Raw genomic sequence first — 72089 nt, 5'->3', positions numbered from 1 at the left:
CCTCAAGGATCTAGAACTAGAAATACCATCTGACCCAGCAATCCCATTACTGGGTATACACCTAAAGGATTATACATCATTCAATTATAAAGACACATGCACATGTATGTTTATTGTGGCACTGCTCACAATAGCAAAGACTTGGAACCAACCCAAATGCCCATCAATGTTAGACTGGATAAAGAAAATGTGGCACATATACACCATGGACTACTATGCAGCCATAAAAAAGGTTGAGTTCATGTCCTTTGCAGGGACGTGGATGACACTGGAAACCATCATTCTCAGCAAACTGACACAAGAACAGAAAACCAAACACTGCATGTTCTCACTCATAAGTGGGTGTCCAACAATGAGAACACACAGACACAGGAAGGGGAACATCACACACCAGGGCCTGGTTGGTGGGGTTCTAGAGAAGGAATAGCAGGGGATGGGGGGATTGGGGAGGGAAAGCATTAGGAGAAATACCTTACGTAGATGATGGGGTGATGGATGCAGCAAACCACCACCATGGCATGTGTATACATATGTAATAAACCTGCACAATCTGCCCATGTACCCCAGAGCTTAAAGTATAATATATTTTTTTAAAAAGTCAGAGACAAAATGACATCCTTAAGTACAAAAACCGGTTGGAAAGAACTGGTTCTGAGTAGTAATGTTGAGATGGGGTCCCTGGGAAAGAGGACGTGATGGAGGATTTTACTTAAGACTGGGTTTTGGGGAATAGGAGTACACACTTTTCACCATTTGATCACATAGTAGATTTGGTGTAACTTCCTTTCTAAAAGATATCCTTGACCTTAATAGGCCAAGCAAGTTCAAATGGGGACCAAGTAGAGTTAGTGCTGTATTCTTTAATGGAGGTTAAAATAGTTCATTTTTCAGCACTTTAGGAGGCCGAGGCCGGCAGATCAACAGTTCAAGAGATTGAGACCATCCTGGCCAACATGGTGAAACCCCATCTCTACTAAAATACAAAAAAATTAGCCGGGCATCATGGCGCATGCCTGCAGTCCCAGGTACTTGGGAGACGGAGGCAGGAGAATTGCTTGAACCTGGGAGGAGGAGGTTGCAGTGAGCCAAGATTGCGCCACTGAACCCCAGCCTGAGTGACAAAGCAATACTCCATCACAAAAAAAAAAAAAAAAAAAAAAGTCATCTTTTCCGCTGTAGAGTACAGAAGAGAAAATTAAGAGGCTTTTCTTTTCTGTACTATTTTTTCTAACTCTGTTTATTATGTAACAAATTAAATCCTTGTTTTGAAACTCCAGTTAATAAAAATGAACTGAGCATATATCATTTGAGAGAAAAAGAATGCTTCTAGTTAGTATTTGAATTGGGTACTAATTTTAGATAGAGGACTTGGATGGAGGTCACTCCAAATGTACCTCAAACAAATTTAGCCTTTTAAAATATTGTACATTAAGAATAGTAGAATAGGTAATAAACTTGAATCAGAAAGAAAATTGATACTTATTTATCTTATACTAATTTTAAGAATTACTTTATTTTCACTTAAGATGTTGCCAATATTTCTCAAAGCAAGATTCCTATTATCATTATAAAATGGTCTGCATATAAAGTGTTTCATGGTCAATTAAACTTGGGAAAAAAGCATGTAACATAATCTTCTTCGTGAATTCACACACCGTAATCCGCACATTAAATTCTGTATGAATTCCTGCCAATAAAATCATTACATTTAGACAAAATATAATGATTTGTTTCCCTCATATAAAAACCTGTGATCCCTTTAATTTCCTAACTTTCCAAAATTTATTCATTCAACATAATTTATTGTGGATCAAAAACATGAAAGCTCAGTGACATAGTTAACAATCACTTAAAATTTTATGTATTATGTACATTTAGAAGAAAAACCACTTATGGCTGTACTATATCGCAATACTATTTGTTCTAGTTGTTGTTTCTATATATATCTGCATAAATTTACTTGCATAAATATAATGCTCTTTAATTATGTAGTGTCTTTCGATGAAAACGATTGATAATGCAAATTATTAGGATTCCGTAGTTTAAACTGGTCAGTTCTTATATCTGTTTGGTTTTCACCATAATAGGCACTGATGCAATCACACAGTTAAACAGTAACATTTTTCTGAAGAAACTTTTCAAGGCGTTTTTACATGACAAAACAAATTTCACTAGAAAGTAACCAACTAGCCCAAATGGTGTTTTTAACTTTTAAAAAGTCATTAGTGATTTTTTTCCCCAAAATGAACATTCCTCTTAAAAGTAATTTTGATTTCGTGATTCAAATCAAAATATTAAACATTCTGGTGGATACAGAAGTAGTACTGTATAGTTTAGCACTTTTTGAATTTAAACACAGTATAAAAGTAAGATTTAAATTAAAGTCTTCATGGTGCATTTAATTTAGCTTTAGTAAGATATTTGAATCAGGAGTCGTAGCTCATGTCTGTAATCACAGTACTGTAGGAGGCCAAGGCTGGAGGATTGCTTGAGCTCAAGAATTTCAAACTAGCCTGGGCAACATAGTGAGACCTCATCTCTACTAAAAACACAAAAGAACAAATTAACCATGTGTGGTGGTTCATACCTGCAGTTTCAGCTACTCAGGAGGCTGAGGTGAAAAGATCATTTGAGCCTGGGAGGTTGAGGCCGTAATGAGCCCTGATCATGCCACTGTACTCTAGCCCAGGTGACAAAACAGGGTCCCATCTCTAAATAAAATAAAATATCATACCCATCAATAGCAAAAAACATATCTAAATATGATAGCAGCTGTGTTTAAGTACTCGGTAAAAGCATTTGAAGTTTCTAATGATTGTTACAAAATTTAGAATTTTCTGAATTTTTCAGTCAATGTAATGTAGCGCAGGGAACACAGGAATAAAACTTGAGACTTCTGGTTGACTTGGCCAGTTCAGAGGTTACCTTATTCTGGAGTAAGGACATCAAATTGCTGAAATAACTCTTAGATTTCTAAATTCAAGAAAAATAAAAGTATTGGCAAATTTAAAGACAAATATTAAAAATAGCTACCAATTTCTGATGACTATGAAATTTCTGAAATCCATTCTCATTTCTCTCAAGATATTCTCAATGCTCCATTCTAGGTCAAAACGAAGAAAGGCACTGAAGACAGCATCTCTCTCTCATCCCTTGGCCTTGCTAGGCCAGACTGTTTTGTAGCAGCAAATGTGCTTCTGCTTTTAAAATAAGCTCCAAGCATGCATATTGAATAGTGAGTCGTTATTAGTAGGACGCTATGGCTAAATGTTCAGCATCACAAATAATTCAGTAACTTGATCCAAAAGAAAATACACTACACACTACATGGCACAATTTTCACATTTCTGTTGAGACGTAAATGTGGCAGTTTTTCAGAAAGGTACATATGACCACAAGAAGATCAAACTGACTGTCATTAAGCTACACACAAATAGAACTGATAATATGATAGAAAACCATGATCCTCATTCTTGAAGAACACATTACCTTTAGAAAATTCAAGAAAGCTTCATGCCCACACACACAAATACACACACACACACACACACACACACACACACACACACATTCTCACATGCAAAGATGCAGTTCGCCAATATAGGAATGATGGATTAAGGCTGTTTTGGGGGATTCAGACTTACCAAGCTTCTTTGACCTACAAGAAGAAGTGATTTCTACGTAACACTCTTGAAACATGTCATTTCCTTTCCTGGGCTTATTCTCCTCATCTCTCATTATGCTAAAACTCCCCAATTATGCCACTTTCTAAGTTAGAAAACATCATTTTATCCTTATGCTTCCATTTTGGATATTATTGCTTCTAGACAGCCTTTTTCAAATGCTCAAATCCCCTGTGTGTGTGCAGAGCACTGGACAATCCCTTAGCATAGCAGTGATTACTTACACTTGCACGTCCTGCTTCCCACTGTGTTCCACTACTGTGTCTTCAACACTAGACTGTAAGTGCAATAAAGGGTAGAGTCCTGCATGCTTTGTTTATGTGCATATCAACAATGCCTAGTTTTATATCCAAGGAATAAATGGCTGAAAAATCTCACTGAATACACTAGAAAGTCCAAGACTAAAGCAGCAGCAGGATAATGGTGAGTGAAACCAGCCTGTTAGCACACCTAAGGCCTAAGATTTCTTATGAAGCTTATGAAACTAAATTTTTTAAAAGGTGAGGATAATCTAGATACTTTTAAAAGCTTCATTAAGTTTTGCACACAAAGAAACTGTATTCCTCACATTTTATCAAGTAAAAAAATTAACTATTGAAAAGCAGTAGGTTCCACCATCTTCACTTATGATAATGAAAATTTTTGTGTGAAATTTCCACACTGGGCCATTTAAAGGTCAAATAACATTTTTAAGAAGTGATTTAATGTTTTAAAACATAGGCTAGAAGGACTGCAAATCTACTTAAAATAAATAAAAAATATATATGGGCATGTGTATACATATGTGTTTATATTTGTGGGTGGGGTTATTTATATAAATGTATATATGTTTTGTGAAAAATTAATTACCTTAAGATGTAACTAATGAAAAACTGACTCTAAGTGTTTGAAGAGTTGATGTAGAAAATCTTAGTTCACATTCCAATATATTGACCACTGCTCTGCATATAATTTTATGCTAATGTTGAATCTGTTTGATGAATTGTAAATCTTGGAAAATGTGCTGAGCCCTGCTGCTATTCAACCCTCTCCATGTTAATAATAAACTTGAACTTCAATTTTAATCATGTAATTTACTGCTGGTTTTCACTTTCTGTCTAGGTGTTTTATCTGTTTTTTAGTTTACAATTTTTTAGTTCATTTATGTTTTAAAATAGTTTTTACAAAGAGGAGCAAAAAGGCCACATCGATTATTTTTTAAAAGCTTATTTCCGAAAGTCACCTGAGATGTGCTAAATAATTGTATGTATTTTACCTATATTGACATGTAAAAGATAAAATTATCGTTCAGAAATTTCTGTTTTATAACTGTATTTTTGAAATGTTTGAGATCTTTGACACTTCTTTTGACATTTTAAGGGATAGCAAATATCTAGTTATTGAAAATAATTTAAATTTTTTGAAAAGTCACATAAAGTTAAGATTGTAACATAATAATTTTAAAATCCCTTCCTTAATTGTCTCAATCACATTTGTATACACACATAAAAACACTTACATGCTCATACTTACACACCATCAACCACATCAAATAACTTATGACTATAAATAAATATAATTTTAACAGATATCAAACTCTAAAAGTGATAACAAAAGAAATATCAAAATGTTTAAGCAAATGTAACACCATTTGATCACGCTTCTTATATTACTTTTTGTGGTAATTAAATGCATATATATTCTTAATCTAAAAAATAAAAGCAAACTTCTATTTTTTAGCATATATCACATATTTACTCATTTTTAATTTTGATTTTCTTGGGCATTTAAATGCATAGAAGTCCACCTTGGTTAAACTCTAAGAACTCATTTTAATTATTTTCTTAGGTAAATTGTCCATTTTTCATCTTTCATCTGTTTAACTCAATCACGGTTAGCTAAGTTCAGTTGGCTTGTAACATTTAGCCTAACAACAGGCATTAAGTAGATTTTTTCAGGCCACTACCATGGTAAAGCTGACTTTGTCCTTTGAATTAATATTCATACTAAACAGGTGATTTTATTTAATGCAGTGGTAACGTAAGGAAGGTTGCTTGTCCTTCATTGTAAAGAAAAGAGAGAGAGAGAGGAAAAATGAGAATAAAGAAAGCTGAAAATATCTATAACAGCATCAGATTAGAAACATCATCACTCAAAGTTATCGAGAACCCACTATGAAATACTTGGCAGTAAAATATTTGAAGGTAACAAGATTCTGAAATTTTCTTTAAGTATGTAAAATTCGAATATAGATTCCTTATTCCTTACTTTTCCTACAGTAATTTCAAAAGCAACAGGTAAAATATTCCTGACCACTCAAAAGATATTTCTATTGCATAACATCAACTTAGAATTCAACAGAAGGCAAAATTAAATTTTACAGTATTGAGATCATCCAAAACTATAAAAAAGTCATACCCAAAGGCTTTCTGAAATAAAAATAGGCATAAAGACTATTAAAAATACAAATCCTTTTAACATCATACCAGAAAGTAGGGTGTTCCATATTTTAAGTCCTCAAAGTTAAATTTAAACATGACAGCCACTGTTAGAAATTATGTTCTAGGAATTATGTCTGTGAACTACGGCGAAACTGGACACTGACAAAAATTTGCTTTCCTGGGGTATCTAGCAAATTATACGTAAAATTATTTTAAGGTGTTATTTGCTAATACCTGTATTTACTAACAGTCAAGTTAATTTAGTACTTTATACATTTCAGGGATTATGACAAACACTGAAGAGAAATGGATGAGCAAGAAACTTACAGAATTTAAAAAGAACAGAAAGGAGATTAAGCGAATTATACATGCAATGAAATAAAACTTTGGGATAATGGAAGTACCTAAACTGGCTTGCAAGTGAGGCATGAAGAAGCAATGAATAAATGCAAAGGGTTTGGAAAAAATAAAAAATTAAACAGTTCTTTTCAGGAACTGAAATATAATCTGTACGACCGAAGCATAAGAAAAGAAAAAATGCTGTACAGAAAGAAGTTGTAGACTTAGGTTGTACTCAAATAATACAGAACTTGCTAAAGTTTGGTGGTCGCTTCAGGTTTTTTCATTCTGAGGTTCAGGACAAGTCACTGTATTTTAGCAGAGCATGACAGGAAGATTTTTGTTTAATTTCTAACTCTCTGTGGTACAGGAACTGGGGTAAAAGGTAGATGTCCAAGACCAGCTAGAAATGATATATTGGAGAAATCAAAAGTACTAAGACATGGGAAGTAATACTGGTAGATTCATGGTTTGCATAATTGGTGGTATGGTTTGGTTCTGTGTCCCCACCCAATTCTCATCTTATAATTTTCATAATCCCCATGGGAGGAGCCCGTCCAGGGAGGAGCCCGTCAGGCGGTGACTGGATCATGGGGCCAGTTTACCCCATGCTGTCCTTAGGACAGTGAGTGAGTTCTCATGAGATCTGATGGTTTATAAAGGGCTCTTCACACTGTGCTCTTCACTCCTCTCTCTCCTGGCACCCTGTGGAGAAGGTCCTTACTTCTACTTCACCTTCAGCCAGGATGGCAAATTCTAGTGTTATCTGCTTATAGGTGTTTTTCAAAAGCATGGACGTGGAGGAGAAAACCTATGAGGAGAATGTAGTGTGAGAACAAAGGAGAAATACATGGAACTCAAAAAAAAAAAAAAAAAAAAAAAAAAAAGAGAAAAACAGCACAACTAAAGAAGGGAGAAAATTAACATTAACTCTGTAAATGAGAAAAAGCTAAATAGCCTTAGAGTTTAAAAAAGAATTATCATTTAAATCCAAGAAAGTTACAAAAAACATTTAGTCAATTGTGTCATTGAGACAGGTTTGCAAAAATGTCTGCAATTATTCCCCTTTTCGTATCCAGAATTCTTTTCCGTATAATTTTTGCAGATTCTCCCATCAAGAGCTGGATTCTACTTTTTCACTCCTTTAATATGGGCTAGCTTTCTGACTTGCTTGACCAGTAGAATATGGGGATAACGCCACCATGCAGTTCTAAGACCAGACCTCAAGAAGCTGTGCTCCTTTCTTTCCTTCTTTCTCTTCTGCCTCCACCATAAGAACAAGCCCAATCAACCCAACTCCAAATAATTGAGAGATCCTAAATTGGAACGGATCATAAATACCTGTAAATGAGTGCTTAGATTAACCATAGACAAGAAGAACCACCCACTTGACACGAAGATGTGTAAGAAGTAATAAACAATTGCTGCTTTACTTTTGATAATGGTTACAATATTGTACTTTATTGAGCTTCAGCATGATGAGAAAGAAAATTGGCCATTTAAAATATAATTTTTAGCATTTTTGCTAACATACAAAAAGAATATTCTGGTGCTAACAAAAAAGAGATTGCTTTCATACATTTCAGCTTTTTCCACATGCCTGAGTAACATCCAAGTGAAAATGTCAAACATGAAGTGTGATATATGTTCTAGATTCTGCAGGATAGCTCTGTTGAGATCTGCTTATAGGTGTTTTGCAAATGCATGGATGTGGATGAGAAAATCTATAAGGAGAACACAGGGTGAGAAACATGTCATGCTATTCATTCGCATTTTATTGCTGCGGTATAAATGGAAGTCAGGTTGTAATAGATTGGGATGAAAATGGGGGTTGGATAAATGGATGTAGGACAGAGCCAGGTCTTCTGAAGCACTCTTTAGAGAAAAAAAACTTGAGTCAGTGGAGATTTAGGAAGATTTTGCAGCAGTAAGAGTTCACTCTATGCTGTCTGCAGTGACTATAAAACTACCCCTATTGACGGATGGCAGAAGCCAAGTTGGATGATAGAAATGTGGTTTTATTTAGCTGATCGATAAAAATGTAACCTGCAAGTGCAGGATGAAAGAAGTTATTCACAAAGAATGGGTGCACATGGAGAACTTAGCTTAAAGAAAGGGAGAAAGATAGATGACTTGAAATATTCACAAAGTTATCAATAATTAAAATCATGATTCAGAGCAGAATAAATAGGTCCTGGGATAAATCAGTCAGCAAATCCTTGTGCAAATATTCTGAAACAGGTACTCACTTAACCCTCTTAGCAAGATGAGGAAATTGAGGCTCAATTCTGTCAGTTATCTTTCCAAAGTTTGTACAGCTAGGCAAAAGCTAGGAAAACAACATATAGTTTGTCTTATTGCAAATTCGTTGGGAAGTTTGCAACTGTAATCTATTTCTATCCAAGAGGTTTATCTCCAATGCTTGTTATTATAAAGTTTTTACTAAAACCAAGGAGTTCCAGAATTGAGTTCACTATTAAATGTTACTTCTCTGAACTTTTTTCATATTATAAAAAACAATTTTAAGTGGCTCTCCATAAGTTTAATATTGAGCATGCTGAATAACATTAATGAAACATATTATATATTGAAATTTATGTATGTTTGTAATAGGAATTATACTTATATTCAATGGCAATATGGTTATTCATATTTAATTTAAGCCCAATTTAAAATTGAATTTCTTTGCCAAGCTTACAACAACTTACAAAATTTTTCAGCCAATTAATTTTTCAAAACTCTACATGTTAGAAATGCCTCTTTTTTTTTCTGTCATTAGAGATTTCAGCTCTCATTGTATTTAGTTGACAGAACTAAAACTTTGCATGAGACTACCACCCTGATTAAAGTGACACTTCCAACTAGGAAGAAGATGACACTGATGTTTTCCTTCTATTTGTATTTTATTCAGAAAATCTCAGGACAGAGAAAAGACAACTCTGATTCAGGAAAGAGTTCAGACTGATTGAATATTAGAATCAGTTTGCTCAACATCTCCTCCAGAGACCTAAGTTAGGTCATGAACCTTATTTCATAAGGTAACAAAGAGTACACGTTGTGCACCCCTAATATACAAGTGCAGTGGTTGTTTGTCTTAATAATGAGGCTTGCTTAAAGGTCAAAAAGAGGCTGTATGTCAGGCAACATTATGTGTCATTCATTCACTCCTTCTCAAATGCAATTGTGTAGGACAAAATGGATATAGAATTCTTTAGTCCTGTTTTAATGTGGAAATAGAAAGAGATTGACTTTCAGATAAAATATTTTGGGCCAAAAGCAAAGCATAGAGTGTTGCATAGCAAATACAAATATTAAATCATGAAATAAGAAAAAAATGTTCAAAAAGAAATTAGAGTGTATGTGTTACAAAGTTTTAACTATAATCACTGGATTCTTCTGCTTATTAATCTCATATGGTTATTATGTGGTGTACAATTTTGTTTATTTCTTTAAAGGAAGCTGGGGTATTAGAAATTTCAGGAAGAACTCTCTTTTATATGTCTGTTCCCATAGGGGTGATCCTTCTCGAAATCATTACAATTTCCTAATTGCTTTGTTTTATTACATTTTTAGTGTCTGTACTTTCATATAGTTTCCTTGATGTCATTTAGCAAAATTTTATCTTAGAGATTTCATTTATCTCAGTAATGTATATAAGTTACTGATAATAGATTATAGGAGAATAGTATTTTTAAGAAGTACTAGTGGATGTTTTATCGTAAAGAAACCGATGTGTAAATATGCAACACCTCTATCTGGAATAAATAATGCATAATATCTCCGACAATTATTTCATTAAGGAATCCCATTTAATTTGCTTAATCAATTTTTTCAAAATATTTAATCATGAAACCTCCATCTCCTCCACTGCCACAAGTTAACAACTTTATGAAGGATATTTATCATGATACTATCGTAGGAAAAACCTAAAGATATTCTTGCTTCTCGAAATCATAGCTTAAAATGATGAGAATATTTCAAAATTCAGTAAATAGGAAAGGAATTTATAATTATTGACCCCTGCTATGTGCCAGATGCTGTGATGAGCACGGTTTATGCTACCATAATTAAGAAAAGGATGCTTTAAAAATCAATTCTGGCTTAGAATATATCAACTGGGAAAGAGTGCTGCTCCCATTTACAAAACAAAAGCAAGCCTGGAAAAGCTGAAAACAACTTTTCTTCAGCCCATCAGAGAACTGAGGTCACAGGACAAACTGCCTCCCCAAAATATGGAGTGATGCTTTTAACTGTGGGTAGTAACAGGATCTGAGCATTTACTTACCTGGAAAATACATCATGAAATGCTCCAAAGGCCAACAAGAATTGCCAAAGATATATTACGGGCTAGTGTACAAGTGTGAAGCACCAGGGTTTGTGGACTGGCGGGGCTTTCACGCCGTCTGTCAGGGGTTTCCTTCAGGACCTCTGCTGGGTGCTCACATGAAACATGACACAGATTTCTGAGAACGCTTTCCCGAGGTGCTAGCTGAGTGTAAGGAACAGCAGCCACTCTCCAAATCCTCCCAGACCTATCTCTGTGATTCCTCTGAAATCATTCGAATGGAGGAGGACAATTAAAAAGTACTTCATGAACTCTAGTAGAAATTCATTGCATCTGATGAAGAAAAACTGCAAACTAAGGAAGTAGACAAACACACTTGGTCTCTGCTCTGTGAGAGGAGCAGGATCTCCACCTCCAGGAAAAGAACCAGGCCAGCACTGCATCTGGAGGACACGTGGAAATGCTGTGAAGGCCGAGGCCCTGAGATCCAGGCTCATAACCAGCCACAAACGACGGCTCCATCAGATCACCAGGGAACATCCAAACCCCACCCCTAGATACCACACCGATAAGCATCACGTGAAGTAGTGGTGGAATACATCCTGGAGGACTGCAAAATACGTATCGTTGTAAACAGCGCAAAGTGAAGGCCACAAGAAAAACGGGAAGACTCCAGGACAACTGGGATTAGACTCTGGGACAAACTCTTGAAAAATTATCTAACACTGTAAACCCAAGGTGTAACCAGGAGAATAGAGGCCTCTTAGGAACCACAGCTATAAAAACTTTAAACTCAGAACAACTCTGGCCAACACAAACCCTCACAGCAAAGGCCTTGCAAAAGGAAAAGAGACTGTGAATTTGAAGACATGTTCATAGAAGTTGACTAAACTGAAATACAAATAGAAATCACACACATACACACCCACACGCGCGCGTGCGCACACACGCACAGAAACACCAGTGCTTTTGTACTACTTTGGCCAACCTGCTGAGGAAACTGTCAGACAAATCCAGAACTGAAATACTCTGTAAGAAAATGAATTTGGGCTTTTGAAAAACGTCATGTTGGGGAATTGTTTTAGATGGATGAACAACAGATTAAATAACCAAATGCAATAGATAAACTTTGATCATTGCATCTTGTTAGAAAGACTAGAGTGAGAGAAAAAGAGAGAGAGAGAATGAAAAAAGAAAGAAGCTTGAAATTAACCAAATGCTATGTGGGTATTGTATAATCTTAAAACTTTTCTGTAAGGTTGATAATTCTTTAAATATAAAGAGAAGAGGGATTTATATTCTTTTGTGTGTCCTTCCTATACAACTTTTAGCAATATGTCAGTCTCATAGAATATCATAAATTATTGCTAAATGGATAAATGGATATTTGAGTGAATAATATAAAATACAGTTTGCTTCTGGGATCCTGTTCTAAAGAAGAAAAAAATGTTATATTGAATCATTCTTTTTCTATGCTGTCAAAAAATAACAGCATAGTTTTTGAGAACACTTTTTCAATGAATGCCCAGGTATTTCAAAATTTCAAAACTCAGTGTCATCTCAAATGACATAAACAAACTGATATTTTTTGGTTTTTAAGTCCAGAAACCATCATCTTTCTTTTCAGGTTTTCACTAAAAGTGGACAATCATTAGCTGGAAATAGTATTCGGGATATTTTTATATACACGGTACTATGTAGGATTAATTAGAATTGAGCAAATGAACAAAGGATTAATTAATACAGATTAGGACTAAGGAAGCATTATTTTCAGTAAAACTTATACACCAAAAAGGAATGTAAAAATAATTATATACATTTATCCTCTGGAAATCTAAACTAGTGTTTTAAAGAACCTGGATAGTTTTAGGTATTGGCTGGAGGCAAGCCCAAACCAGAAGTGGAGAAGGAGGGAGGACAAATGTGAACATGTTGAGTAGGAGGTGAAGGGGAGTGGGTGGAACCTAAAAGTGAGAAACAGAAGAAAATACTGTCAAAAGAGGAAAATAGATTTGTGTCTATTTTCCCCAGAATAGTCTTGTTCAAAGAAAGCCCCTTTACCTTCAATTATACTACTAGGATACTTACTACTTTCTAGAAAGTTATTAAGAATTTTCAAAATGGTTGCCTAACTTCACTGTAAGAGATGAGACAATTTCACTGAACTTGATTAGATGCTACTCATTACACACATATTTTACAAAGTTCAGCTCATGTATGATTTTGTGAATAGAAAGGCTCCAGTATTTGTCATTCATTTTCAAGTATGACTTTTATTCCTTTTCTTAACCTTTTTGTTTAGCCTTCTCAATATCCTTTCTTTTTAATTTTTATTTTTTTCCTTTTTTTGTGCATGCTTTTTCTGGCAGATTGCATGCTAATTAATCAGCTTTGATATCAACCATTTACACATTAATATGTAATTTCATATTAGATATAAATTTAACAGAGGGTTATGTGGCTGGGAAATTAAACTTTAATGTGTTGAAATGGAATAGAATATAATTTCTGTATATACATATTCATTGTAAAGAATTATTGTAACTAAATAGTGATACAGTTTCTGTGTCCCTATCCAAATCTCATTTTGAATTGTAGTTCCCATAACCCCCACGTGTTGCGGGAGGAACCTCACGGGAGGTGATTAGGTCATGAGAACGACATAGTTCTCCTGTGCTGTTCTTATGATAGGAATGAGTTCCCATGAGATCTGGTGGTTTTAAAAGGGCCTTTTCCCCACTTACCTCTGCCCTTCTTCTTCCTGCTGCCATGTGAAGAAGGACATGTTTGCTTCCCCTTCTTTCGTGACTGTAAGTTTTCTGAGGCCTTCCCAGCCATGTGGAACTATGAGTCAATTAAACCTCTTTCCTGTATAAATTACCCACTCTCAGGGAGTTCTTTATGACAGTGTGACAACAGACTAATACAAATACCATTTATTTTGAAATGATATTTTAATGATACCAATAGCAACACAGTAAGCATGTTTATTTTACTTATTTTTTCAATTTGGAAGCAGTTACTATTATTTGAGTTTTTATTTGTGCCAACATCCTCCTAACACCTTATAAAAACATGTGCTCTACCTGCAGTTTTTAATGAGGACTGATTCTTTTCACAGCAATCACCTCCGAACATCAGTCCAAGGGATTGCATTTGGCACAACAAGCTGTTAAATTTTCCTATCATTTATATGTGTTTTTTAAAGCACTGCCTGTGGCTTTACTCTTCATTATTAAAAAGAAAGCACTCTCAGAATTTCAATTGGTTTCTTCTGCCTGAATACCAATTAAAACCTCTTTAATACAACAAAGGAAATGTACTTCGATTCATCACTCTTTTTTGTAACAGAATGTCTTGGTTTTAATAAGTTTGTTTTTATAAACTAAAATATTTATTAGAGTATTATTCAATTGTGTAGAATTATATCTGGTCAGGAGGAAAAAATGTTAGTCAAGCTATAGAAATTAGCTGTCCAACAAAGAAAGAATTCAGCAGCAAGTCCGCCCTTTGTTCTAATTACAGTTGTGTAAGCTGGCGGTGAGCCGTGAACTTAAGACTAAAGGCATGGGGGAAATGCATTAGAACATGATTCTGTGTTGAAAAAGGAGGTAACAGGAAGGGCCTTGATCAGGAGCTCCACTGAAACACATCAAAATGTGGCAATTAAATAAGAAAGTAATAAAATAACAACAAAACAATGTTAGAAAAAGGCTATTACCCTTGCCTTTAAAAGGTAGATCATGTTTTTAGGAAAACTGAAAAATAATAATGCCTAGCTAGTAACAGTTCAACTCAAAAACATTAATGAAAATCTTCTAGACTGCTTGATGCAATATAAAAAATGAAAAACATGTCAACGTATGTTTTTTAACACAATGATATATCTGATTGAATAAAAATGATAAAATACAATTGTGTTATATGTATGGAGAAGATATAAACAAGTTAAAAAAAAACCCAGAAACAGCAATAAAAAGCTCTTTTAAATTTTCTAGAATGAAAAACTCTTAAGATCATTCTATATAAGGTTAAATTTTCTAAAAATAATCTAAGAAAATGACTAATTCATATGTAAATAAGCATATCTTGCAGCAAAATCTATCAATGTAAAAAGCAAAAACATTTTTTTCTCAGTGTCTGTAATTATTGGACTTTAGTGAATAATAGATGTTATAGATATGAAAAAACAAACTCTATATTATAAGCCTGGAAAACTCTTTTAAAGACAGCTAACTAGATTTTAACTTAAGCAAACAAATAGCACCATTTGTTGAGATCAGAAGTCTTGGGAGAGAAACAGGTTTTGGAGCAGGTTTGAGGGGCATGAATATTTTGTTTTAGACATGTTACATTGTATTGCTCTTTAAACATGTAATAGAAGACCTGCAATAGGCCGATGGACATAAACTATAGAGCTCTGAGGAGAGGTCAGGTTTGAAGACACCTGTGTGGGATGTAACAACACTAGATACCTGGAATCAAAAGACTGGACTCTATTTTCTAGAAAGTAGAGAAGATAATAGATACAGGAAAGAAAATGATGGCTGAGGGATGAGCTCGGGCTATTCCACCATTTGTTAGGAAGTGGAGGAAGAGCCAGCAAAAGACACACCACAAGGCAGAAAAAAATAGAACCATAAGGAAAACAAGACATGAAAAGGCTTTAAGAAAGAAGACAGCATTAACTTTGTTAACTGCTGCTAAGATCTATGGTAAGGACAAAATAGCAGAATGCTGCATTTGGAACATAAATGGTGGTGGCCTGACGAGAAGAAATTTGCAGAGTTATGAGTACTGAAGCCAAGCTGGAATGAGATGGAGAAAGATTAGTAGAAAAAAATGGAGACTGTAGCTATGCTAAACTCATCAGAGTCACTTGCTTTGAAGGACAGTAGAAAGAAGAAACAATGGCTGAAGGGTAATTTGAGATAAACTGAAAATTATTTAGATGTAAGAAAGTAGGTTTCTGTGCTAACAAGAATGTTCCAAGTCCAAATAGGACAAGTTAGGACACTTTAAAAAAGAGAGAATTAATAAACACAGAAGAAAAGCGTGCTTATTAGAAAATATTTAGAGCTACATAAAGGTAGGTGATATTCTATAAAGATAACTGTAACACACAAATGTCCTAGCTTTGGTACAAAAAAATCACCAGTTTCAATTGGAATGGCAGGGACTTAGACCATTAGGTCTCAGGAGCAAAGTCTTACTACTGAAAACCAGCACAGCCGCCTATGACTAGCTCCCCAGCTAATCCACTAACAACTCCATCAAAAACCTTGGGGGAAATTTGTAATAAACTACACTCTTTTCATTGTACTTTGTGTTATGTATATGCTACTTGGTAATGTAGATGTAATGAATTTCAACATATCTATTCAGGGAGGATGTCATTATTTATTCTTTTGCTACTTTTTAAAATGAATCAAAAAAAAAATTCCTTCATGACATTTTAAGGAAAGGTACCTAAATTGGCAGTCACAATTTGTTACTGGTATTTTTCTTGGTTTCAAGAAGTACCTCAGTTGTCTCGTTGAAAGTTTCTCTTCCTGTTTGTAGTTTGTCAGTTAAAATATGATCACAATGCTTTCTAGAGAGTATAGTAATTCTCTTTTCTTTCTTTTTTTTTTTGAGATGGAGTTTCGCTCTTGTTACCCAGACTGGAGTGCAATGGCACAATCTCAGCTCACTGCAACCTCTGCCTCCTGGGTTCAAGCAATTCTCCTGCCTCAGCTTCCCAAGTAGCTGGGACTACAGGCACGCACCACCATGCCCAGCTAATTTTTGTATTTTTTTAGTAGAGATGGGGTTTCACCTTGTCGACCAGGATGGTCTCGATCTCTTGACCTCATGACTCACCCGCCTTGGCCTCCCAAAGTGCTGGGATTATAGATGTGAGCCATTGCACCCCGCCAATAATTCTTTTAAAAACTGGAGGCTGAGGAGAGTGGATCACTTGAGCTCAGGAGTTTGAAACCAGCCTAGGCAACATGGTGAAACTCAGTCTCTACAAATTAAAAAGAAAAATAGCTGGGATGGTGGCCTGCACCCACAGTCCCAGCTATTCCAGAGGCTGAGGTGAAAGGATTAGCTGAGCATGGCAGGCTGAGGATGCAGTGAACAAAGATTGCTCCACCGCACCCCAGCCTGGGTGACAGAGAGAGGCACTGGCTCAAAAAAAAAAAAAAAAAAAATTCCTGGATATTCTAACTTGATGTAGACACTTATTTCATCTTTTACCCATTAGTTCCTTTCGTGGTCCATAGTGTTCATCTTCTGCAACTAAACTTCTGTCTCATCGTCCTCCGCATAGCAACCTGGACCCAGACATGTTTCTGGTGTCTTACAGGTACTTCCTAGAGATATTTGATGGGATAGTCTTAAAAATGAACAAGTAGGAAAATAAAAGCATAATACATGAACACATTTTATTTTTGCTGTTCACTGGGTCTTACTTTCCTGCCTTTGTTTGACATTTTGGAACATGCCATAAGTTTTCTTATTAAGTATTAAAGAGCATTCTTATTTTTCAAGGATTAAGAATTCAAATTCAGCTTAATAAAAGTTCAAGCCTTACTGACACCACCAAATGCCGGCAAGGATATGAAGCAACAGGAGCCCTTACTTCCTGCTGGTGAGAATGCAAAATGGTACTCTCTTTGGGAAAAAGCTGGAAGTTTCTTACGAAATTAAACACACTCTTTCACACATGCATAAGTTGTAATCCTTGGTATTTACTCAAGTAAATGGAAATCTCATGTCTACACAAAAACGTGTTTTTAGCAGCTTCACTCATAGTTGTCAAATTACAGAGGCAGTTCCTTGGTAAGTGAAAGGATTTATAAACTCCAGTGTGTCCGGACCACGGAATATTATTCTGCACTAAATACGAATGAGCTATCAAACCACGAAAGACATGAAGAAAACCTAAAAGCTATTATTCAGTGAAAGAAGTCCATCTGAATAAACTACTTACTGTATGATTTCAACTGTAGGACATTCTTAAAAAAAAAAAAAAAATAGGGAGAATAAAAAGATCAGTGTTCGCCAGGACTAGGGATGAATAGGCATAGGGGATTATTAGGGCAGTGAAATTATGGTAGTTCCTCTTTAAATGTGATTTTAGTTTCTACTGTTTCAAATACTCATGATCAACTACAGTCCAAAATTATTAAAATTCCAGTAATAAGCAATTCATGAATTTTAAATGGCGTATCATTCAGAGAGGCATGATGAAATCTCATGTCCTCTCTCTTCATCTTGCCCAGTCCTGCCTTTGTCCAGGGTACCCACACCGTGTATGCTGCCGGCCTGTGTGCCACTTCGTAGCCTACTCAGTTATCAGATGGACCATCGTGGTATCACCATGTTTGTGTTCAAGTAACCCTATTTTACTTAATAATGGCTCCAAAGCACAACAGCACTGTAACTTTATAAATTAAACTTTGTCATGGATATGTATGTGCAGAATAAAACACAGTATACATAGGTTTATACATAGTACACATATCTGTGGCTTCAAACATTCACTGGGGATCTCAGAATGTATCTTGTGTGAATAAAGGGGGACTGTGCTACTCTGACACTAGAATGATGAATATATATCACTGCATGTTTGTGAAAACCGACAGAATGTGCAACAAAAGTGAGCCCTAATGTAAACTATGAACTTTGGATGATAGTGACATATCAGTGTAGGTTTATCAGTTGTAACAAGTGTATCACTCTGGTTTGAAATTTTGATACTGGGTGAGGCTGCAGGGAGTGGGGGTAGCATATCTTGAATTTCTGAACTCAAGGGATCCTCCTGCCTCAGCCTTCCAAAGTGCCAGGATTACAGGAAAGCCATCTCACCCAGCCCAGAAAAACATTTTTAATTAAACATTGAGGTAACTTTAAATTCACAAGCTGTTGTAAAAAACAGTTGAGACTCTCTGCATCTCCTGCTCAGCTTTTTCTAATGGTTGTAAGCTTTTAGAACTATATTTCCACGTTACAACCAGGATATCGACATGTATATTGCCAAACTACAAAACATTTCCATCATAAGTATTATTTGTAGATTATTAAAGGTTAGAAAGTTTGTTCTTAGGTGAGATTAGATGAAAGTTCTTTCCATGATATTTTTAAGGAGGTCACCTGCCCCGTTAGAGCCATGCCCACTCCTCTCCCATGTCTACCACCTCCATAGCCCCTCACAACTACGAATCTATTCTTCATTTCTATTATTTTATAATTTCAAGAATAGGTTCACATAGCATATAGACTTTTGAGGCTGACTTTTATTTCATTCAGCACAATGCCCTTGCGATCTGTTCAAGTTGTTGTGTGTATCAATCACCATTCTTTTTGTTGTGGAGTAGTATTCCATGGCATAGATGTACCAGTTGGTTTAGCCATTCAGCTGTTGGAAGACATTCGGGTTGCTTCCAGTTTGAGGCTATTGAGAATAAAGCTATTATAAATATCAACAAATTTTAAGCCTTTACCCAATTTAAAAATTATTGTCCAATAGCTTAGGTCCAATCTCGGAGCAGAAACTTAGGGTGAGGAGGGGCTGTGGTCAATTTCCACTGACTTTGCAGCTATGCTTCCTCCTTCACTTAGCCGGGATCTTGGGTGAGGGCAATTAAAGAGGGGATAACAGAGACTGGAGGACACATTCTTACAGGTCACATAGTCTTTATAATCTGCTTTTGTATATTCTGCAGGGCAAATGCTGGGCTTCCTCAGGGTAGAAGCAGCTCAGAGTCTTCAGAAAATTCTCAAGGTGGAGTCCCCAAGCTGAATTTTTTTGATTGCAGAGATTAACTCCCCAGGAACCTTGCTTCAGACAGTACCTCTGACACAGAGCCTCTCTGTGGGCGCCACATTCTCAGGGCATGCTGCTTTATGAGTAGTGTCCTTTCATGTTGATTTAAGGTCAGTTATCTATTGTTTGCTTTGGAACATGGGGAAAATTCATTTTTTCTGTAACACATTGGAAATAGTTGTCCATGTGTCAAAACTGTCTCTTCCTATTTGTTAACAGAAGCAGTTATACCCAGCCAGCCTGGGTATAACTTTTTTTTTTTTTTTTTAATGAGAGATGGCATAAAACTCGGTGCACTTAGCTCCAGAGACATGTGTTAAGTCCTCCAAGTGATTCTTTAGAAGTCTACTGACCATCAGACAGTCAGCCTGAGTTAGGCAGAAAGTACACCCACCGTGGGGAAACAGAATTCGAACAGCTTGCTTTAAAGGAACTATCTATCAAAGATTTATTATGTTGGTCCCCTACTTATCTTACACATAGAATGGTTTAAGTGATAGGCTACCGTTGACAGAAATAGATTTGTGAAACCCAATTAACAAGTCCTGAATGGATCATCTGGAATGTGGGATGCAGTGGTTGGCAACTATTATCCCCAGTTTAGTGCTTCAGAGGTTTAAAGAAGAAAAGTTTCATTTAACAACCTATTTCATCAACATGCCTGATTTTACTTTTTCACCATTTACTCTAAAAGTTATAGTTAAATGTCATTCTCCAGAATATAGCACCTTGTCGAGAAGGAGAGATTAGAAATTTGCATCTTATACAATGCATTACATACAGTTGGTTCAATGTTTAAAAAAGTTTCTCTCTAACAGACTTTCCCCTTATATAATTGAATAGTATTTTATTTATATTTACCTTTGGTAAAATTATAATCTAAAATAAATAATTGTATATATTTTGTCATGCTGGACATGCTATTAAAAACCTCCCAAATGAATTTGTGATAAAATTGACTTAGTTTCTATATACAAAATGATATAATTACTTTTTATATATATGTGCATACTTTTTATATATTTAAACAGTAAAAGAATATAGGTATGCATATTCAAATAATTGTTGTATTTCTTTTTCTGAACACCCACATTATGACAGGGGAGAGCTAATTTTAAAAATATGATAAATAATCTACTGTCTGCATTTGCTGTCTCAAAATCTGAGTTATTCTATTGAAATCATAGGAATTCACAGCAACCCAAGGTAGTCTTATATGGAATATTAAAATCTAAAAAGAAAGGTATTGGAATGTCAGTAGATGAGACAGCAAGTGTTAGTGTTTTCTAATGATAGAAGGTTTTTTTTTTTAATTTTAATAGAATACTAAATGAAGTACAATTGTCTTGTTTTCTAGGTTATAGTCATGCCACACATAATTTCTTTGTATGAGAAAGTAGATAGAATTTGACCACTACTTTCCACCATATGTAGTAACGTGGCCTGGGTGTGGTGGCTCACGCCTGTAATTCCAGAACTTTGGGAAGCTGAGGCGGGCAGATCATGAGATTGAGACCATCCTGGCTAACATGGTGAAATCTCGTCTCTATTAAAAATACAAAAATTAGCCAGGCATGGTGGCGGATGCCTGTAGTCCCAGCTACTAGGGAGGTAGAGGCAGAAGAATGTCTTGAACCCGGGAGGCAGAGGTTGCAGTGAGCCAAGGTAGCACCACTGAACTCCAGCCTGGGCAACAGAGTGAGACTCCATGTCAGAAAAACAAAAAAAAGTCAGAAATGAATTTTTGATATCAGTGGAAGTTAATTTAGAAAAAGCAATTATATTTTTTAATACAGACATATTTGTTCAAATCATGAATAACCTCAAATTTATGACAAAGTGATAATTTCCCCTCAGTACTGTACAATACTCTTATGGTAGTCAAATCAGCTTTGCTAGTGATGCTAAAATAATAGAGGTCATGGGGCTGTAATTTTATCATTATGTTTACTAGAGCTGTGCCTCTGTAAACAATCAACAGCTCTTTCTATAAACTGTGTTTGTTCTCTTCTTGTAAATCTTACTTAAACTAACAGACATGTTTTTTACATTTTTTATTTGATTGGAAAACAACTTTATCCTGTCTCTTATTTAATGACTCTGTGCCCTAAAACAACACAAGACTGAAAACTTTGAACAAAGTGTCGATGGTGCATAAACACTGTTTTAGAGTTCTTTAGAGACACAGAATCTAAAGGAGGGAGACAGACAGACAGACAGACAGATAGATAGTCAGATAGATAGATAGATATAGACAGACAGACAGACAGATGATAGATAGAAGATAGATGATTGATAGATAGATAGATAGATAGACTGACAGACAGGTAGATAGATGATAGATGATTGATAGAAGACAGATACACGATAGAAAGAAGATAGGTAGGTAGGTAGGTAGATAGATAGGTATGAGGGGATTTACGAGAGCAATTGGCTCACATGTGATTATGGAAACTGTCTGCAATCTGGAAACTTTGAAATGCTGGTAGCGTGGCTCATTCAAAGCCCAAATGCTTGCAAACCCAAGCAGCTGCTGATGTAAGTCCCAGACTCCAAAGCCTAGACATCCTGGAGCTCTGATTTCCAAGGGCAAATGAAGGAGAGTGTTTGTATCTTAGCTCCAGAAGAAAGACCAGTGTGACTTTTCTGTTTGTGTTCTAACCAGGCCTCCAATGAAATGGATGTTGCTTGTCTGCATTGAGGGTGGATCTCTTTTACTTAGTGCACTCAGACTCACACTGCAGTCTTCTCTGGAAACATCTTCACTATCCAATCAAATAATGAGAATATGTTTTACTTGTTCTCTAAGTATTCCTCAATCCAGTCACATTGACACCTAAAATTAACTACCACAGGTAATATAAAAGGTAAATATAGGTAATAGGTAAATATGTTGATTGAAGATGTAATAGGAAGTTGTAGCCCTAAGATAATATCTTACTTTATCTATGTAATATTTAAATAAATCTATTTGCCATTTCAATTTTAAGCAAATTTGCATTTCCAAAATTATTTTTAAAAAAAAACATCATAGTCTCTCTGTGTATTTATGTCTTGTGAAATTTTTATGCTAGAATATAAATCAATATATGATTTTTACATCTATAAAGAGGAGAGATATATAAGTTATCCGTTGGTATCCATGGAAGACTGGTGTTTCTAGGACCTCCCTTGGATACCAAAATCTGTGGGTACTAAAGTTCCTTACATAATAAAATGGCATAGCATTTGCATATAACCTATGCACATCCTTCTATATGTATTTTAAATAACCTCTAGATTACTTATAATACCTCATACAACTGAAATGTTATATAAATATATGACATATTATTTTTTATTTGTATTATTATTTTTATTGTTGTATTGCTAGTTATCCTTTTTAAAATTCTTTTAGTCTTTAGTTGGTTGAATCTGCAGACAGAGGACTCATGCATATAGAGGGTGGACTGTGTGTGTGTGTGTGTGTGTGTATGTGTTTTTGCAAGTACACACACATAAAATACATGGTCATACATGGTCAGAAAATGCAGGTGTGCATGTACGTAATATATATATATATATATATATATATATACACATACACTTACTAATTCTGTGCCTTCATTTTTTTTCTTAGAGACGAGGGTCTCACTTTGTTCTCTCGGCTGGTCTCATACCCTTGGCCTCTGGCTATTCTACTGCCAGGGATTTCAAAGTGCTGGGATAACAGGCATGAGACACTACATCCAGACTCACCTGTGACATTTTAATGATACTTCAGATTATCCGTACTTTCTTAACACAGAAATTTCTGTATTAAATAGTGAGTCCTACAGTAGATGAGTCATCTAAATCCCAAGTTATCATAAATAGATATTATAAAATCAAAGTTAACTTGCTTACATAACAATCAAGTGATGAAAGTAAAATGAATTTAGCTATGTAACTGAATTTCCAAAAAAAATAAAGATTCTCAAAATTAAAGCAAAAAAAAAAAAAGAAACTAAAAATAAAGAGAACTATTACATATTGATTTTAAAAAGTCAAACTATCATTAAGATTGCTCATTAGAAATATGTGTGCACTTAGAGGCTCAAAAACTGATAAAAATAATGTAAAAAAAAGGCAAATCCACAATCACAGTGAGAAATTTCACAAGTTTCTCTCAGTAAATGATAGATTAAAGAAATAAGACAAGTAAATATGAAGATAAGCCCCATAAAATCAATAAACATTTTATGTGAGCCTTACTTAAAAGACTGCATCAAAAGCTTCAGAATACAAATAGTTTTCAAATTTGCAGAGAATATATATTGAAAAATGAAATAGAAAATGAGACTTATCTTACCTAATAAAGTGTATCTATCATCCCATAAAACACAACCAACAGGACTCTTAATGGTAAAAAATGGTAAGTATTTTATATAAGAACAGGAGCCATATGTGAGTTCCCATCTTTCTTGAATGTTTTAAAACGGTAAAAGGTTCGAATACTAAGGCAAGCTTTAAAACAAAGCAAAACAAAAAGCTTTCTCAGTATTGAGGGAAAAATAGAGTCGTTAATAGATAAAAACGTTTTACAGTCCATATCAAATCTACAAATAATTAAAATACATGAGGAAAATACATTAAAACTCAATGTATAGGTGTCAATTGTATTTCTTCACAGCAATAATAAACATTCAAAACTGAAACTTTAGGAAGAACATTTATGGAACATCAAAATATAAAAAGCACATAGGAATAAACTAAATGAAGATGCTTGCCTTGAAAAAAGATAAATTGTTTTTCAGCATACTAATAAAGGCAAATGTAAAGAAATACTCAGTGTTCATGATATGAAAGACTAAATCATAATCATGCAAATTCCCAAAATTTATCAAATTTCACCTACTACTTATTCTCTTTTTTAAAAAATTATTTGGTTTGGAAACTAGGCAGGCTTATTATAGATTGTACATAAAAGTACAAACTTTCAGGAATAGGCGTGACACATTTGAAGACCAAGAAGGGAGAATTGCCATATTATATTAAAAGATACAGTTGAAAATTACAGAATTTGATACATCATTGTATTGCCACAGGACACACAGAAATAGGAATCTATAAAAGAGAGCCCCCAAACAGCCATGCATGTATCAATACGAGGTAAACGAGAACAGCTACAGGTTGTTATGAGAGGCATTAAGAGTGCTATGACAGCTGGCTTCCACACTTTTAAAAACTGACCCTGTTGGTTATTTTTCTCTTGTACCCCCCTAAGAGTTCTCTGGCCTCCTCTGCCTTTTGGTCTGCTGGGAAAGCGATCTTTATCAACTACCTTACATAGGCTTCCTTGCCCTTTGGCTTCTGGTTTGGTTCAGCTAATGACAAGCACCAGCAGAAGATCAAAAGGTAAGACACAAAGACCTAAATATATTTTCCTGGGCAGCAAGAGCTTCATTGCCTCTCTGAGAACAGTGTCTGTTCTGTGAGCCCTTTGTTTTATTCAAGTGAACACCCACTGCTTTCAGATTATGGGTGGCAATACTTCACACAAACTGCTGGATCTTCCTTATTTCTTTCTTTAACTCTATTCACATTTGTGGAAAAAGAATCTTAATTAAAACCTTTCCCAAATCTGGAACCTGACTGCGTTTTTTTTTTTTTTTAATTTGACAGCTGAAAGACGTAAACCTCACTTCTTCTCTTTCTCTTGTGTCTCTTACTTGGAAAAGCTAATAAGGAAACCTAGGTGCTTCGTCCTTTGTTACTGGCAAGAATTCAAACGTAAAAGACTGGCCTATGTGTGAAAAATCTTATTCCAGCTCCACCTCGACCACAGTAGAAACTCCAAACCTGTCTTTTTTTCCTACTTTCTGAGGTCATTTGAGACCTTTTAAGATACCTCTCTCTTGGTCTCTCCACAAACCTCATTGTACAAGTCAGATATTTTTACACCCTCTTGGTATATATGTGGCATCATCAGTCTCAAATTCTAAACCATATTTTTGGTTAGGGTTTATTGTGACTTGGTAAAGTTGTCAAAAGCAGTGGCACTGTGAACAGGATTCCTAGATAATGGTCGCCATCACTGAGGATGTTATTTTCTTGCTTTGATTTGCTAAAGGGCTCTTCTACCTGATGGCAAACATGCACTTGGAGCTACTACCTGCTGGCTCGCTTGTCTTTTGAGCTGTGCTGCTTTGTGTTTTGTTGTTGAGTCCTATTGAGCTTCTGTTATAAATTGAGCTGACCTAAGTCAGAAATTTCTAAATTTGGTATTTAAAGACAAATAGGATTAGAGCCCTTCTTAAACTGGCTTTGGGTCATGTGTCTTAGTCTGGACCTATATCTGTATTTTAAAGGTTGCCATTGATACGATGCTCAGGAGAACAACTGTGTTCAATTGATTATATATCTGAACCAAGCATTGACCCTGGATCTATATAGCACTGAAAGAAAATAAATTCGGTGGGAGATATGGACCCATCAGGTTGTTGCTTCTGAAAGAGATCTCATTAGGAAGTTAACAAAAAAAAAAAAAAAAGAACAAGAGAAAAGGAAAATAAAGCACTATTCCACGGTGTGCTAAAGTCCACACTTGAGACCAAGGGGCTCACCAGGATTCTTAAATATCTGCAGATGCTGCCATCCTTCTGCTGCAACAAACATCCTGCCACTCTCAGTTACAGAAAAAACACATGCATAACATCCCCATGGCACAGCAAAGGAGATGACCCAAACCCAATTACAGTCCAGGATCATTAAACTCTATAAAGCAATCATTTTCATGGAGGAGTTTGTTATCCTGATGATATGAATTTGTCATTTTCAAGAGGAAGAAATTTATAAATATGAGGATGGTGGAGTGCCCCTCCACACTGAAATCCATCCAGTGAATAAAAATAAATAAACATTTAAAAAGAAAGAAAAAAGGAAACAGATACAGGGAAAGAAACAAAATTTTTAAAAACTGAAATCGAGGTCCACAATATGATCCAATTAGAAATCCAATATTTATTACAAGAATTTATATAACAGAGATGATGCGATAGAAGTCATTTGTTTATATCCTCTCACAACAACAATAATTCTTTATGTATCCACCAAAAACAAAAAAATAGAATCTCTTTTTGAAGCCTCAGGACTCAGGTAGGAGGCTGTGGAACCCAGGTGCAGCCCAAGACCTAAGAGGGTCATTTTGAGAGTGCAGACCTGCACCCAGGTGGCAGACCTGCAAACTGTGCTACTAGCTCAATCCTGGAAATGACTCCCTTCCCCAAAGGCTTGCCTTTGGCCGTTTCTGACCTTGAAGCTTCAACTAAAACCCTCTGCCAAGCGGCTGAGGAGAAATCATGCATATGAGTGCCTTGGTGGACAGGATCGTCTGCTCGATGACATTTGTCTTGGCAGTGTACCTGAAGTCACCCTGTGGCTTAGCTCAAGTCCCCTTGGCTGTTGTACTAGGCTAGTATTGCTTACACAAAAACCCAGAGGAAGTCTTTCCTTCATCTTGCAACATGAGAGTTACCCATTTGTCTGAGCCCGTGATGGGCTTGCCAAACCCCATCTCACAGTAAATCCTGAGGGGACCTAGTTTCAGCTCAGGCCCTTCTTGAGGCAGTCAGAAAACTACGCAGAAAACTTCTGGGAGATGTGCCCCTATCAGAGCCACAAGGGCAGACTTGGCAGTCTTCATCCCACAGAAGATACTGCAGGGTCCCAGCCCAGGGTGCAGCTCCTCTCAATGAACTCTAGAAACTGTCCCGCCTGTGCAGGGAACTGACAGGTGGCAGGACTATCAGGGCCACTGGGTCCCTGCCTAGATTTCCCCCATAGCATAGGTACCTCTCCCCTTAGGTCTTCTCCAGCTCCATCAGGGATGCGGCATCATGACAACTTAAGCACTCTTGCAAGACTCATGGCAAACCTGGGCTTAGGACACCTTCTAGTGTTAAAACAACTGTAGTGGTCATGGGCTTAAGGAACATACTCTGCTGAGAATTTCTGGGCAAGCCTGCTGAGGAAAGATAGGCACAAACAAAGCCAGACTGAGAAGACTGAAATAAAAACTCAACACCTTAACATGAAGACGTTGACATATGTCCACAGGCATCAAAAACAAACAGGACAATATGACTCAACAAAAGAAAAATATAAGGTATCAGTGACTGGCCCTAAAGGGATAGAGATTTGTAATTTGCCAAAGAATTCAAAATATTTCTTTTAAAGAAGCTTAGTGAACTTCACAGAAACACAAAGAAACAACTGAAGTTTATCAGATAAATTAATCAGAAAGGTTGAAATGATATAAAAAATAGCAATCCTAGAACTGAAAAATACAATGAATGAAATAAAGAAACGCAATTGGGAACAACAGCAGAATTAAGCGGAGGAAATTATCTGTGAACTCAAGAGAGGTTATTTGGAATTATACCTTAAGAGAGAGAAAAACAAAACAAAGGGAAATGGCAAAGCTTATGGGATTAATAAGATAATGTCAAAAGAGCAAATGAATGTGTTAATGGAGTTCAAGAGGGATAGAGAAAGAAAAAGGAGTAGCCAAGGAGCAGAAATTCATTTATTTTCTTTTTGTTTTTTTTAATAGAAGAAATTGTTACAGAATGGGAAAGAAATAGAAATTCAGGTACAGGAAGGTCAGCAGCCACCAATCAGATTCAATCCAAAACACTACCCTAAGGCATGTTATAATCAAATTGTTAAAGAGAATGGAGGATCCTAAAGGCAACACAAGAAAGGAAGAAAATAACTAATAACAGACTTCCAATATTTCTAATACTAGCCTTCTCAGCAGAAAGCATATAGGGCAGGAAAGAGTGGATAACATATTTAAAGTGCTAAAAGTGGGGGGAAAAAACACCAACCAAGAATACTATGCTAAGAGGAACAGCTCTTTAGAAATAAAAAGAGATACTTCCTCAGAAAAACAAAAAACTGAGGGAATGTGTTACCCCACTAGGACCTCCTTATAAGAAATGCTAAAAGGAGTTCTTTAAGCTGAAAGAAAATGATGCTAATGAGTAATATGAAAACACTTGAAGGAATAAAACTCACTAGTAAAAGTAAATATACAAGCAGAGCAAACCTATAATTCCAGCACTTTGGGAGGCCAAGGTGGGTGGATCACTTGAGGTCAGGAGATTGAAAACAGCCTGGCCAAAAGGATGAAACTCTGTATCTAATAAAAATACAAAAATTAGCCAGGCATGATGGCAGGCACCTGTAATCCTAGCTACTAAGGAGGCTGAGGCAGGAGAATCACTAGCACCCAGTAGGTGGAGTTTACAGTGACCTGAGATCACATCACCACACTCCAGTCTGAGTGACAGAATGAGACTCTGTCTCAAAAAAAAAAAAAAAAGAAAAAAAAAAAGATATGGAGTGGCTAAATGAATGATAAATAAAAATTATATCCTGTCTACCAGAGATTCATTTCACCTGTATGGACACACAAACACACACAGGATGAAAGTAAAGGATCAAAAAATATATTTAATACAAACCAAAACCTAAAGAGCAAGAGTAGCTATACTTATATCAAATCAAATAGATGTTAATGCAAAAGTTGTAATTAAAAAAGACAAAGAAGGTCATTATATAATAAGAAAGGAATAAAATCTGCAAGAGGATTTCCAATATCATTAAGAGCATGTTGTAAATATATATGCACCCAAAGAGCATCTGATATATGATCAACTATATAAAGCAAATATCCGTAAATATGAAGGAGAGATAGACTTAGGCTACAATGAAATAATAGTAGGAGACTTCAACATTCCACTTTCAGCAATAAACAGTTGAGACAGAAAATAATAAAAAATAAAAATCATGGGATTTAAATTGTACTTTAGACTAAGTAAACCTAACAGACAGTTACAGAATATTCCACCAAAGAACTGCTTATTACACGTTCTTCTAAGTATCATAAGGAACATTCTCCAGGATAGATTATATAGTAGGCCACAAAACAGGTTTTAAAAGATTTAAGAAGATTGAACTAATTTCAAGCATCTTTTCTGACCACATTGATATAAATCTAAAAATAAATTAGAAATCTATAACAGGATGAAATTAGGAAACTTCACAAATACCTAGAAACTAAACAGCATTTTTCTTAATGACGAAATGGGTTAATAAGGAAGTTAAGGGGAAAATTAATTATTTCTTGAAATAAATGAAAAGGGGAGCATAGCATACCAAACCCTATGGAATACATCAAAAGTAAACTCTAAGAGAGAAGTTATAGCAGTAAATGTTTATGTCAAAAAGAAAGATTTCAAATAAATAACCTATTGTTGCATCTCAGGAAATTAATAAGAAACAAGACAAACTAAACACAAAATTGGTTAAAGGAAGGAAACAGTAAAGCTCCTAGCAGAAATAAACAAAATAGAGACTAGAAAAAGTCAAAATCAACTAAATATTTTTTTAAATACAAATCTTTTCCCAGACTAAGAAAAAAAGAGTAAAATCAAATATGTAAAATCAGATATATAAAACTAGTACCAAAGAAATACAGAGATTCGTACGAAACTATTCTGAACAATTATACGTGAACAAATTAGATAACCTAGAAGAAATGGATACATTTTTGGACACATACAACTTACCAAGATTGACTATGAGGAAATAGAAAATCTGAACACACCAATAACAAGTAAGGAGATTGAAGCAGTGGTAATAAATAAACAAATAATAAATGAATAAATAAAACAGTGTTCTATCAAAGAAAATCCCAAGCCCTACTGTGTTCATCTCTAAATTCTACCAAACACTTAAAGAAAAACTAATACAAACCCTGATCAAAGTATTCCAAAGTCAGCGTAGAAGGGAATACTTCTAAACTCTTTCTACAAGGCCACTATTACCCTGATACAAAAGCCAGACAATGACACAACAAAAACAAAGAAACTACAGTTCAATATCCCTAGCAAACACAGATGCAAAAATTTTCAACAAAATCTTAGCAAACCTAACTCAATAGTACATCAAAAGATAATTCACCATGACCAAGTGGTATTCATCACAGAGTCATAAGGATGTTTTGACATATGCAAATTAATAAATTGATGCATCACATTAACAGAATGAAGAACAAAAAAGGTGTGATCATCTCAATAGATGCAGAAAAAGAATTTGACAAAATCCAACATCCCTTGCTGATTGAAAACCTCCCAAAAATTGGGTATAGAAGAAATATATGTCAACACAATAAACTCCATGTGTGACAACCCAACAGCTAACATCATACTGAATAAGTAAAAGTTGAAAGCTTTTCCTTTAAGATCTGGAACAAGATAAGGATGCCCATTTTCACTATTTCTATTCAACCTGCTCCTGGAAGTTCTAGCCAGAGCAAATAAGCAACAGAAAGAAATAGAAGGCATTCAAATTTTTAAAAAGTAATTAAACTGTTCCCATTTGCAAATGACATGATTTTATATATAGGAAACCCTAAAGACCACAAAAGAGCACTGTTAGAACTAATAAACAAATTCAGTAAGGTTGCAGGACAGAAAAAAACAGAAGAATCTGTAGCATTTCTATATGCTAATAGCAAACTATCTGAAAAAAATCAAGAAAACAATTCAATTTAAGATAGATACAAAAATGCAGTACTTAAATTAATTTAACCAAGGAGGGGAAAGATCTCTGCAATAAAAACTAGAAAACATTGATAAAAGAAACTGAAGACACAAATAAAGGTAAAGATATCCTGTGTTCATGAATTGGCAGAATTAATATTGCTAAAATGTATATACTATCCAAAGCAATCTACAAATTTAATGCAATCCCTATCAAAATATCAAATACATTTATCATGGAAATACAAAGAAAATTCTAAAATTGGTATGGAAACACAAAATACCTCAAGGAACCAGCAATCTTGAGCAAAGAGAACAAAGGTGGAGATGTCACACTACCTGACCTTAAAATATCCTACAAAACTGTAAGTAACCAAATCAGCATGGTACTGGCATAAAAAAGCACACAGACAAATCGAACACGATAAAACATCCATAAATAAATCCATGCACTTACAGCTCACTGATTTTCAACAACAGTGCCAAAAACACACATTAGTGAAAGCCAATCTTTTCAATAAATGGTGTTGGAAAAACTGAATATTCACTTGCAGAAGAATGAAATTAGATATGTATATTTTGTCATATAAAAAATCAACTCTAAATCAATCAAAGATCTAAATATAAGGCTGAAACTACAAAGCTACTAGAAAACTTCAGGGAAAAACTTCATGACCTTGGTCTGGGCAAGGATTACTTTTTCAATGACACCTCTAAAGCATAGGAAACAAAAGCAAAAATAGACAAATGGGATGGCATCAAACTTAAAATCTTTTGCACATCAAAGGAAATAATTAAGAGTGAAAAAGTAACATATGAGAGACTATATTAATATTTACAAGCTATACATCAGATAAGGAGTTCATATCAAAAATATATGAGGAGTTCAATTCACTAACAAAAACAAATAACCTGATTTAAAAATGGGCAAAAGGCTTAAGGAGACATTTCTCAAAAAGTGACATTACAAATGGCCAAAAGGCATATGAGAAAATGCTGAAGAGCAGCACTAGTTACCAGTGAAGTGCAAATCAAACCCACAGTGAGAAACTCTCTCACTCCAGTTAAAATGTCTATTGTCAAAAATGACAAAAGATAACAAGTGTTTGTGAGGATGTGGAGAAAAGGCATCCCTGCTACATTGTTGGTTGGAATTTAAATTAGTGAAATTAGCCAGGCACAGAAAGACTAACACTACATGATCTCCCTGTATTAGTCTGCTTTCATGCTGATAAAGTCATACCCAAGACTGGGCAATTTACAGAAGAAAGAGGTTTAATTGAACTCATAGTTTCATGTGGCTGAGGAGGCCTCACAATCATGGCAAAAGGCAAGGAGGAGCAACTCACACCTTACGTCAATGGCAGCAGGCAAAGAGGGAGCTCCTGCAGAGAAACTTCCATTTTAAAACCACCAGATCTCATCAGACTCATTTGCTATCAACAGAACTGCACAGAAAAGACTCACCTCCATAATCCAATCACCTCCCACTGGGTTCCTCCCATGACATCTGGGAATTGTGGAAGTTACAATTCAAGATGAGATTTCGTTGGGGACACAACCAAACCATATCACTACCTCATATATGGAATCTAAAAAGGTGATCTCGCAGAAGTTGAGAGTAGAATAATGGTTACCAGAGGCTGGATACGGGATAGCAGGGATAAGGAGAGGTTGGTCAACGGGGGGGTACAATCTACAGTTAGATAGGAGAAATAACTTCTGGCTTTTTATTCCACAATAGAGTGAATACATTTATCAATAATGTATTGCATGTTTCAAAATAGAAGAGAGGCTTCTGAATGTTCTCATCACAAAGAGATCATAAATGTTAAATAAATATGTAATGGGTATGTGAATTACTCTAATTATTACACATATTAGACCCAATAAATATGTATAATTATTATGTGTCAATCAGCAATAAAATAAATCTTAAAAGAATTTATATAACACAAGGATAAAAGGTTACTGCTGGTTGCTGGCTTTTTCTCTCTTACAATGTAGGTGGTAGATTTAATGTCAAAATCTGCTGAAGTGCATCAGCTTGCAAACCTTCATGGACTTAATCAATACACTGGGCCTAAAATAAGTTATACCTAGGGACTCCATAAACTTAAACAACGTAATGCCTATTAATCTTAGGGGAGTTGCAGCATATAAAATAGAGGACAAATAGCTATGCCTTACCTGAACTACTCCCTTGCCTGCGTTCCCCATGGTCATCTCACCCACTGCCCTTAAATATCCCACAGTGGATATGAACACTCGGATCCAATGAGTAATAAAGCGAAAATACATTAAGTCTTTGGATCTTATAAACTGGGATGACAAAATGGGATCCAAGGATCATTCCCTAAATTAAAAAAGCTAATATGCCCACTGTAAATTAAAACAGGGCTTTTAAGAATTGAATTGTATTATATAAAGCCCAGATAAAGGGGGAGGAATTGTTCCCCACACTCCTCTATTTAACCATCCAATTGGCCTATTCTTAATCTTGGAAATAATCAATGATACTTCATGGTGGGTTACTGAAATCCTAATACTAGTCTTCTATCTACTAAGGCCCTCATATCCAATATTGTGAAAATTACTAACTCAATCCACCTGTGAGATGTTTTGCTATTATTGGTTTGGCTAATATTCTGTGTTCAGTGCACCAACAGCCTCTCAGCAGCAGAGTGCTTTCACCTCTGAAGGGACACAGCACACATTTACTTCTGAGGTCCTTGAACAACCTTGCCCAACTCACAGTCTTTTCAAGTAAGAACTGCATGCAGTTCTCCCTGGGAGCACAGGTGTGACATTACACTGAAGACATCCTCCCCTAGAAACGTTCATTTGGCATTTTCATTCAGGTCACATACATACTTATAAAGAAGTATGTAAAATGGGGATCGGCCACGTCCCACACATAGTGCAAGACCTCTGCCTACGTTAAATTTCTGAAAGTTGTTTGGTAAACTGAGGGTGCCTCCATGCTGACAGTGTCAGGAAGCAGTTATTGATCCTCTCAGCACCCACAATGGTAAAACAGGCCCCTGAATGTTTAAGTTTTTTGGGGTTCTGGAGGCAACATCTTCCTCATTTACACTGTCCCAAGGACAGTTTCCTCATGCAAACTGTCCCAGCTTGAAGCTTGAATGGGCTCTTTCCAACAAAGGACTCTAGAATCTACCTCAATTGTGATGTAACAGACCATCCCTCTAGTGACCCCGAGAGACTTTTTGCCACAGAGGGATAGCACCTGCTGTTACGGATTGTAAATACACATTTATGGCCATAAGTTCTTCATACATTTCTTATTCAAGTAACTACCTTCATCGATCCTGCATTATACAGCAGTAGAGTGGCAATCGCTGGCCACATGCTGAGCTCTCTCCTGGCATAAGAGGATATGACAAGTTTGAGACCATGGCCCTTCATGCTGAGTTACCTATGATGTTTTGATTCATGGAAACAGCACCCTACAAGCTCTACAAACTCAGCACGGCTCCTGAGGCCTCCTTACCACCAGTTGTACCTAATCCTGAGCCTTCTGGCATTTTTCACCTATAAGAAGGGGCGGCCTCCCCTGTCCTGAGTCTCTTGTTAGATGCCACGGTTCTAGAAAAGGACATCTCTTTCCCAGATTATTTAGCTACTGAGGTAACTGGGATTAACTGCCTGTACAGCAATAGAATTTTGCATACTTTAATAATGGAACTGCGATCGTGATGGGGCTTGCTGGATAGCTATTGCTTTTCATTTCTTAACAGGGATGTCCCTGAATAAGGACAGCACCCAAGGCTCAGCACCACTGGCCAAATTCAGACAGAAATCATAGTACTGGACATCCTGGCCAATTTACAAATCAGTTTCACTTGTACATTGTTACAGAGTAAAAGAGTAAAGAATTTTAGACATTTCTTGCCTCGTAGATTCTCAAATAATAAATCAAGGTAACATGATTTTGCGTATACTAAGAACACAATACAAGCCATCACCAGGACACCCCTTATACACTTTATTGGTTCAAACATTATTAATAGCGGCTATGTCACTCGTTTCACTTATCAAAACATGCCATGCTGGGCTCTTGAACAAGCCATTCAACAGAACTTCCATCTTCCTTATTGGCTTCAGGTTGCAGGCTTTACAGAGCAATAAATTTGCTTATTTAAATAAGCTTAAATTTAATTAAATAAACTATGTCTTACTTTAGTCCTCAGTCAGCATTAGGAGAGAACAGTAATAATGAATCCGACTTAATTTCTTGGTGTTGGCTTGCTGACACATTTCATGCCTCATGCCCCTTCTCTTCCCCTTGTGTTTTTCAGATTTCCTTAAATGAGTAAATGTGTAAATGGGTTGTAGCAAATGCAACTCAAGTAAATTAATATGCACTGCTTTCAGGGTTAGCGCTTAAAAACCTGTCACTTTTGATCCTCCCTGGTCTTCCCTTTACTTCACCTGATGTGAACAAATATACTGACAGTGAAAATATATTTTGAAGATAGCAGAATCATAAAATGGAACGTTTCTGGGTTTCACATATAGTTGCTTGGAGGGGAGTCGTCACCAGTCAGAAACACTTGCAGTTTGCGAGTAGGGAATTAATGTTATAGCTTCCATTCATTAGGTATGTTACGATTTGCTTGGTATAGCAGCTAGCATCATCTTAAAAATCGCTTCATCGCTTCATTTACATGAAACTTAAAAACAATCAAATCAAAGAAATTCACTGTTTTTGCAATAATTGTATAGGGGATCAATTATAAAGAAATCAAAGGCATGACTGACCAAAGTGTCACGTAGTTGTTCTTGCCTATGTCAGGTAGGGAGAGGGATATGACTAGAAAATAGCACTTAGGCTGTCAATTTATTTCTATTTAAACTGTACATACTTCAAATATACTCTTTCATAAGCATGCCATAGTTCACAATGAACATTGGTAGCGAATTTATATTAGGTAAGATATAAATATGTAAGTAAAGGATAAAAGAAAATAGTTGAAAAATTAAAGCATTTGTTTATTAGGAATTTGGCATTGAGATAAAACTATAAATGCAGAGGCACTGTAATATAATGGAAATAACAGCTTCTGAAGGCAAAATATCTCACAGCTGATGATATTCCTACAACACGATCAAAAAGCTGACATCTGTGAGTGGGACCTAAAGCAGGGCAGGATTCCTCAGCAGGTGGAAGCTTTGACACTTGCATCATAAGATACTAGTATTTCAATTATCTGTGGTAAGGGAAGATGCTATCTGGAATTCATGACCATGTCATATGGGAAAAAAAAAAAAACTGTGGACTCTTGGGACTCTGAAGTAAAATCCTGCAATTTTTATTGCATAATTATATATTTTTTTTTCTAAGAGTAACTCCTGGTGTGCTATCAGGGTGTGACAGTAACAGACCACCTCAAGATGAAACCACAAGGAACCACGTAGTCAAAATTGTTCATCGTGAGTTTTGGGAAGACCATCAAACCAAACTAATATGAAGATCCATCCGAAAACCATCATGAGACGGAAAAGATACATCTAGGATCAGACATGAGTGGAGTCAGAAGGCAGCAATAAACTGCATGAGTAGCTACCCTAGATGCCCAGATCATCCACCACAGAAGAGGCACCTAAACAATCAAGTAAAGAAAATGACTTGGTTATCAGCAGCCAGCCTCTGCCAGTAGCTACCATAGTATCTGCACAGTGTGTAGCTAACGCATAAGGCACCATTCCTAAAAAATGATACACTGAGAAACACCAAACTTGCTAGTAACAGAGACCAAGCTGAGTCTCCAATATGGCATCACCCTTTAAGGAGACCAGCCAGCCACTTGATGACTATATCTGACAAGTTGACTATATTTGACACCACCAAAGAAGCAAATATTCATTTTACCTTAATTGAAACAGACACATGCTTAAGGTATGTGTTTGCTTTTTATACCCACAGACCCACAGTCAATACTGTTATCTGAGGGCTAACGTGTAATCCATTAACATGGAATTCTGTATATTCAATATTTCAAAATACTGCATTGGTTTAAGGGAACTACCTTACAATAAAGGAGATAGAGTAGTGGATGCACGCTCATGGATTTTACTGTTTTAAGTTACACAACATCACTGAGCTGCCAGCCTCAGGATAATGACGTGGCCTATAGAAGAAACGGTGGATGTGCCAACTCAGAGGTTTTAGCCTCATGAATGGGTCCCCATCATTTAGAACACAGCACCCATTTTACATCATTGACAATACTATGCTGTTATACACACAAAAGTAGCATATGTGGTACTGAGAACCTAAGCAGTGTAAGGAAGAGTGGCCTAACTTACTATCAGTCTCAAGGACCAACTTAAAGGATTTATACTGCTCATTTTTGGAACTTTGAATTCTCTTTATTTAGAAGTCTTGTCTTGTACTAGGTGAAACCCTGGATTTTTATTGTCAACATGAAGTATAGATTCCATTATGTAATGTAGACAGAAAAGACCTGAATAAGTTATCATGAGTAGGGTGTAGTTGTCTTATCTAATTGGGAGATAGAAGCTACCTGGTCGGTTAAGCAGAATAATTTTAGTATGTGTTATTAACTGTGATAAAATAGTAACTACAAGATATAAAGAAACTGTAATAGTCCAGAGTTCTGAGAAAATAATCAAAAAAGACCAAATATAGAAGTGGCTCTTAGCTTATTGGATAGTGTATCCGATAGCAGAATTTTTCTCTTATTTGATCAGATCAGAGCTGGTCATGAGTTGTATAAGTAACAGCCCACTCTGAACAATGCAAATCGAAGAGTAGGTGATTAACAGCTGGGGGCATGAGTGTACAGTAGAATCTGGGTGCTGGCGGAGGGAGGAAGACTTTAGAGCATGCAGGGCATGTGGGGCTTGCAGAAGGCCTTCAGGTCCTGGCCAGGGCAGGAGGCCTTCAGATTACATGGGTCACAAAGGGACTTTGGTTTCTGTCTCAAGAGAGCTACCTAAAATTTATTGCCAGGCTAAGGCTGCAAGGTTGAAGAGGGATAACATTCTGTGTTCATTGCTTAAAGTTCATCTAAAAAGCTACTTTTCTAAAAATCTCACAAAATACTGTGATCAAAATTAAGTAAACATTACATAATGAAATAAGACAGTGAATACACCAAGAAACATTAGTGTTAAGGAATGTCACGTGGTTTGAATTCCCTACCAGCACAAAAGGAGTGAGCCTGAGTTTTCTTCTCAGTTCTCTGGATAAGGGGCAGGAAGGAAGGGAAAGTATTGGGGTTTGAAAGCCATTGGCAATAATAAAAATGGAGTCACACACTTTAATATTCTCCACCACCAAATAAAAATTATTATAAATCTTACCAAACTGAAATAATAGCTCTTATAGGCATGCCCTACATAACACATTTACAGGTATGAAATACCTTGTTAGTTTCCAATTCCAACAAAATCAGACCTTCCCTAAACTTATTCCTTTTAATGGGAATAACGTCTTCTGCTATATTCTTATTAATAATAGCTTTATTAGTTTAAAAACATGCACTTAACATTAAACATCTAAGAAAAATTTCATAGGACAATGCTTGATCTACTTTTCTAAGAAAATAACCTTCTGATAAAAAAGAACTAAGGTTAAAAAATTGAAATGTGAAGCAGTACTCTAGAATCCAATAGTTTAAAATAAATAACCTAAAGATTTATCTGACTTCAACACATTCATGCACGAGAATGTCAGGGAATATCAGATTCAAAGGTGTATTTCTGGTTATTGATAGAGGATGATGAGTTTACCTTCAAGACTTTAATTCTCTTCTGTGAATCTATACAGATGTGCCCAGCCCAATTTAGAGTTCAACACATATGGCATGCAATTACCTTCTGAGCATCAAATCCCAAATAACTTTTGAATTTTATACATGTCAGCATCCTTACTTGGCATTTTACGAGAAACATTAAGATTTTACATTTGAAAAGTGATTCATGTAAGTGATTTTTTGAAGATGTTTTTTATTTTTAAGTAAAAAGGAAAAAAACTTTCTGCTTAGAACTTTTTTTTAAAAAGGTAATTATTGACTTAGGGTAGAGACTAATTAATGTTTACTTGGTATTTTGGAACTATTCCTCTCACTAAATTAACCCTATGTGACTCAACAGTAGTATCAGAAATAAAACTTAACTTGGCACTATGTGTTTATATGTATAAAGGATAAAATATATTTGATAAATAATGATCCGAAGCATGTGTCTCCCAATGAAATGAAATAAAACATTTCAAAGGTAAGCAATTGTTTCAGGTGGGATTTCTTTGAAAAAAGCCAAGGAAAGGGAATGTTAAGCTCTCCATAGTATATAAACTCTAGGAGGAAATTTCTCTTATATTTATTTCTCCTCATCATCGCCTCATTAGATAGAGCATTGCCAAGTTGGTAATCAATATATATTAACACATGATTAATGAGAAACGGATTATTTCACAAATGAAATCACAATCTCCATTATTGGAAGCAGCAGAGGAAGCAAACAGAATCAACATGAATAAGAGGAGATGATGACATTTGGTATATTTCTTCCTGGTCAAAAATTAGCATTCAGTTATAACTTGAAAATACTGGTTCAGAAGATATGCCCAATTAGATATTTATGGAAGGGAGTTTGATTATGAGTCAGGATTAAAATTATTTTACTATATGGCTAAGAATGGCACAGTTTACTTGTAGATGAAATCATCTAGTGCTGTGTGAAAATGTGGAGTGGTAAACTGGTAACAGGAGAGATACGATGACTTAACTGAATAGTGCAGCTTTTCTGCACATTTCCATATTATCCCATCACCTAATCCATACTTACTGAGCCTGCTGACCATCCCCAAAGTTCATGACTTTGTATTAGAATCAGCAGTAAAGAAGCAACAAAGAAAACCATATAGTGTCAAAATCACTGGCTTAATTATCTGGTTTAAAGCATAAAACATGTTCACAAACAGCTACAGAAGGCAGAGAAACATTTTCACCGCAGAGAGAAATCAGTGTCCAAAAGAGACGTAGATCTATACAAAAATATTCTTCTCAACAATGCTCCAAATGATAAAATACTACTATTTTAAGCGTTAATGTAGTGAGTGTTCTGGAAAATCTTTTAAAGTTCATATTTGTAAAAAGCAGAATAACTTTTCCTGTGCAAGAATCCTGTTAATGGTATTTAATTTTCTGACATCATTTGTAAATTAAGAAGCTGGAATCTTATTTTCCTTAATAATGGAAAACAGAAAAAGGTGTTTCTATACAATTTAAGCAAATCAAAAGGCAAAAAAGGATGCACGGATGTATGTGTAATTACATATTATGAATTCTAAACTTTAAAGATGTGACTTATACTCAAATATTAGCTATTTGGGGCTTATGTAAAAAATAATCAAATAGAATTAATGATGTCATCAATTTCTAGTCATGGTATTTTTATACAAAAAAATTTATTCCTTTATTTGAATCCCTGCCATCATCTGGCTTCTAACATTACATATGTAGCCTCATTTTTCATTACTTTTACTTAATAAAACTATCATTCATTTAGATTATTGCTGCTCTCCAATATGTCACGTTTATCTGCTTCTGTGCCTTTTTTGGTACATATACTTTTACCTGATTAAAATACTCTGCCTCTTTACAATCTGAAAAATCTTACTTACCCTTTACAAAACCTCACTCAGATGCCATGTATTCATATCAGGGGTTCTAATCCTTCATTAGACAATTCTTCTTCCCTGTTATTTTCTACATAGGCTTTGTTTTGTTAATTCTGCTAGTGTAGCTCTAAACTTCCTAAATGGTGGGTAATTTATTATGCTTTTCCTTAAGAGGGTGGATAGATTTGCATTCCTATTTATATTCTTAGACTTTTATTGACCCTGAAGTATAATTTATATATTTAGTGAATTTTAGTCATATGTAACTTTTGAAATGTAAACTCATCCTTTGCCCTCTTGGTAAAATACTCTGTCAGGAGGTTGGCTGTGCTGGGAAAAAGATCTGGGCTGCCCAGTGTTAGAGTTAACCAATTAAAACAGCAAAAGCCATAAATGAAATATTTAAGCATTTAATCACTTTCTGTAATGATATAAACAAGAGTCTAACCTGGAGAAAGCACTAACACCTCATGTTCCATCTCTCACCATGTAAGTGCTGCCTGTTGGGGGTGGTCAGGTAGATCAGTGCAGAGTTTGGGGTCATCTGACAGTAGAACAAGGGTGGAACAAAAGGTTCCAATGTCTTTTTGGACCATGAAGTTGGGGGCGGATGGTGAGTGTAATGGAGGAATGTCTATGAGTAGAAAAGCACTCGTACTGACTCACTGAGTCAGAGCGGGGAAAGGTGTCTTCAAGGTATCCTTCTTTTTTCATAAGGAAGCCCTGGCGGAGGAGCCTGAAGAGATCCCCTCTGTCTAGAACCTCAGATAAAAAGGCTTAGAAATGAAGGCACCAGGGTAGGAATACAAATACAGGAAAGCTGGGCTGGCCTGAGGGCCTGAATCTTTGATCCCAACTTCCTTCAGAGACTAGTATGCATCAGCTGTGCAGTAGGTCTGTTGCAGAAAGGGCAGCTTTCCCCTCGAGGCTTGCCAGGTAAAGCTTTAAAATGGACCATGATTGAGCCTGAAAGTTCACACATAGGTCTTTCATCAGGAGCCAAATTTCTATGCTCTCGTTAATATATTCTAATGTTATACATGGTAATAAGAGATTTTTGCAGTTTTCCTAAGGGATAATAAACTTTAATAAAAATTTTTAAAAAGAGCTTACAATACTAAGTGTTGGTGAGAATGTATGGCAATGGAAACGCTTTCACATACACATTACCTCCATGTTGAAAACTGACAGCTTCTACTAAAGTTGAACAAATGCATACATCACATATGCTTAAAGAAAAGCATCTTCTAAAGTATATATTAAATTCAGTCATGATTTTGGTTCTTTTCAATATGAACTGCTACAGAAAAAAGACTTAAGTTATTTAGGCAAGAGATAGACAATACAGAGACAGAAAATAGTAAGAGAATACTGGTGAGAATAACATGCTGTGAAAAGAAACAAGCTGTATACAGGCAGCAAAGAAGAAAAGCATCACAAATGCTTGCAAAATACAAAATATTTGGATGAGATAAGAGATGGCAATCACAGATAACAGTTGTCTTTGTTGAAAATAGAGACATATTAATTGGGAGTGGAATGCAAGGAGAAAAAAATTCTACAATTGACCATTTACACATATATCATAATAGCATGTTGGGGTTTTATGAGTTTAGAAGGATCTTATTTATCTATTTTTTATTTATTGTTCAGGAAATAGAAAATCCCCCAATAAAAACAGTATTTTAAATTATAGTTTTATATATTAAAAATATAATTTGTATAATTTATCAAAATATGTTTTGGTGTGAAAGTAATAAAAAGTTCTAAATAATTATAATTAATTTTGCTCAACTATTTAAAAAACATGCTTTTGTTGAGAGAGATACATTTTAATGTGATATCAAACTTGGTAACATTGATGCAATAGTCCTGCTATTCCTCAGGTTTAAGTATAAAGGAATGGGAAAAAGAGGACAGAAAATGACGTTTACATGTCTTTGCCATGATTTCTTGCAGATCCCTCTCGCAAATTCCAGTATTTGGAATTGCTCTAATAAAAATTTGAGAACAATTTTTATAGAGAAAACTGAAAGCATTTTCTACCTTTATCTATGGAACTGGGCATTTCACTACAGCAACAGAATGATTGTCAAATTGAGAAAAAGTGGAAGAGAAAACTGTTCAATGGAAAATAACCTAATGATTGCTGTACTAATGTGCAAATGCTTTGAGAATAGAAATGCTTTGAGTCCACCGGTTTATTCTGACTTCTTTCTTAGCTTGCTTGGTCAGTAAAAGCATAGAAACTGGAATCTTTTCAACAGCTACTACAACAGAGGGGATAACCATGAAAATCATTCAAGTAAAAGTCATAAAACAGCAATATAAGCATAAGAGGCCTTCAACTGTTTCCGAATGTCGTGTCCCACATCCCCTCATTCGCAGCAGGCCAGCAAGGAAAGACTAGTAAATGGTGCAATCTGGCTCTTTATTCTCTCATACATGAACTAGTAGAAAACTGTACTGAAGTTTGTGGGTTAATAATGTGCTGTGGGAATAGTTATTTGTCACACATTTGTCATGGAGGACTTATTCCTTTAAGAACCATTCAGTTTATAATTGCAACCGCATTCAGCTCAATTCCTTCAAAGCAGCGTCTGATCGCGGGTAATAAGTCAGCACTTCTGGAGTGCCATTAACTCTTTCTATCATGGCATTTTATGCATGAGCATTAACAGTTCACTAAACAGGACCCCAGTGTTCCAAAAGAACCAAAGTGGAATACACTGGAAAGAAACAGTTGTCTTAGTTCATTTGGCGCTGCTATAACAGAATACCTGAGGTTGGATCATTTATTTAAAAAGGGTTTATTTGGATAACGATTCTGGCAACTGGAAAGTTCAAAATTTGGCAGCTGCATTTGGCAAAAGCCTCAAGCTGCTTCAACTCATGAAAGAGAGTGGAAAGAGAGCAGCAGGAATATGGAAAGAAATTACATGGCAAGAGAGGAAATAAAAGAGAGAAACTGAGGAAGCCAGATTTGTAATACCCTGCTCTCATGGGAGCTAATTCATTCTTGCAAGAGCAAGCACTCACTCACCCCTATATATGGGTATTAATCGATTCATAAAGGAACTGCCCCCATGACCCAAACACTTCCCACTAGGTCCCACCTTTCAACACTGCTATGTGGGAGGTCAAATTTCATCATAATTTTCACAGGAACAAACCACTTCCAAATGTGATTGGTGCTAATCACATAGCACCAATAATAAATACCTTGTTTTACTTTAACAATATATATTTGTCAATTGTGAAATAAAAATATTTTTCTAAAGAAAATATTTTTAACTTAAAAGCAGCTTTTTATATATACTTTAAGTTCTGAGGTACATGTGCAGAACGTGTAGGTTACATAGGTATACATGTGCCATGGTGGTATGCTGCACCCATCAACCTGTTGTCTACATTAGGGATTTCTCCTAATGTTACCCCTCCCCTAGCCCCCCACCCACTGACAGGGCACAGTATGTGATGATCCCCTCCTTGTGTCCATGTGTTCTCATTGTTCAACTCCCACTCATGAGTGAGAACATGCTGTGTTTGGTTTTCTGTTCTTGTGTTAGTTTGCTGAGAATGATGGTTTCCGGCTTCATCCATGGCCCTGCAAAGGACATGAACTCATCATTTTTATGGCTGCATAGTATTCCATGGTCTATATGTGCCACATTTTCTTTATCCAGCCTATCATTGATGGGCATTTGGGTTGGTTCCAGGTCTTTGTTATTGTCAACAGTGCCTCAATAAATATACGTGTGCATGTATCTTTATAGCAGAATGATTTCTAATCCTTTGGGTATATATCCAGCAATGGGATTTCTGGGTCAAATGGTATTTCTAGCTTTAGATCCTTGAGGAATCACCACTGTCTTTCACAATGATTGAACTAATATACACTCCCACCAACAGCGTAAAAGTGTTCCTATTTCTCCAGACCCTCTCCAGCATCTGTTGTCTACTGAGCTTTCAATGATCACCATTCTAACTGGCATGAGATGATATCTAAATGTGGTTTTGATTCACTCTTTTTCAATTGTTTGGAATAGTTTCAGAAAAAATTGTGCCAGCTACTCTTTGTATCTCTAGTGGAATTCAGCTGTGAATCTGTCTGGTCCTGGACTTTTTTTGGTTGGTAGGCTGTTAACTGTTGCCTCAGTTTCAGAACTTGTCATTTGTCTATTCAGGGATTCAACTTCCCTGTTCAGTCTTGAGTGTGTATGTTTCCAGGAATTTATCCATTTCTTCTGGATTTTCTAGTTAACTTGCTTAGAGGCATTTATACTATGTTCTGATGGTAGTTTGTATTTCTGTGAGATTGGTGGTGATATCCCCTTTATCATTTTTATTGGATCTATTTGATTCTTCTCTCTTTATTTTTCTGGCTAACAGTTAACCTATTTTGTTGATCTTCTAACAAAAACAGCTCCTGGATTTACTGATTTTTTAAAGGATTTTTTCATGTCTCTATCTCCTTCAGTTCTGCTCTGATCTTAGTTATTTCTCATCTTCTGCTAGCTCTTGAATTTGTTTGTTCTTGCTTCTCCGGTTCTTTTAATTGTGAGGTCAGGGTATTGACTTCAGATCTTTCCTGCTTTCTTTTGTGGGAATTTAGTGCTATAAATTTCCCCCTAGACACTGCTTTGAATGAGTCCCAGAGATTCTGGTACGTTGGGTCTTCATTCTCATTGGTTTCAAACAACATCTTTATTTCTGCCTTAATTTCATTATTAACCCCATAGTCATTCAGGAGCAGGTTGTTCAGTTTCCACGTAGTTGTACGGTTTTCAGTGAGTTTCCTAATGCTGAGTTCTAATTTGCTTGCACTGTGGTCTGAGAGATTGTTTGTTATTATTTCCATCCTATTGCATTTGCTGAGGAGTGTTTTAATTCTAATTATGTAAATAATTCTAGAATAAGTGTGATGTGTTTCTCAGAAGAATGTATATTCTGTTGATTTGGAGTGGAATGCTCTGTAGATGTCTGTTAGGTCTGACTTGTCCAGAGTTAAGTTCAAGTCCCGGATATCCTTGTTAATTTTCTGTCTCATTGATCTAATGTTGAAAGTGGGGTGTTAAAGTCTTCCATTATCATTGTGTGGGAGTCTAAGTCTCTTTGTAGATCTCTAAGAACTTGCTTTATGAATCTGGGTGCTCCTGTATTGGGTGAATATATATTTAGAATACTTCACTCTTCTTGTTGCATTGATCCTTTTACCATTGTGTAATGCCCTTGTTTGTCTCTTTTGATCTTTGTTGGTTTAAAGTCTATTTTATCAGAGACTAGTATTCCAAGAGGAGCTATTTTTGCTTTTCATTTGCTTGGAAAATATATCTCCATCCCTTTATTTTAGGCCTATGTTTGTCTTTGCATGTGAGATAGGTCTCCTGTATACAGCACACCGATGGGTCTTGACTATCCAATTTGCCAGTCTGTGTCTTTAAAAGGGGGGCTTTTAGCCCATTTACATTTAAGGTTAATATTGTGATGTGTGAATTCGATCCTATCATTATGATGCTAGCTGGTTGTTCTGCCCGTTAGTTGAGGTAGTTTCTTCCTAGTGTTGATGGCCTTTTCAGTTTGATATATTTGTGCATTGACTGATACCAGTTGTTCCTTTTCACGTTTAGTGCTTCCTTCGGGAGCTCTTGTAGGGCAGGCCTGGTGGTGACAAAATCTCTCAGCATTTGTTTGTCTGTAAATAATTGTATTTCTCCTTTGCTTATGAAGCTTAGTTTGGCTTGATATGAAATTCTGAGTTGAAAATTCTTTTCTTTACAAATGTTGAATATTGGCTCCCATTCTTTCCTGGCTTGCAGGGTTTCCACTGAGAGATCTACTCTTAGACTGACGGACTTCCCTTTGTGGGTAACCTGACCTTTCATTTTGGCTGCCATTAACATTTTTTCCTTCATTTCAACCTTGATGAATCTGATGATTATGTGTCTTAGAGTTGCTCTTCTCAAGGAATATCTTTATGGTGTTCTCTGAAATTTTTTGAATTCGAATGTTGGTTTGCATTGCTAGGGTGGGGAAGTTCTCCTGGATAACATCCTGAGGAGTGTTTTCCAACTTGGTTCCATTCTCCCTGTCATTTTCAGGAACACCAATCAAACGTAGATTTGGTCTTTCACATACTTCCATATTTTCTGGAGGCTTTGGTCATTTCTTTTCACTATTTTTTTCTCTAATCTTGTCTTTTCTCTTTACTTCATTGAGTTGATCTTCAGTCTCTGACATCCTTTGAATAGACATTTCTTCAAGTAAGATATATAAATGTTTAGCAAACAAATTAAAAGATGTTAAACATCACTAATCATTGGCAAAATGCAAATAAAAAACAAAAGCGATGCAAATCAAAACCACAATGAGACACCATCTCATTGTACCCATTAGCATGACTACTATTTAAAAAAGGACAGCAACTGCTGGGCAGGCTGTGGAGATACTGAAATCCATGTACATTGCTAGTGGGAATGTAAAATGGTGAAACAGTTTGGTAGTTCCTCTAAAAGTTAAAAATAGCATTACCTTCTGATTCAGGAATCCTCTTCTGAGCTTCATTGATTTGGCTATTGATATTTGTATATGCTTAATGAAGTTCTTGCGCTGTGTTTCCAACTCCATCAGGTCATTTATGTTCTTCTCTAAACTGGTTATTCTTGTTAGCAATAAGTCTGTTTTTCAAGGTTCTTAGCTTCCTTGCATTGGACAAGAACATGGTCCTTTTTTTTTTCTTTTTTTTTGGGACGGAGTTTCACTCTTGTTACCCAGGCTGGAGTGCAATGGGACGATCTCGGCTCACCACAACCTCTGCCTACTGGGTTCAGGCAATTCTCCTGCCTCAGCCTCCTGAGTAGCTGGGATTACAGGCACGCACCACCATGCCCAGCTAATTTTTTGTATTTTTAGTAGAGACGGGGTTTCACCGTGTTGACCAGGATGGTCTCGATCCCTTGACCTTGTGATCCACCCGCCACGGCCTCCCAAAGTGCTGGGATTACAGGCTTGAGCCACCGCGCCTGGTCTAACATGGTCCTTTTAACTCAGAGGAGTTTGTTATTACCCACGTTCTGAAGACTACTTCTGTCAACTCATCAAACTCATTCTCCATCCAGTTTTGCTCCCTTGCTGATGAGGAGCTGCAATTCTTTGGAGGAGAAGAGGCATTCTGGTTTTTGGAATTTCCAGCCTTTTTGCACTGATTTCTCCCTATCTTCATGGATTTATTTACCTTTGGTCTTTGATATGGTGACCTTTGGATGAATTCTGAGTGGACCTCCTTTTTGTTGATGTTAATGCTATTCCTTAAAAGCAGCATATTGTCTCCATTTTACATGAACATATTTTCTCGGCTGTTACAAATATTTTTATGTTTATAAATTTTTTATTTTCTATTTCTTTGTTAAGACAAACATTAAATTTGAACAGAAATGAAAATCTACAACTATTAAATATATGAACTCTGCATTGATTCATGAACAGATTGTCTGGAATGTATGATAATCAAATACTTCATACACTTATAAAATATTATATTTTATTGGAAGCCTGAGAGTGTAGGAATACTCTGGTTAAGCAGGTACAGGAAGATTTTCAATGGCAGTTCTTTTCAGATTTCTTTCCTGGCTCATTACTAGTGAATTCACTTTTTAGGACTTTGTTGTACTAAATTTCAACCCATTGAGAACAAAAAGCATGGATTATCAAGTTCTGTTTTTGCCTCTTAGTTAAGACACTTTTAGATTTTGAATAGATGCCTATGATTATCATTTTCTACCCCTTATATTTTCAGTAAAATTCTTAGCTGATAATATTTATTAAAATATTTTTACTTTACATTTTTATCTTATTAAATCTTTTAAAATTTTATTTCTTGTTCCACCATTTTATCTTTTTTTTTTGTATTTCATATATTTTTGTTTTTGTTCAAACTAGATAGGCATAAAATTTCTAATGTCCTAATTACCTATTTTTATAGCTTTCATATGTTTCTTTAAACAAAATTTATTTTTCTCCTAGTTTTGTGTATTTAGTGCACCTTATTCTAAGACCTTGATTTACATTATTTTAAAAAGATTTGATATTATTGTAATTTTGTTAAATTATTTAACTTTAACCTTTTTTTAATCTTTTATTTTCAATTACGTGTTTATTTACAACCAATTCAAAAATGGGAACAGAGCTTTGAATAGACATTTCTCCAAGGAAGATATACAAATGTTCAGCAAACATATTAAGAGATGTTCAACACCACTTATCACTGGGAAAATGCAAATAAAAACATAAGCAATGCAAACCAAAACCACAATGAGCTACCATCTTATATCCATTAGAATGGCTACTATTGAAAAAAAAGAGAACTGCAAGTTGCTGGCCAGGATGTGGAGATATTGGAATCCATGTACATTGTTGGTGAGAATGTAAAATGGTGAAACAGTTTGTAAGTTTTCCTAAAAATTAAAAATAGATTACCTTCTGTTTCAGCAGCCCTCTTCTGAATTTGTATCTACATGATTTGCAAGCAGTCTCAAAGTGACATTTGTACAACCATGCTCATAACAGCATATTCACCATAGCCAAGAGGTGGAAGGAAAAGTTGTATATACATGCAATGTAATACTATTTACCTTAAAAGAAATAAAGTTGTGATACATGCTAAAACATAGACGAACTTGAGGACACTATATTAAGTGAAACAAGTCAATTACAAAAGAAAAATTCTATATGATTCACTGACATAAAACATCTAGAGTAGTCAATATCATAGAGACAAAAGTAGAATGGTAGTCACCAGGGGCTGAGAAAAAGGAGTCATGGGAAGCTAGTGTGTAAAAAGCATATATTTCAGTTTTGTGATATGAAAAAGTTCTGGAGATTGGTTACCAAACTATGCGAATATAAATAGCTCTACTGAACTGTATAATTAAAAATGGTTAAGATGATCAATTTTATGAGTATTTTGCCATAATTTAAAAAGTATTTAAAAAAATTTTAATATGGTAAGAAGTAATTCAACTGTATCAATAATGCTTTTAAACTAGAACAATTTAAATGTAATAGTAAAAGACACAGATTGTCAGAGTGGCTTAAAAATAAGACAAAAATGTACGTTGCTTATAAAAATTCTGCTTTAAGTATAAAGACTCAGATTAAATGTGGAGAGAGAAAAGCATACACCATGCTAACACTAATCAAAAAATACTGAAGTAGCTATATTAATTTCAGACAAAGTGTACTTCAGACCAAGGAAACTAGATGAGGCAAAAATGATAGAACTGCAAGTTGAAATAGATGAAATGACTGATGTAGCTGGAAACTTAAATTTTGTCGCAATAGTTAATACACTATTAACCAACCAATCTAACTGACATTTATAAAATATTTCAACAAGGAAAGAATACACATTTCAGGGTACTGAATATAATTTCAATATTCTCAAGGTCAGATAAAACATTTACCAATACAGAATATACTAGGCAACTGTACACAACTGGTAGAATTAAAAGAATAGAAATTATACAAACTATGTTTTCAAACCACAGTATAATTAAAGTAGGAATCAATAACAGCTAAAAAATTCCCAAATACATGAAGATTAAATAACACACTCCTAAAATCATGGATTGAAAGGAATTTCCAAGAGAACGTTAGAATTATTTTGAACCGGCCAGGCATGGTGGTTCATACCTGTAATCCCAGCATTTTGGGAGGCCGTAGGGGGTGGATCACAAGGTCAGGAGTTCAAGACCAATATGGTAAAACCCCATCTCTACTAAAAATACAAAGAAATTAATGAGGCATGGTGGTGCACACCTGCAATCCCAGTTACTCGGGAGGCTGAGACAGGACAATTGCTTGAACCTGGAAGGCAGAGGTTACAGTGAGCAAAGATGGCGCCACTGCACTCGAACCCAGCAACAGGCCGAGACTTCATCTCAAAAAAAAAAAAAAGAAAAAAAATTACTTTGAACCTATGTAAATAAAAATTCAACTTATGAAAACTTGTGGGATGCAGTAAAAACAGTGCTTAGAGGCAATTTATAGCATTTCATGCATAAACAGAAAAGAAGAAATATAGAATGAATCATGTAGGTGTGCACCCTAGGAAACTAGAAAAAAAAGCAATTTTAGATGAAAGCAAATAAAGATTATAGAAAAATAAACTTGAAAACAGAAAAACAACAGAGAAAATTTTAAAAATTCAAAAGCTGCTTCTTAAAAATATTGAATAAACTTAATAAAAATCTAGCCATACAAACTAAGAAAAAAATATGAGTCACAAATCATTAGTGTCAGAAATGAAAAAGGAGTCATTACACTTCATGAAAATTAAAATAAGAAAACAATACTATAACTGTATGTCCACAAATTTGAATACAGATAAAATGGTACAATTTCTTGAAATATATAAACTACAAAAACTTACATAAGGACAAATTGACTATCTTACTAGACCTTTTTTTAAAATTAATTGAAGCAATAGTTAATAACTTTTTTTTTTTTTTTCACCCCAGACACAGTCTTGCTCTGTTGCCCAGGTGCCTCCTGATTAGCTGGGACTACAGGCATGTGCCACCACACCCAGCTAATTTTTCTTTTCTTTTCTTTTCTTTTTTTTTTGTATTTTTAGTAGAGATGGGGTTTCACCATGTTAGCCAGGATGGTCTCCATATCCTGACCCCATGGCGATCCGTCAGCCTCGGCCTCCCAAAGTGGAAGGATTACAGGTCTGAGGCACTGCACCCGGCCCTACACTTAAATTCTTTTTTTCTTTGACTCTCCAAAGTGCCAATGGAAACTTCTACTTTAAAAAGGAACCAATCCAAATGTCCATCATCGTTAGACTGGATAAAGAAAATGTGGCACATGTACACCATAGAATACTACACAGCCATAAAAACGATGAGTTCATGTCCTTCATAGGGACATGGATGAATCTGGAAACCATCATCCTCAGCAAACTGACACAAGAAGAGAAAACTAAACACCGTATTAATTATCACTCATAGGCTGGTGCTGAACAATTAGAACACGTGGACACAGGGAGGGGAGCATCACACACTTTGGTCAGTGGCGGGGGCTAGAGGAGGGACAGTGGAGGTGGGGAGGGATAATGAGGGGAGAAATACCAGATATAGGTGATTGGGGGATCAAGGCAACAAAACACCTTGCCATGTATGTACCTATGCAACAATCCTTCATGATCTGCACCTGTACCCCAGAACCTAAATTACAATAAAAAGTAAAAAATAAAAAAATAAAGAAAAAAATGAAGAAGAAGAAGAACTACCCACAACTCTACTTTTTCAGTTCTTGCTTTTTGATATCATATGGTTATTCCTGCATTTTGTATTACTTCATAACATTTCAGAATGATTCCCTCTGAATGTGTGTAGAGGACAGAATTTAAGAAGCATGAGAACACAGTGTCTGCAATTTATCAACAAATAAAGGTGCTATTTTCCTCAGAAGATACATAAAGATAATGGAGGCATAATATTCTCCACGTAGACAAATCATGCATAAGTTAATCGGGCTTTAAATACATTAACATAATGAAAAATTACATGCAGTTTTAAAAGCACGAAAAATCCACTAAAAGCATAATATTTTGTAATAGCGTAAATTCAAGACATGAACACACAAGTTGGAATAGGAATTTTCTGATTTTGTACATCTTTGAGATTCTTTCCAAGATTTCATATTACATAGTATACAGTGTAACTAGTGATTGCTTACAAAATAAATTTAGGAAAAAAAAGCAAATTTATCATGATTTCAGATGAATAATAATGATAATACTGCTTCCTAGGATCAATACTTTCTAGAATTATCCTGCCAAAATTCTACTCTAAGAACTAAATTTGTCGCAAGTACCACATTGTGAAAATAAAACCACTAAACAAATATACTTCACTAATGTTTATTCAAAAATAATATTTTGAAATTAAATGCTATATTTCAGTTGGTTAAGAGAAAAATACCTGCTTTTAAATGTTTTTAGAAGAAGTAATTGAAAGATGTGCCACAAAATTTATAAGGTGACAAATCTGAGATACTGTCATATTAATTGGTACTAATTATAAAAAGTTTCACATAGTAATTCAGGAAATATAACTTTAGAGAATCTCTGATTAAAAAAGGAATTTAAAATGTAAGAAAAAGTAAACTATGATAAAGGGAATGCAGCAATCTTTGTTTTTTCCTTCTCTCATTTTAATTTCAACATAATCTAGAAAGAATCAGACAGAAGTCTGAAATAGAAGAATAAAGCCATCTGCCGGAATAAAACTATTTCAGGAGAACATAATTAGCTCCACGAGGGCAGGGGCTTCAACTTATTTTGCTCACTTATGTATCCCATGGGCTGGAGGCATGGTTCTTCCGTTTATTTTTTTGTTTCTGTTCCTGATTAAATTCTTAAACTGTATTGAGAACCAAAACCCCACAATACTTCTGCTTATGCAGCATACATGAATATATGTATTTATAGCATTACAAAAAAATTTATGCATTTAAAAATATCAATTTATTAATTCATTGAAAATAACAATAAGCCTATAAGATGCTAAATAAAAAACATTTTAATGAAATATATGGTAGCTTAGAAAGCCAAACAAACAGTGAGAAGAGTGATATTGTTTTATATTTTCTTAAGTATGTTAGCAACATAGAACTAAATAAAAGATGAAAATACAAACTGTTTCCCTATGTTTTGCTGCTTCTGAATTCAATCTGCCCTGATGTATTACTTTGGTAGAAATATACAAAAAGGATCTATATTCATACAGATATGTAGCTGGAAAAGGAAGAAGTCCCTAATAAACTTTGTAATAATCTTGATAATCATCAATTTGAATTTACAGCAAAATCAGCAAGCATTAGTTCTTAAAAGTTGCAATGTGAGATGTGAAACCATTCTAACTTTCCTTACTATGTTACATTTAAAACTATTAGCATACCTCAAACTTTTATTCATAGATAATTTTGACATCATACATTCATCATTTAGAAATTGATTCAGTGAATTATGAAGATATTTCAAATGTTGAGATCATTTTCATTATGTAAAATGAAAAAAATCACGTGCTAATATCAACCTCAATCTTATTAGAAAAGTCTTTATTAGGAAGACATCATGCTTATTTTGGCAGATGAAAATTTTCTAATATTTAAATTTTGTCTTAAAATGCAAATTGTATTATTGACAAAAAATACAGTAGGTTGTTTCATTTGGCAGTAACAGGGTCAGATTGTTTATTTTTGAGATTATGTCTGCCAAATACCCAAGGTTTAAAAACTATAGTTTTCTTTACCTGTTCTTTGAGGAAGGAACAGTGTTTCATGAACATGGGCTAGTTAACCTCCTAACAACAGCAATCACATAGAAGTCCTCTCTGAAGATAATCATCCTACTTTGGTGTTTAGCAGGAGTTCATTATGTTTTTTTCCCCATTTTATCACCCAGAATATAAAAAGATAATGTGTTTATGGGTGGAGCTTTATTAAAATTATTTGTGATTCATCAAAAACATTATTTTTCAAAGCTGGGTTTTTTTTTTTTTTCTGTTTGTTTTCTCCTTTTTTTTTTTTCTGTGTATTTTCACATAGCAAAGAATATACTGACTCCTAGTATAGTTTGGTGCCACTGAATGATGCCAAACCCCTGACCGCAGCCATTTTACCTACCAGCAGTGCAAAAGCCAACACAGTTGTTCCAGGATAACTTGTGAGATTCAAAAAAATTATTCAAAATTTTTGTGTTTATTTCCAAGCACTCATTAAAAACAAATTTTTTAATGGATTAATTGGTGCTAATATTAGATGAATGTAAATACAGCAAGTCCAGCTATGCTTATAGGTTTATTCATTTGTAAGACAAAAATACTACTCTACAGATTGGGTACTAACTCAGTCTTCATGTTTACAGTAGATCTTCAGTTCCATGAGTTACAGCATTGTTAGAAAGTAGAAGTGCTATGAGTTTGTTCATTGACTTTGCATCTAGCAGGCATTCAAGGCTTTGCATTACAGCTATTCTAAGTGTTTTTCCAGGCAATGCAAGATACTTTTCCCTGTAAGATGCTTCAGTGGATTTTTCATTTTTAGTTTGAAAAACTATAACAAACAATTTTTGTTTTTAAATAGCTTATCATCTCTACAGTTAAAATAATTCTCTTAATTCATGAATTGACGAGATTTATATCAATATGATCTACAAATTAACTTGGCAATATTATTCAAAACTGTTCTTTTGAATTAAACACAATATGCTAAATTATTAGCACTCTAAAGCTTAAAAAGATAGCTTTCATCAGTTAACTTTTTTATTTAAAATTCTGCCCAGTATCTTTAGAATAAATTCCAAAAATAGATTGTCATATATAAATCAGAGAATACTCTGATATGTCAGTTCCTTTGTTTTTCAGCCTCTTTAGGAATAAATAGTACAACTGTGGATTGAAGAAGTCAACTCTTCTAATCCCAATTTTAGTCATCAACCAATTCTTAAATATGCAAAATGCATAAATGAAATTTTAATAAGTAGATTCCAAAATAACGTATGTAGATACATTTTTCAAATTTAGAAAAGTTTTCTACTTTTCAAATAATCTTCTTGTAAAATAAACAAAATTTACTTTCTTGTTTTTTACATAGGGATAAAGACAACCTCATAACTTCAAAATAATTCATGGGAGGATAATGAGGTTACAAAGATTAAAGTAGTTACAAAAAAAGGAAAGAACATAGTAAAAGTTCTAAGAACTAATTGAGTTAATTCCAAAAAATGTACAGATTTATACTCTAAAGTCACTACCTTAGAAAACTACGGAAACAAAGAAATACAAAAATATATTCCATTAGCAGTCAGAGCAATGACATCATTACAGATCATATAGCCTCTGAAAAAAATCTTCTGTACACTTATGATAGTGACAGTAAAGGACAACATATTTGCATTGCTATGAATATAATTGTGACATTACAAATCACTTAAATAGTCTGGGAACCACCAAGGGACTCTTGATAACTTTTGGAAAACCACCAGCCTAAAAATGTGTCAGATAAGTATTTGCACTAAGAGACAATCAAATAGATAAAGAAAAAAATACCTCAGTAGATAGATTTGTGTGTATATTGTGCAATTATATTTGTGTGCATACTTTGCAATTTTCTTAATTACTTAAATTATGGAGCTTAACATGTATATTTTCAAAATTATATATTTTTATACATTTCTTCTATAGGAGCAACATCTACCATCTTACACTTTTTTTTTTGTAGAAAATAAAGCAGTCATTATCATATAGATTTGTTGTCTCTCATTTTCATTTTTTTAAATTTAAAATCATATAAGAGAGAAGTAAAATAGTTGTAAACATAAGTCAGTAGCTTGAGTGCGTTATTTTTTACTTTCTACAGTCCTACTGTGAGGAGTAATTTATATCCTTGAGTTTTCAAAGTATTTGCACAGAGCTCGTAAATGTGGTAGGATGAACACATACAGTCATTTATTTGGTGATTTAGTGCTGTTAACACCTAATAAGGGACTTTGGATTCTGATAACTTATTCTTCTATGACAAAATAATCACATGGGTTCTTAATGTGAAAGCATCCATACACACAGTTTGTCTTGACTACTTTGACTACCTTGAAGGGTCAATTCCATTCAGGAGATTCATGAGGCCAAAGCTCTGTCCACCTAATTTGTCACTGTTCCAGGAAGCAGCACAGTACCAGACACATTACTACTATCAATGAGTATTTTCATACCAATGTAATTTAAACTCATTAAATTACAAAGTAATTGTTCTTCCATAGGATGGGCTAAAGTAGATTATTCCTTACTCCTTTCCTTTTTTGCATCCATTTCTTTAGATATAGTGTGCTTGATCTTTGGAAAGCACTTAAAAGAATGCCATAGAATAATTGCAAGCAACATTTTTAATCAACATATTTAAATCAAAATGGCTTGTATTTTTGTTACTAAAAGAAAAACACACATTTTTGATAAGAAGAGTTTCTGTTTAGTATTTAACAGCAAAAAATAATTTAGTATTGGACCTGAAAATATGTAAATAATTATATAAAGACAATTTTGTGCTTGCTAATCTTTTATTAGTAGAAAACTAATTATAATATTCTCTAAAGTAGGAGCAAGTGATTTAAATATTGAATTAGTTAATTTTCATGTGAGGAGTTAACATTTAAAAAACATCAGGCAGATATAAAATTAGATGTCTATGATACAAAGAATTTGGGGTTATCATTTGGGTATCAGTAGCTATTTCTGTGACCTTGGGCATGTTATTTGTGACAGACAGTCTTATGATCAATAACATTTTTGACATAGAGATAAGAGATATTTCATTTTCACACAGATAATTGGATTTTACTTGATGAGGTTGCATGTTCCCTGAAATATTAGGTAAATAAACATCAGACTGGGATTTAACCTCTGAATGTCATGCTTTAATTATTTATTAAAGGAGGAAAAAATGACTATTTTTGAAGATTCTCATAACCAAAATTGGCTTGTGAATCTTAATTATATAACACTTAAACATTCTAACATGGTATTAATTACTCAGAAGATATACAGAAATATATGGCATGTATTGCACATATGACCAAACTCCTGGTTAACTGCCCAACTTTTCAGATTCTAGAAATCAGTTAACCTAATTGACCTAAATAATTAAAGTAAAATAATTATTTTGCATAACCATTTTCCAAAAGCTGTATAGAAAACAAAGGGAAATTGTTACCCTGTTGCCATTTATCCTATAGTTAGAAACAAAGCTCTTATTTTTGAGAAGACACACTAAGACCTACTTAGGTAGATTTTTAAAGTAAAAATTAAACAAGGAAAGAAGAGGTATTCTGTAGCTAAAAACAAACTTTGCTAAATAGAATAGAATGTGGCAAGAACCACAGAGAACAACCACAAGAAGCATATCTGACAATTAATATTTTGAATAATACCCAAATCAGATTATAAAGATATTTAGCATCCAGAATTCCCAAAAGCTATTTGGAAAGGCTTATGATCTACATAGAGTGGCTCGTGAATATTTTCCAAAGTAAGATGTAAAAGAGGAATGTCAAGGGCATCTCTTTACAAACCAGCCTAATCAGTAGTCTCTTACCAGGAGACAATAGTCAATTTCCTTTGCTGAAAAATATTTTGTGTTCAAAAACGTGTGAAATTTTGTGTTTCATTTATGATAATTAATGTATGGAATAATTTCTATTTAATATATGACATTGAGAAACCATATAATTCTAAAGACTAAATAGATTTGAAATGGCATTTTATACAGTGTCTCCCTAACATAACAAAAATATATATAAAACCTGTAGAGATTATACCATAAGACATGATTATTAATGTGTAGAGAAATTATTTCTAGTCCTTGCAATCAGCTGCAAAAAAGCTGCAAGAAAAATATTGCCAAATTTTCTCCACATCTATACCACCACTTATAATTGCCAATTCACTTTAATTTTATTCACTCTTGTAGGTGTGAACAGTACCTCACTGTGGATGAAATTTTGCATTTCCATAACAAATAATCTTTTGAGCATTTTTAGTATGCTCATGAGAATTTTATATAGTTCATTTAGTGAAATATCTGCTCAAATGCTTTGTCCATTTACTGTTGGAATATTTGGCTTATTACTGAGTTGTAAAGTTACTTATACATTCTGCACACAAGCCCGTTGTTAGCTATATGCATTGTCATGTTTCCTCTTGTGGACTGTACCTTGTTCTTTCCTTAATAGTGACTCTTGAGAATACATTTTAATTTTGATGAATTTTAAATTGTAAAGATTTTATGATTCAGGTTTTTGTACACTAAGAATCGTTGCCAAACCCAAGGTCACAAATAATTTATCCATATTCTACAATCTGGTTTGAATTTAGTATATACTGTTATACATATTTTTCTTCTTGTCTAATGCCATTTGATGCTACTAATTTTCTTCAAAATCCTTGTTTAACTACATCACATGTTGTATTGTATATTCATTTTGAGTTTAAAATATTTTCTAATTGTTCTTATCTTATTTCTACTATCTAAATATTTGTAGATTTTTACAATGTATTTTCTATTAGTATTTAATAGTTGTATAAATTTATGGGGTATGTGTGATATTTCAATACATGCATACAATGTGTAAAGATCAAATCCAGGTGTTTAGGACATCTATCACTTCAAATATTTATCATTTCTCTATGTTGTTAACATTTCAAATCTTTTATTCTGAAATGCACAATGTATCATTTTTAACTGTAGTCACCCTACTGTACTATTGAACACTAGAACTTATTTCTTCCGTCTAATTTTATGTTTGTACTCATTCACCAACCTCTCATCATTCCCCTACTTCCTGCCCCTGGAAACCACCATTCTACCCTAGCTCCCTGAAGTCAGCTTTTTTGGTTCTCATATATGAGTGAGAAGACTCAGTATTTTTCTGTCTGTGTCTGGCTTATTTCACTTAATAACCTCCAATTTCATCCATGTTGCTGCAAATGACAAGATTTCCCTCTTTTTTATGGCCAAATTGTATTCAATTGTGCATTTTCTTATCCATTCATACATTGATTGAAACTTAGGCGGACCTATAATATCTTCCCTATTGTGAACAGTGTTGCACTAAACATGAACGCTCAGGAATGTCTTTGATATGCTGATTTCTTTACTTTTGGATAAGTATCCATAGGGAAATTGTTGGACTGATTTTAGTTTTCTGAGAATTTCTATACTACTTTCCATAACAGCTGTACTAATTTTACACTCCCATCATGATATGCAAGTGTTCTCTTTTCTCCACATCCTCACCACGTTATTTTTTGTGTTTTTGGTAATAGCTATTCTAACAGGGTAAGCTATCTCACTATGGTTTGATTGATTTGCACTTCCCTGATGATTTGTGAAGTCAAATCTGTTTTTGATATACCTATTACCCATTTGTATGCTTTCTTTTGAAAACTATGTATTTTTGTCCGTGGGGCTCTTGGGATTTAGAGATGGCGGGTCTGGTATGTGAAATCCAACCACTGCATGGATTCCAGGCAGCTCCTTTACTAGTCTCGGGGCCCATAGGGGCCACAGGCCCTCCCTTGTAGCTAAGACTGCAGTAGCCGGTGGTGGAAATGTGTGAATGCAGACCTCTGGGGATCTCTCAACATTTCCCTGTATTAAGGAGTTTTCCCTGACTCCTAGCTGATTCCAGCCTGGCCAGCTGCTTCTCTTTCCTCTAATTCTGTCCCTGTGACTTCACTGTTAAATTTGAGTGAACTCTCTTAGACATTCCATTTAACATGTGATCATCTCCTGACTGTTTTTGTCCTTCTTTGAGAAGGCGGCAAGTGCTGGGTGCCTCTAGTTTGCCCTCTTAAAGACTCTGGTATATATGTTTAAATATATTTTTTCTTTATTTAATTAAAGTTTAACTCTGTTGTGATAAGCAAAATACTTTGCATAGTTTGTTGTTACTTAATTTATTGAGAGTTCATATGATATATACGATGTCCCATATGGTCTATCCTGATGAATATTTTGTAAACACTTGAAAAGAACTAAATTCTGCTTATAGTTACAAGATTGCCCTATTGTTTGACAGCATGTGAATCTTCTATCCTTACTGAGAGAAGATGTTTAAATTTGCAACTATCACATTGAATTTATCCATTTTTTTTCAATTTTAAGAAGGTTTGTTTCATGTGAAGCTATTTGTCTTTATCAGATCTCGTACTTCTTATGTATCAAGATTCATGGCCTTTAAAAATTTCTTTATCTCTGCATCTCTTATTAAACAGATGCTGGGTTTCTCATAATTTAAAAAGAATTGTCCTTAATTTTCAAAGCCCCTCCTCACTTTACCATTCTATTTTCTATTTTTGGATAATTTTCTCAGATATTTAATTTAAACTTGTTTAATTATTATTTTAGGGGTTATATTTAATGTTTAACTGCAAATCTTAACTTCCATGATTCTGTGTTTTTTCTCTTCTGGTATGTTTTATTTTAAAATATGCTCATTAATTTTAACTATTTTTTTTAGAGATTAAATTGGTATTTGAAAATTTAACTAATTAAACATACTTTTTAAAAAATTCTTGCGTCTAAATACATAAAGGTCTGTATCTAGTGTTGTTAGTGGCAGCTATGTTTCACTCATTAAAAATTATATTTTCTGTGTATTTTGCAATGGTTATTTTTATTTCGATAGCCCCTCAAGGAGTGCTTTTTGTGTTAAATGCTCCTTGTGCTTAATGAAATTGATTGTTCTCTTTTCTTCACATATTGGTTCAGTAATGCTTTTAAGTTTTGTGGCAGTTTCTATAATACTTCTCTTTGTTTATAGTGGGAAATACTTCATATTAGTAAAAAGAGATGTTCAAGAAACATACTAGTTACACATCTTTTTCTCTGATACGGTTATAGATTTGAGTAGGTTCTAAAATACTACAATTTTAGAAGTAGAGGTGAAAAATGTGCATCTCAAGTTTTGAGAATAAATTTAAATTGTGGAAACAATGGAGTACAGTGTGTCATCAATATGCACACATTTCCTGGAGAACTGATTAGTCAAAAATATTTTTATAGTGAATATGGGGCTAAAAATTTAGGCAAGCTTAATTTAATAAAAGTGTATTTTTTAAACAATAGAGGAAATAAACATTTTGTTCTCTTTGTTCATGCGACTGCTTTATTGTTACTATTGTTATTTCTTTTTCAATAGAGAAGTTCCATTACTCAGTTTGTAATGAAACCAAACTGGAAAACCAACAAACAAATTACTTTGTAGTAGTGCGTGTGATGACTTGGAAGCCTCAGCATGGCAGAGAGGTTAGATTTAATGAGGTCCATTATCAGATAATTTGAATACATCTAAGGAAATAATTGTACCACATATACAATTTTAGAATAATTTGATTGAGCCTTGTTGATGTTTTTAAGACCTAAAATTGTACTTCATTTTTACAGCATATTTATGTCAGACCTGAATCCCAAAGGAAGCATTAAATTACATTAGTCTGACATAAATAAGGCAGCTTTAAAAGTAAACATACTTAGTTCAGAAAATAATTCAATAAACACAAAACTCACAAATAATTGTAATCTCCTATTCATGATAAATGACACTATAATCTCACTGAAATCTAGGGAGTTTACTTCATTTTGAGAGTCAAAGGATAATTTAACTTTTATGTATATATGTATGATTTGAATAGTATAAATGAGCCCTCTGATGTTTAGACAATCGGACCCAGTTTTTCCTAGTTAATTTTATTCTCAAACTTCTATCACTGTGCTAAAATTGTCACATAATTTTGTATCTTAAAATTGAGAAAGTTTAATAGTGTAAATATTTCCCTTATGACTTATTATAAGCTCAACATTAGTTCCTTCTACTGATTAGGAGACTTAATCAGTCAAAATTAGTTCAAGGTAATTAATCATTACACAACAGAAGCAATCAGGAGTCAGAATTAGTTTCCAAGCGGGTGAGAAACAATTTTGATTTGAATTAGGGAACAAGTAGATATGAAACACTTGAATCAAGCTCAGGAGCATGCAAGATTGAAAGCAAATTTTCAAACCACACCCAAAGAAAAACATAAGAAACAAGTAAACCATTATTACTAGTTCAGTCCAAGATACTTGTGAAGCAAGAAATCACAGTGGTTCAGATATACAGGCTGGTTGACAGAAAACAATCAACATATAAAGATAACTGATAAAAGTGCCTGAAATTAACACGTGCTTGATATTAACTTTACCTTTCGCATCACCAAAAATTACTCTCTATAGAGACAGGCATGGTGGCTTATGCCTGTAATCCCAGAGTGCTTTGGGATGGCAATGTGGGAGAATCCTTGGAGGCTGGGAGTTTGAGACCATATTAGTAAACATAATGAGACCCTATCTCTACCAAAATTTTAAAAAAATATTAGACATGCCTGATGATATGCACCTGTAGTCCTAGCCACTCAGGAAGCTGAAGCAGGAGGATCCCTTAAGCCTGGAATTTCTAAGTTACATTGTGTCATGATTGTGCCACTGCATTCCAGCATAGGTGACAGAGTGAGACTCTTGTGTCTAAAACAAATAAATGAATAACTAAATAAAAATTAAAAGTACTCCTCATGTATCAAGCTTTTTCAAAAGTTTGTTAAGCAAGCTTTTTTTGTTGCCCTTAAATTTGTTACAAGGACACAGCGCTGAAGATGACTATTATTACTCATTTTTTATTCTGGACTACAATTAATGTACACAACTCAGACTTCCTGAAATTGCAATCAAATAACTGCTTAACATCTCTAACATTTTAAAATTCCTTATAAGACTACCTTGTAAAAAATGAGTTTTAAATAACTTGTGATTTCTTGATCTCAATTCACCATTCAAATGGATCATGAACGTAAGCTAAACTTCAACAAATGGAGATCTAAACAAAAATAAAACCTATTCTGTGAGATGCAATATAACTGCAACATGACAAATTTGGGATGAGCCTTGCTGTGTATTTTCTTTAATTAAAAGATTAACTTTGACAGTGGAATCTTTTTCAAAGTCGTTATTACTGTTGTCTGTGAAAGAGGTTCTATCTGTATACAATGTTTTCTTAAACACTTCATCTCAGCTACATATTTTAAAATTATATGTTTTATGGCCCATAAATATGGCATAACAATGCAGCACATGTTACTATAAGGCTTACTGTGCATGAAACACAATTCTAGATACGATACATGTTGTAGCTCACTAAATTCTCTGAACCCCTACACGGGTTCTTGTTGCATTAAGTGACAAATAGATATAAACTACTTAGAACAATGGTTGGCAGAAGAAAAGAGAGAAAGAGGGAGGGGGAAGATGAGAGGGAGAAAGAGGAGGGAAAAAAATTAGAAGATGAAAATATGCCATAGACCATAAATCAATTTTTTTTTTTAATTTTTATGTTCCCAATTTCTACTAGTTTCTTAGAGCTTTCCAGTTCATGTTAACCTGTGTTAGCATTCTCTTACTGGTACTTGACTTATATTTTGTACTTATTTTTATTCTTTACCTGACTCTGCTAATCCTGCTCTACGTCAACATAGCAATCAGTCTATTGGCTATAGACTCAAAAAAAGTGGAAGATAATAATCACGTTTTATAATGTTATTTTCTCAGAAACTTATAAATGAACTTTTTCAGCATTCATATAACCTTGATTATCAACTCTCCACAAAATTATTGTATACTAAGTGATAATTCAAAGCCTTCAGTATTCAATATGAAATGTGAAGCAGCAGTTGATTTTATGTAATTATTTAAAATGTTTGCCTAGTGTCTAATACGATGCATTAAATACTCTTATGGTGTATTCTCCCATGGTAGTGGCCACTAATTAAAGTATTTTTGCTGAATGTTTCTATGTTTAATGTATTTTAAACTAGCATATAGCTCACATGTCTATAGATGTATTGGACTGGCAGTTTAATACATATGGTATTACTGTCATGTGAAAGTATGACACACTTTATTTCTGTTAACAAAGAAGGCCTTAAAAACAATTTAAATCAAGTTAAAGTATAGACAGAGCAGATAAATTCTCACATACAGGTAATCTATACTCTTGCATAATGTTTAATTTATAAAACAGTTACGTTTTAGACAGCTAAGAACAAGAAACTATCTGATGACAACTAATATTTGATATTTCAAAATAAAACACAATAATAACAAAAAAAGCAAAATCCTTGTCTAGCTATTGCTTGTACTGTGACAATAAAAGCAAAAGAAAACAAATGAGAACAAAATAAACCCGGATATATTTTTAGCTGTATAATAAATGCATCATATATATGCTAAAAAGTAATAACATATCCATTATTTATGAAAGCAGACTAGTGTTGTATAACTAGAATGTAAAAAAAAAATTAATTAACCTAATACATTATGGAATAATTTATTCAATTTCCTTCTCTGTTGGAACTAAAATATGTACCTTAGTAGATATCAACTTTCAGTTTCCAACCCTCCTTACAAATCCAAAATTTCACCTATTTAATTTATCCTGAAAAGGAATAATATGTTGACTAACATTGCAAGGTGAGATATTATCATTTCCTTTAAAAACTATAATAAATATTCCACATATTATCTTGTTTTAGAAAAAAATATTGCCCATATTTAAGCAGGAAAACAAACAACTAAGACCAAAGGAAATTTTATGAAATTTCTACATTATGTGTGGTTATATGAGTGAGGCCAAAGGTCAGCCTGGCCTAAAGTTCTTACACTAATAGGAGGAAAATACCGGAATTCCATTTTTCTCTCATTGTTGCTAAAGTAAAATCACATTAATTAGAAATGCAGATGGAACATAAATTCTCATTTCTTAAGTGTGGGCTACACACTTAAGACTTTCTTCCAAAGAGTACACTTTGGAAAGGATTGTAAAGGAGTGTCTTCGAAATGGATAAATCTTACAAACACCACCTCAGCCAAAAATTCAAGGTCAATACCGACACTTACAAGTCATGTTGATAATAGGTACTTTTCATACAAAATGATGATGAAAGCAGTACTTGGCTACTGTGGGCTTTCTTCTAATACCACGTAATTCCTGTCTAATTATGAGAAAAGCATCAGATTTATTCCAGTTAAAGGGTATTCTCCAAATTTCTGATGAATACTCCTCAATACTTGGTATTTGATGACTGTCAAGGTCATCAAATACCAAGAAACTATCAGAATCAGGAGAAACCTAGCAAGACTACATCCAATGTTGTATCCCGGATAGAATTCTAGAACAGAGCAACAACAAAAAATAAGTAAGAGATCTTAATGAAGTCGGAGCTTAGTATATAACAATGCATTAGCATAATTATTAATTATGACCAATGTATCAAACTAATGTAAGATATTAGTATTAGGGAAAACTGAGAGTGGGGTATATGGGAAAATCAATATTTGTAAAATTTTTCTAAACATAAAACTATGCTAAAAGTAATAAAAGTTAATTCAAAGCAAAAAAGAAGAAAACATAGAATAAGCAGAACTTGAAGTATAAAGTGAGATTTTAAAACAACGCTAATATTTAAATAATCTAACATAAATAAACCCCTGCATTATTTTAAGAATAATAAGCAAATAAGGAGTTTTTATTGCACAGTGAACAGAAGCAAGGACACTTGTTGGGAATATACACAGAGGAGGAGGATGTTCTGGGCTTTTGTTTTTGTTTTTTTGTTTTGTGTTATTTTTGCATCTTTCAAGCATGGGCTTACCAGTAGTTGGCTATGCCAGATGGCAGAAGTGACACCAGTAAAAAAACATAATCTTTCTAGCTTGAGGAAAACAAAAATAGCTATATAATCCTATAATTTACTTAAAAAAATAAACAAACATAAAATCAGGTATATAGAAAGAATTAAACATGTTTCTACAAAGATGGTGTTATTAGCTTCAAGCAACAAGCCGTCTCAATCATATTAAACTATTCTAAATAACGGAAAGAAAGAAAAAAAGACCTACGTCGCAGCTCATTCTTAATGTCAGCATAGCTCTCATAAGGGTGATATAGTAGAGAAAGTCTGTAAGTCCATTTCATTTATTAATAAATGGAAAATACTAAACAAAATATTAGCAATGAAATGCAATTTTACAGAAGATAATAAAAGATACATTGGATCATTTACTTAGAATATAAGAATATGAGAAAACACCTAAATCTGATTCATTAAAATGTTAGAAATACAATATTAATTTGAGCCTTTCAACAAATATAAAATAAATACAGAGCTCATTATATATTTATAATAAAAATTAAATAAATTGGAAATAAAAGACAGCCATCTCCTGAAGAACTGTATGTATTAGAAAATCTGTACACATATCATCTTAGTTGAGTAGAAAACATTCCTTAAAATTAAGAAACAAGACAGGAATACCACTATACGCATATTCCATTGTTGGAGTCAGCCTCACAAGGCAATAGTAAGTAATTAAAGTATTTTTAATTGGAATGCAGAAAAACAAAATCTGGAATATTAATCTAAAAACAACAATGGCATTTTTAACATCAGAACATAATACTAAAAAATATAATTTAAAAAATTCAATTTGCAATAACATAAAAGAGCAAGTACCTAGAAATACATTTATAAAAATATTTAAATCTTCCCTATGAAAAACTGTAAAGTTTGATTGTGAGATATTTTAAAAAGTCAAACATGGAAAAGCCAAACATGGATACCCAACATTATAGGGGATGAAAGAATAGATTTTGATGCCACATTGCAGATACAGAAAATTAATTTTAGGATTCCTAAAGTCTGATTTTTTTATTTTTTCTAAGATTTTGTATCTTTTTTTTTTCTTTGGTATAAATAAAATGTGCCTTTTGAATTGTTGATTTAATAAAATGATAGTAATGCTTGTAAATCAAAGCTCATTGTTAAATAATGCTGAAGGTTCCTTGGCCACTGATTTGACTGGAGTTTCTAATTTATGCTGAAGATATATCTTTGCTAATGTTGAGGTTGTTTTGGGAAACACAAGCCTCAAGTGACTATAAGCATTTCTGTAATGGAAGCACACAGAGTTTTGGTAAATTTTTAGATGATGTGGTTAACAAAGTAAATACTGAGCTGCTCCAAGTCACTTCCTTACCTTCACTGTCACTAGCAGCAGTGTGTCCTTATTCAGAACACTGGGAACGTGGAGAACCCAGACCAGGACCTGCCACATCTCTTCTTGCTCAGTTTGGCTAGCTGGTTCCATTAAATGTCTGTATTGCTGGCTGAACTATAGTGGAGATAGTGAGTGAGAGAGAGAGAGAGAGAGAGAGAGAGACAGAGAGAGAGAGAGAGAGAGAGTGTGTGTGTGTGTGTGTGTGTGTGTGTGTGTGTGTGTGTATGTGTGATTTCTCCCACCACAGTAAGACACTGCAAATATTAAATGATAGTGGATTATAATAGGAAATGACACTTGCAAAATGATTAAATACATAGAGTAGGAATTTTGATCAGTTACGTAATTATGTTTTATGATAATGTTTAAGTGAATTAACTTTTAATAGAAATATGAAGTCAAGTATACATTTGTTTGAAAACAAACTGTGCCCACTTTTGAACAGGCTATGAACAGACACTTTACAAAAGAAGACATACATGAGGCCAACAAACATATGAAAAAATGCTCATCATCACTGGTCATTAGAGAAACGCAAATTAAAACTACATTGAGATACCATCTCACGCCAGTTGGAATGGTGATCATTAAAAAATCTAGAGACAACACATGCTGGAGAGGATGTGGAGAAACAGGAACACTTTTACACTGTTGGTGGTAGTGTAAATTAGTTCAACCATTGTGGAAGACAGTGTGGCGATTCCTCAAGGGCCTAGAAATAGAAATTCCATTTGACCTAGCAATCCCATTACTGGGTATATATCCGAAGGATTATAAATCATTCTGCTATAAGGACACATGCACACGAATGTTCATTGCAGCACTGTTTACAATAGCAAAGACCTGGGACCAACTCAAATGCCCATCGATGATAGACTGGACAGGGAAAATGTGGCACATATACACCATGGAATATTACGCAGCCATCAAAAACGATGAGTTCGTGTCCTTTGTAGGGACATGGATGAACCTGGAAACCATCATTCTCAGCAAACTGACACAAGAACAGAAAATCAAACACCGCATGTTCTTACTCATAGGGGGGTGTTGAACAATGAGATCACATGGACACAGGGAGGGGAGCATCACACACTGGGGTCTGTTGGTGGGGAAGGAGGGGAGGGACAGCAGTGGGTGGGGAGCTGGGGAGAGACAGCATGGGGAGAAATGCCAGATATAGGTGATGGGGAGGAAGGCAGCAAATCACACTGCCATGTGTGTACCTATGCAACAATCTTGCATGTTCTTCACAGGTACCCCAAAACCTAAAATGCAATAAAAAAATAAATTCCAAACTCATTAAAAAAAAAAAAAACTGTGTCCAAAAGAATTCCTTATGACAATGTAAGTGACTGGTGCAATTTTATCACTCACTGCTCTTTCTTGACAAACTGTAATTGCCAGTCAGCTGTTGATTTTTACATGAGAGCACTGGGTCAGTATAGAAAGGTGGTCTCCACAAGGATGTTATATTAAGCAACAACAAAATCAACAAAAGCACCATTAACCCAAGAGGCTTGCTAAGAAAGTTTCTGGAGTAGATAATGTAAAACAACAAGATGAATTTAGAATACAGAATTACGTTTGTTGTCTTTAAGAACATATAATTTCATTTCCATTTTCATAGGTCTTTTGAAAAGAAGATACCCACAGCTTTCAGTTGTCCAGTCCAGGGCATTTTCACTTGGCCGTGTGTATCAGTGCTGGGTGTATAAATATATATTTGCAGGGAGCGAGTCTTGGTTAATTCTGTATCACAGACCAGTGGCTAAGCCTTTGAAAAAAAGAATATAAAACCATTCCTAGCCATCTTCATGGAAGTTAAATAAAGGAAGACATCCCACTCACATTATCTTCTGCTGAAATCCTATAGCTAGAAGTACACGAGGAAGATAGATGAAAGTTCCATTACATTTCAAAATATAGTTTGTGCAACAGCATGAAACTTTTAAGAGAGCTTAGTGGCAGATTATGTAATAAAATCATTATCACAGTCAAGGTAAAACTATTATGATTATTACTTGAATTTTGCACTCACCACACATAGCCACCTCACCTGGGTCTGGAAGAACCAATACTTTTAAAATTGATTAATGCCTAAAAATTTTAGCATGTGGTAAAAGATGTCCCTGCTTTTCATAGCATCTCTCAATAGATCTACAATTCTAGCCACTAAATTTAAATGTTAAACACTAAATTTAAGGGCTTTTAATTAGATTTCCCTAACATTAAAAAATGCAGAATTTCTTCCACTTGTAAAATATTTTAAAAAATAAAACAAAATCAAACTAACTCCAGGTACCTTATTTTTCACATAAAACATATATTTTTAAAATATTAGCTTGAAAATAGTTTAACAGGATCCTAAACTGGGCTCACATAATCACAAATGTATTAAACTTTAGACAAAAAAATCACACATACTGTTTAAATTTAGAAATATTTTATTCATTCTTCATTTTACAAAATGTTAATTGAAAGCCTATTGTTTCATTCATTTATTTATTCATTTTATAAGATATTCATTGAAATTCAGAAATTAAAATAAGTTCCTAAACCCCATACAAATGAACAGACCCTCTCTTGGCCAAGGAAACCTCCAAAGAAAAATTAAAAACTGAGTTCCTGGCCATGATGGAACAAGAGACTGGATACACTGCAATGTGCCCCTTTGTTAGTAAACTTCAACCAGAACTTTTTCCTAAAGAGTAAGCAACTCTTCTTCTGGAGAAGAAGAAACAAACAAGTTATTCTTTTTTAATTATATACATTTTATTGCACTATAGGTCGTGTGGTGCATGTGCAGATCATGCAGGATTTTTGCATAAGTACATACACAGCAATGTGGTTTGCTGCCTCCACCCTCCCGTCACCTATATCTGGCATTTCTCCCATGTTATCCCTCCCCAACCTCCCTACACCATGCTGTCTGTCTCCTATTCCCCACCCAACAGACCCCAGTGTGTGATGCTCCCCTCCCTGTGTCCATGTGTTCTCATTGTCCAACAACTGCCTATGAATGAGAACCTGCGGTGTTTGATTTTCTCTTGCGTCAGTTTGCTGAGAATGATGGTTTTCAGGTTCATCGATGTCCCTACAAAGGACACAACCTCATCGTTTTTGATGGCTGCATAATATTCCATGGTGTATATGTGCCACATTTTCCCTGTCCAGTCTATCATCGATGGGCATTTGGGTTGGTTCCAGGTCTTTGCTATTGTAAACAATGCTGCAATGAATACTCATGTGCACGTGTCCTTATAGTAGAACGATTTGTAATCCTTTGGATATATACCCAGTAACGGGATTGCTGGGTCAAATGGAATTTCTATTTCTAGGTCCTTGAGGAATTGCCACACTGTCTTCCACAATGGTTGAACTAATTTACACTACCACCAACAGTGTAAAAGTGTTCCTATTTCTCCACATCCTCTCTAGCATCTGTTGTCTCCAGATTTTTTAATGATCGCCATTCCAACTGACATGAGATGGTATCTCAATGTGGTTTTGATTTGCATTTCTCTAATGAGAAGTGATGAGCATTTTTTCATGTTTATTGGCCTCATATATGTCTTCTTTTGAAAAGTATCTGTTCATGTCCTTTGCCCACTTTGAATGGGTTTTTTTTTTTCTTATAAATCTGTTTTAATTCTTTGTAGATTCTGGATATTAGCCCTTTGTCAGATGGGTAGATTGCAAGAACAAGTTATTCTTTTATCACCCGTAGACAGTCATCTGAGACTGCCAAGGGGTTCTCCCTTCGTCTTTATAGTCTTGATGTGACAGCTAACCAGTTTCATGATGCATCCCTTCAAAAAACTAGCCACTGTCTCCAGTTTTGGTCAACTCTCTGGGGATGTACAAGGAGAGTTTATGTGTCTCCTGCTTCACCTGTTGACATCGGAAGACTGAAAACTTCCCTCTTTGATGATGCTAACATTGCCATTTTTGAAAATGTGACTGAAGAGGCATGAAGCTCAATTGCACATGCACATATTTCTTCTTTCATAAGTATTCATGAATCCTATAGCTTACCAAACTTGTATAATTAGCCAACCATTTCAACATAAATTCCTGTTTCTTTTACCCCTCCCTCAAAGTGAATGTTCTTGGCTTCTGCTAGGGGCTGTAATCCCCAGCCTTGAGGATGTCCAGCCTGTGGGCTGCAGCCCTTTTTGAGAAATAAAGCCTTTTCCCAAATTTGTAAACCTTGAGATTGTTCAATTGACAAGACCTTATTATGTGCTCAGGATTGCATTAGATATGGGTGATAAAATAAAGTCTTATATTGGTGTAGTTGATAAGACATTTTATCACAAATGCCCTTACTTTGTAATCCAGATGGCTTATATAAAAACAAATACATGGAAAAGCATGTAAATGAATTTTATAGTGTGTATATATGGGAACTAATGCCTTCACATGGAAACACAGGGCAAAAAGAAGTCCTCGTGGCATCCATCCATAATTACTTCAGCAGTATAGCAGCATAGCTACTAAAAATAGAAAGAAGTGTGCTAAGAGATTTTAGGCAGAAACATGATTTCAAGGGTTCCATGTACTATACACAGAATTCAGTGTTCACGAGTGCTTTTTCT

At 34.7% G+C, this 72089-nt stretch overlaps 1 long non-coding RNA gene across 1 annotated transcript; it reads right to left on the bottom strand.

The window, feature by feature from the left end:
- Positions 1-32759: 32759 nt before the first annotated feature.
- LOC116559988 lies at positions 32760-46642 on the bottom strand. Its single transcript, XR_004272719.1, has 3 exons — positions 46410-46642; positions 42997-43002; positions 32760-33105 (listed from the first exon to the last, which is right to left on the bottom strand). It is a non-coding gene; the product is annotated as an uncharacterized LOC116559988 (long non-coding RNA).
- Between the last annotated feature and the right edge of the window lie 25447 nt (positions 46643-72089).

This window comes from Sapajus apella, unplaced genomic scaffold (genome assembly GCF_009761245.1).
Source record: "Sapajus apella isolate SASKATOON/1434 unplaced genomic scaffold, GSC_monkey_1.0 scaffold25, whole genome shotgun sequence".
In the NCBI taxonomy this organism is placed as follows: Eukaryota; Metazoa; Chordata; class Mammalia; order Primates; family Cebidae; genus Sapajus; species Sapajus apella.
This window is presented reverse-complemented; position numbering and strand designations above follow the sequence as displayed.